At 43.2% G+C, this 72,089-nt stretch overlaps 1 long non-coding RNA gene across 1 annotated transcript; it reads left to right on the forward strand.

Annotated features, from left to right (window-relative positions):
- Positions 1-47,524: 47,524 nt before the first annotated feature.
- On the forward strand, positions 47,525-55,705 carry LOC137763787 (uncharacterized). Its single transcript, XR_011073850.1, has 3 exons — positions 47,525-47,561; positions 48,100-48,234; positions 55,355-55,705. It is a non-coding gene; the product is annotated as an uncharacterized lncRNA (long non-coding RNA).
- The last annotated feature ends 16,384 nt before the right edge of the window (positions 55,706-72,089 follow it).

Raw genomic sequence — 72,089 nt, forward strand, 5'->3', positions numbered from 1 at the left:
AGGAATGCTGCTTCACTGGACATTTCCGTGTGCCCACAGGTCTGTTCCTGCCCTTCTTCTTGCTGCCCTGTGGTTGGAAAGGCTGACTTGTCTGAACTGCTTCAGGAGTCCCTTGCCTTCTGGGTTGGGTCCAACAAATGCGAGAAATAAAAGGGAAGGAAAAGAGTGAGGTCAAAGTATTGATTTCCCCAGCTCGTTCCTTTCAAGGTTGCTGCCTGTTGCTACTTGAAGGTCACAGTGGCCCTCTGTACACAGTGATTTCCTCCAGGTTCTAGTGACCAATCTTTCTTCTTGCCCCTTCAGGCCAAGTGTGGTACCTGCTCCCCAAGGTTGCTAATCCATCCTGGTTCCTGCTCCATCCTGGTCAGTTTCCCTTAACTCTGCCTGCTCCTTGGTAAATTGTCCTTTTAATGCACTCTTCTTATTTACCCCATTTGCATATACTCCCTTTTTCCTGCTAGGACACTAACTAATGCATTTGTTTAAATCCATGACAGGCTACCAAAAAAATCTAACATGATAACATAAGAAAAATATTTTAAAATCTAGTTAATAGCCAATTGCATATCCTGTAAGATATGGAAAACAGAGCATAGGCTGCCAGTATAATATTCAAATCCAAGAAATGGCTCAGCCTGACATCACTGGCATTAGTTCCCATCCTGACTCATCCTGCATTACAATCGCATAGCTTTGAAAGGACTTTGACAAGGTCAGGTCACGGTACCCATCCGTATCCCAGCTGTTGACAAAGACTTCCAGTTCCTTTTAGGATATTCCTGTTTCTAAAATGGAACACCAGTTGGGAAACAATTTCTAAAAGAGCAGTTTTGATGCCAGACTAGGCATCTGTAGTGGGACAGATGCCTTTATAAATGGGACACTCTCTCATGTGCTTTCTTGCCAGGATTTTTGAAGACTAATGAAAAAGCAAATTCAATAGATAGGTCCCTTGTCCTCAGTTGGTTATCAAACATGTACTAACGTCTACTGAGTGTAAGCACTGTATGTGCTAGAGCCAGGGGGCCTGCTGGGAGGGGGAATAGAAAAGAATGAAAATGTTGGTCCCTTCCCTTGAGGAATTTACAGTGTCGTTAAATAAATATATATATATACATATATGTGTGTGTGTGTGTTTAGATATATAGATACTCTCAACATTTGAGCCCAATCATAGAAAGCTTAAAAATGGTTGCTATAAATAGTACAGATATCTAATGTAGGTACAAATAAAAATATTTATATTTTGTTCAACATTGAGGCTAGGTCTTGTGTGTCTGTCTGTCTGCATGTCTGTCTATGTGCATGCCATAAAAAGCGGGGGTCAAGTTTAGAAGCCGTGTGAAATAAGGAAAAGAGTATGAGTTTTAAAGTTAATTGTATAAGTTTTAGGGTTAATTATTTGAGTTAATTTGCTTAGACATAGGTAAATGTTTTAATCTTTCTAAACTTTTCACATCTGAAAAATAGATGAAATATACTGAATACATAGGTAGACAGAGCTGTCGTGAAGATCTGATGACATAAACCAAGGAGCCTAGACTGAGCTGGCACTTTGGAGGCCCTCGTGAAATGTCAGTTGCCCTCTATTCCTTCAGAAAAACAATAAACTTTGAAATCTATTTCTAGTTCGTTTATAAAGGCTTTATGGAGAAGGTGAATCTTCTAAAGAATTTTGACTAGTAAAAAGCAGGGGGCCAAAATCATGACCTTTTTAGATACTGCCAGAAAGGGAAATCAGAGAATTGAAAAAAAAAAAAAATTAAAGTATCCCCCTAAAGGTTATGCCACCCATTCTTTTGCCTCTAGAGAGACTTAAACTAGTCCAGAGAATACTCTCTTTTCTAAAGGAATTTCTAGAAATGTAGTTTCATAACCCACCTAGGTAGTATCTTTTAGAGCCACTCAAATTTACTCTTTAAACTTTTACCTTCAAGCACTTCTCTCTACTTTTCAATACAGATTTTTCACCTGAAAATTCAGCCCCACTGCCCCCTCCCCATCAGTCCTGTGTCCCCTGAGATGGTGTAAATTTACTCCCATTTCATACCATGGCTGTCTCCATTTCCTGTATACCATTATTTGTACCCTTTGTTTTCCAATCTTCAAGAAAAGTTTTATGTAGGAACCAGACTAATATGGGAAGGAGACTTTGGAAATAAATTCATCTTAGATCCTGAGCTGCCTTAATCCCAGGGAAACTTTAAAAAGCAGCTGGAGAAGAACTGACCACTTTGCTTAGAAGAGCTAGAAAGCCTCCAAAGCCAATTCACACATCTTCCATGACCCTGTGTGTGTGTGTGTGTGTGTGTGTGTGTGTGTGTGTGTGTCTGTGTCTGTGTCTGTGTGTCTGTGTGAGAGAGTATGTGTGTAGGACATTTGCAAACCGCTTCCTCAGGGACTGTACCCCCTGCAACAACCCATAAATTAGCCACTGGCGAGGTGACATCTGATGACTGCAAATACTGTTGTACCCAGAACTTCAAACATCATTGAAAGAGAGGCAACAATTCACTTCCAATCCACAACACAGTTTATTTAGCAGGAAGACACAGGACCACTCTGTAAATTGGCGAGAGACTAGGAAGAGCTGGCAGAGAAGGGCTTGTTTGTTTCCCGGGACTGTGCCCTGTGGACTGTGGTAATTAGGAAAGGTGCTGTCCTAATTACTGCATTTTATTGAGATGATACTTGAGGTGTGGTTATTACCATCTGTTGAAGTTCATTAACTAGACCTCATAAATGGCAGGCTAGGGCTTTAAAGGGAAGTGACAATATTACAGATTGCCCTGGAGCCCTTAACTGGAGACCGTTCAAAGACCAGGTTCAAATGGTCATCTTAAATACAGAGATGGGCTCGGTGTTTTTGCAATGAAACCATTTTGGGGAAGAAGATACCTCTGGATGCATGGCCCTCTTTGGGGTATCCAGTGAGCATCTGAGCACCTGGGGACAGGCATATATGGTCCTGGCCCTCACTGAGTTTATCGTAATTGCCTGTCTGCCCTGCTTGGCAATAAAATGTGACAATTTCTATGACTGGGAAAGTGTAGAGTGTTCTGAAATCACATGGCAAAGACAACTAATGGAATTAAGAAAGTCATGGGAAGCTTCCCTGAGGAGGTGACATCTCAACCAAGACCCAAGGTGGGGCAGTCTAATCAAGCCAAAAGATAAGGATGGCAATACCACCTCCAGCATGGTTTACCAAACTGGTGTCTCTCAAACTTGACTGAGTATCCAAATCACCGGGAGATGTTACTTAAATGTGGATCTGATTCAGTAGGTCTTGGGGGCCCTGAGATTCTGCATTTCTAAAAAGTTCCCAGGTAAATGCTACTGGTCCAGGGATTACTCTCTGAGTAGCCAGGTGTTGGATGACCTTCTGAAGTACTCAGCTTCTCTAAGCCTTAGTTTTCTAGTCTGTAAAATGGGCTTCCAAGGGCTAGAGAAACATGGATATGAATTCATCTGTAGCATATTCTGACATGATCACACTACTGACAAATACTTGCTGATTGAACAAGGACCCCTAGGAGAATTGCCAAACTGCGTTCCCTTATATCTTGTCAGTATTTTCTTCACCTAGTTAAATAATTTTTTAAAAATCCTCTTCCTACTTCAGGTTTTGTACTATTATTAGCCAGATGACAGTTCCTAAAGTAGGATATATTACGCAAAAGAACAGAATTATTTAAAACATTAAAGTTCTTCAGCTGAAAATTCAAAAGCTGTTGGTATCTTGTGATTTTGGAGGTTACCTGTTTCATGGATACATGTCATAATCCCTGAGCAAAAGCAGGGCCTGTGTATGCTGATTTCCTAACTCAGTGACAAGCATTTGGTAGCATACAGCCTTCTTGCTATAATTAGCTTTCAGGTTAAGCAGCACATCATTCATCTCAAAATTGCAAAATTTATACTTGCAGTCAAACATGTTAAATTCAGGGCCTTCATGACTAACGGTGAAACTCACCCTTTGTCCTCTGACATCTTGGTTTTCCACAGCATCTCGCCCAGAGCCTGAGTCAGGGTGTGAAGGGAATTTTTGAAAAAGCATGCACAGCCCAGGCAAACTGAGATGTGGGCGGGGTTCTTCTCAGATAAGAAAGCGATAGCAAAACAGGAGCAAATTCAGGCCAAGTAGACTTTTAGTCATTTTTTGAAGGGAAATTGTATATTCCATTGATTAGTTCACCAGCACTACTCTCTTTGAGAACAATTTGTTAATATTATTCTTTTCTTGCCTTTAGGACATTTCAGATCTTTTTGTTTGTTTGTTTTTATCTTTTCAATTTTTTATCTATAATTTTTTAAATTTATTTTTTATTGAAGTATAGTTGATATACCATATTATGTTACAGGTGTACAATATAGTGATTCACAAGATTTAAATGTTATTCTCCATTTATAGTTATTATAAAATAGTGGCTATATTCCCTGTGTTGTGCAATACATCCTTGTATCTTATTTTATACATAATAGTTTGTACCTCTTAATCCCCCGTTTGGGATGTCTTTTAAAACTCCCATTTCTTAATTTCTGCCTGATCGCTCCCTCCATCTAATTCATGCTCAGAATTAATTCTTCACAATTGTGTCGTATGAGAGTGAGAACAAGTTTTATGTACTTTGGTGAGAAGACACCATCCTTCCTCATTTATTGAGTTCCTACTATGTGCTAGGGCCCCTGAGGGGCCCTGAGCAACCAGTGGTGAGTACAGCAGATATGTGTTCTGTCTTCTTGGACTTTTTAGTCTAGTTGGGAGAGGTAGAAACTATGCAATAAACAAACAAATAAGTGAATAACTTGAACAATGTGCTCTGAAGGAAATGGAAGGGGTTTCGTGCTAGAGAACAACAAGGCAGGGGCACAGGGTCTGGTTTATTAGCCAGGCAGGGAGGATCTCACTCAGGGAGTAGTACTGAAACCTGAACTGAAGAATGAGCAGAGGCCACCGTGCAAAGCACAGGGAACATGTTCTTGGCAAGGGAACAGCATGTGCAAAGACCTGGAGTGTTCAAGAAACTGAAATGGATGAGTTTGTGCTTCTTAATACCCCAAACCAGCTTTCTGAGAACCTTAATATTCCTCTGTAGGAAAACAGTAAAAATATTGTACATAGAGACATACTATAGAGGGAGTTATGTGATATGATGGTTAAGAGCGTAAACCCTGAAGATATACCAATTTCTGGCTCTAGCTGTGTATCCTTGTGCAAATCATTAAATCTCTCCCTGACTCAGTTTCCTCATCTGCAAAACAGAGAATAGTAATAGCTCCCACCTTGTAGGGTTGTTGTGAGAACAAAGTGATGAACAGGTTAATACTTTTCTGGCACATAGTAAGTGCTTTGTAAGTGCCAGATCCTCTTACAGGCAATTTGTTAGGATATAAGAGAAGTGGGAAGGGTGCTGAAGCTGTGAAGAGACGAAGTGCTATGAAAGCGCAGAGACAGGAAAAAGAATTTCCCCTGGGAGATATCATGGTGGAGGTAGCTTTTGAACTGTATTTTGAAGGATGGAGAGAAGTTCACTCTCTAGAGGTAGTGAAAGCAAAATCAGCCACCTGGGGATCTTTCTCAGCCCCTCTTTTCCTTAGTCTTTCACATCGAATTGATCATCAAGTGCTTTCTCTGATCACCCACCACTGCCTTTATTCAAGCTCTTAGAGTGTCTTGTCTGGACCACTGCAGTGACAATTGCCTTGTCACCGGTCTCCCTTCAGACCCATGCCCACCCCTGTGCTGCACTTAGTACCACAGTATGGGGAAATTGTCCATGTTAAGTGCTTGTCTTCCCAGGAGGCTGGACCTGCTCCCTAAGTTTGTAATCGATGCCTGTTGAGCTGAACTGCTATCCACTACTGTTCTCCTCTGTATCCATCAGAGTTCAGTCAGAATAAAAGAAGCCATTCTAGGTGTTTCCAAAAGTGGGAACTGAACACAGGGGATTGGTTTGCAAAAGAAGAGTCAAGAGGCCAACAGGAGAACTTAGGCAATTCAAAGATTAGCATGTGCGGGAAGCTGCTGATGTGGGAAGGAGGTAGGGTGGCCAGAGCCCGAAGACTGGCACTGTGCGACCAGGGCTGAAACATGGCAGGAGCTGGAATGTTTGGAGGGGCTCTCCCACAGAGGAAATGGAGAAATGCAGCCTCTAAGTGAGATGCTGCCAGAGGCCGAAGGGGAGTGAAAATACCCTGGCTTCTCCCCTACTCCCTCCCGCCAGGCTTCTGCCAGTGCCTTCCAAGAGCCCCGTCCAAATGGAAGCCAAATGGCAAAGGGGCCTGGGAAACGTAATTGCCGGGACACCGTGCAGAGCCAGGAGGGTGGGGGGTGGGGCTGGGAGCAAATAGATAACCTATAGGCACCCCCTGATTCTTCTCCCGCTGCTGCCGCTGCAGATCTGAACTTGCTGTCCCCCCAGCTCCCCTAAATGTAATCAGAACAGCTCCTAGATATCTGCAGGACAAAGACCAAACTCTGAAAAATAATAATAGGAATGTATCTGAGAGGCTGGTCAGAGAGGACCTCTGGGAGAACACCCCCCCACAGCACCACAGGTGAGACCCGAGGCCCAGCGAGGGGAGGGAGGGCTCAGCTCATCTCTCCAGGGTGCGGGGTATTGAATAGGCTTGAGGGCCTGCAGCTGGTCCTGTCGGGACTGTTCACCAGTGTTATCACAACGAAAACTAGGAAATAGTCACGTGCGTGTTCGAAACACTTCTGATAATATTTCGAGGGGCTTTCAGAAGCATCATCCAATTTTATCCTCACAACAAAAGGTAGGAGGGATATTATTATATCTCATTAAAGTAATGAGTGAGCACAGGAGGCCACAGGAAGGTGAAGTGATATGATCAGAGCTCAGCACAGGCCAGCGACGGGGTGGTCCCTGAACTCAGGGCCCCTTATTCCTGGTCAAAGGTTGTTTCCATCAGACCCAGGGACCCAGGCCTGGGGTCTCAAACCTCTCAAAGTCCTTGCAATCAGGATGGGGCCTCTACACAAGGTTCTCAATACACAAAATGCTGATCAGAAATAATCACACATTAGTTAAAATTAAATGTGAGGTTGATTTTCTTTTTCCGTTGAACTTCAGACCCCTTAGTTTGGTAATTTAAGTTATCTGTGAGAAAAATGAATTATTAACTAATAAATTAACTTTATTTGGTGGAGAAAAAATAAGCTCCAACACATGGGAAATGAAGAGGGCAGGAGGAGGTGGGGGAGGACCGGAAGCAATGATATGATTCTTTTCCATCATCCCCTTTCTCTACGTGCAGCCCTTCATAAAGTCCTCTTATACTTTGTTTATTGGCTAGAATTTTTCTGTTAAGAGAGGGCAAGATGAGGAAGGTTGTGAAATGGGGATAAAATAAAGAGAGCTTAAAAATAAACTTGTGGAAATTGGTGCAAACTCTCTGCAGGGCAATTTGATGACACCTATATCAATATCCCTAAAAATATGGCTTTCCTTTGAACCAGCAGTGTCATGCCTAGGAATTTATCCTAAAGAGATAAATCATGCTTATCCACAAATATATATATGAGAATGCTTATTGCAGCTCTACTTATGAAAATAACAAATTATATATTACTTAAGTGTCCAGTAATAGAGAATTCATTAAATAATCTGTAGTATGTTCATACAACAGAATGTCATGCAGCCATGGGAAGTGATAGTGTAGAGAAATGTGTAAATATGTTAAGAAATCAAAGTGAGCTACAAAAATGTATATCAAAAAATGTATGTACATCAAGTTGTTAACACTGACCATCTATAGGTACTGTAATTGCAGTTGATTAATTTTTTCTTGCTTATTAATGTATTTTCTAAACTTTCTATACTGAATTTGATCTGGTTATCTTTTTTTAATGTTAACTACATCTATTAATGTTATGGTAAAGGTGGATAATTATTTTAATCAGGTTTATTAAGGTATATTCTGTATATACAGAAAATACTACATTTTAGTATATAGTGTTATGAGTTTTGACAAATATATACAACACAATCAAGATACAAATTTTCCATCACCCCAAATAAGTTCCCTTGAGTCTCTCTGTAATCAATCCCTTCTCCACTCTCAATCACTGATCTATTTTCTCTCATATAAATAGAATCATATCATGTGTAACCTTTTGAATCTGACTTCTTTAACTTAGCATCAAATTTTAAAGTTATATTCTTGCATGAATTAGCAGTTCATAGTATGGATATAGCATAAAAATTTGTACATCCATTCATGAGTTGATAAACATTTGGGTTGCTTTTAATTTTGAGCTATTATGAATAAATAGCTGGGTTTGGTGTGGACATATGTTTTCATTTAATATACATTTCATAAATACGTAGAAGTGGGATTGCTGGGTCACATGGTAAGTGTATGTTTAGCTTTATAAGAAATAACCAAACTGTTTTCCAAAGTGGCTGCACCATCCCAAGCCTCACCAGCACTTGGTATTTACAGGTTTTTTGTTTGTTCATTTTTTTTTTTAAGCCATTCTGATAGGTATGTAGGGGTACCTTATGGTTTTAATTTGCATTTATTTAATGACTAATGATATTGGGCATCTTTTCATATACTTATTTGCATCTGTGTCTCTTCTTTGGTGAAAAGTTTGTTCAAATCTTTCACTTGTTTTTGGAGGGATTGTTTCTTTTCTTATTACTGAGTTACAAGACTCTTTCTTTGTTCTAGATACAAATCTCTTATTGATATGCAATTAGTAAATTTTTTCCCAGTTTGTGGCTCTTCTTTTAACAGTATTTTTAAACACAAATTATTTATTTTGATGAAGTTCAACATTAATCCTTATGAATTGTGCTTTTGTGTAGTATCTATGAAATCTTTTAACCCAAGGTCACAAAGATTTTCTCCAATGTTTCCTTCGAGAGTTTTATAGCTTTAGGTTTTACATTCAGGTCTTTCTTTAGTCAGGTATGTGTTTGCAAATATTTTCTCCTAATTTGTGCCCTGTTTTTCCATATTTATCATACCTTTTGGTGGAAAAAGCTTGCAATTTTGATGAAGTAAAAACCAATTTTTATGGCTTGTGTGAATGTTCTTACACTTATGTTATAAAACACACACACACACACACACAACTTTTTCTCTTTCCCTCCCTCTCTACCTCCCTTCTTTCCGTTTTCCCTCCCCCTTCTTTCCTCTCTCCTTATCTTTCCTTTCTTTCCTCCTCCTTCCCTCCCTCCTTCCTTTCCTGGCAGAGAAAGGCCTAAGAGATTGGCAGAGGGCAATGTAACACAATGGTCTATGAAAACCCAGCTCCTCTTGAGGGTTTCTGCACACTGTGGCTTTCAGGACACACGTCATAAGCATAAAAGAGGTAGCTGAGCAAACCTGGTGGATAAAATCACAGAAAGATTATAAATAGCAGCCTTGTGGTTAAGGGGATTATTAAACCCACACACTTCATAACCACTCTTCAAAGGTGAGATGGGCACACATTTTCCCTCTTGTGTCTCAAAATTTAAAGGGGGGATTGCTCTGTGGAAATAAGTGAATACAAATGAATTCATTATTACTTGCCTTCAAAGGGCATATTTCAACACTTTCAATCCAAAAATTTGACTATGGAAGTTGAAACCTTGGTCAGTGAAGCCCATTTTCCAGGGTTAGGGAGTGTTTGGACAGGTATCTTATTTCATGGCTCAAAAAAGGCCAGGGCCACTTCACAAGTGTTTTATGACTTGCACGAATTTGAGGTCTTAAGCTGACCTCCATTTTATATAGCGTTGCATATGAGTTAAGGGCCAATTAAAAAAAAAAAAGAAATGTGAAAAGTACATTGTGTCTGAACAAAAATATTTAAAATCAATGATGAACTGGCTGAGAGAAAAATCAAAATGAAAAAAAAAAAATCCCTTATCCCTATGAGATCATTCAAGGAGGAAAAACTTGAGGTCAAACATAAATTTTCATAGTACTATGTTCCAGGAATCACAGTATCCCTCTCTCTCCCTACCTTTGTCTCAGACTTGGGATTGGCAAAAAAAAAAAAAAAAAAAAAGCAGGGCTTTGAAAGGAAAATACCTTCCAAATTCTCTTTCAGTTCCCCATGTTTGGACAGGAACCGCCTCAGGACCCTTGAACAAACAAAGAAATCAAGACACTGACATATAAGGTGGCAAATGGTTTTGTAAGCATTGGTGTCAAGACTTGGAACAAACATCTACTTTTATTGGGCTGCACTCTTTTTTGATACCTAGAAATGAAGAGTGGAGGATAGAGCAAAGGAAGGAGCATTGATAGCCAACATGTTCTCCAGACCAGTGAAGTGTAACACAGTTTGCCCCCTGTTTCTCTAGGACACTTTTGGAGTCTTAGGAAGTGATTCAATACGTGACCATTCACATTTCTTTCTGAATGTCCAGAACAAAGAAACCTGTGGACAGGACATGAGCCAAATAAATAGGTGTGTGGAGGCACCCAGGGTTTTACAATGACTCCTCTTTATGGACCCTTTAATGACAGGACTCTAAGAATTTTTGTAGGAGGATGAAGGCATAGACCAGGGCTTCCTTAGAACTCTGTTGTTCCCACAGCTGCCATTTGGCACTTGGCACTTACTGGCTTGAGTTATGGTTAGCTGTCCTCATAGAAATGACTTTCTCCCCTGGCTAAATCTTAAGTTCTCTGAGGGCAGGAACACCCACAGTACAGCACAGTAAAGTCTTGTATACAATAGGAATACAATAAATATTTACTGATTGATATTTATTGATGTAAACACAAGGGTATATACAGCTTCTAGAAGATTTTAAAACAATAACTGAAATAATCTTATACAACTCCTAGAATAACAATACAAAATATTTGGACTCTTTCCATGATGTATGTTTTTCTACATAGAATTTTAAAATTTTAGTGCCCATTGCAACGTTATCACAAGCGTAACTTTCAGTTTCCTTTACAACCCTATAAGTCTAAGCAAAAACCACTTTAAACTTCTACATTTGTGTACATCCTTAAAGCCATCAAATAAAAGGCACTTTAACCGGATGTGTTCATATATGTAAAGTGTGTAGAACAGTGCCTGCCATATGTGTGTGTTAGCAGTTATTACTGAAGGTACCTGTGGCAGATTGGATTATTGTTCACAGCTCTTTACTCTCTCCCTGTAATGGAATTATATGTCCACATTCTGTGATGTGGCTTTGCTGTGCCTTCCAGAGTAGCTGTGAGGACAATGTAAAAGAGTGTGTGTGTGTGTCCCCGTATCTGAAACATAATAAGTGCTCATTAAGAAGTTGTTGGATGAATAAAGGCCTAAACCTAAGGAAAAAAGGACCTTACCTCTATGTCTTATATATATCAATACTATAACCATATCCTTTTCTTTGAAGGATATGTATTAGTCAGCTATTGCTGTGATAATAGTGTATAACAAACACTATATATAACAATATATTTATCTCCCTGTCTAACTTTGAGCTCTATGACTTGCTTTGGCTAATGAAATATTAGGAGATATTATGCAATCAGAGGTTTTAAATGTACTTTTCCAGCTTGGTTTGGCCTCTTAATTTTCTGAATCCACCATGACCTGGTAGCTGCTGATCTCACAAGAGACTTCGGGAGCAGACTTGAACTCAAACTAAAATAAAGCCACCCAGTCAACCCACAGACTCATGACTCAAAGATCTTGATGTTGTAAACCACCAAGGTTTTTAGAGTTGTTTGTTATGCACTATTATCACAGCAATAGCTGACTAATACATAACCGTCAAAGAAAAGGACACGGTCACAGTACTGAGATAAATATAGATATATATATATGACATATATATAAATAGAGATAAGATAGCCTTTTATTCTCAAGTTTAGACATTTATTCACTCAACAAATTCTTAATGAGCTTTTATTAAGTTCCAGACATGGTGATAAAGATTTAAAATTAATAATATTAAAGAAAAAGGGCCCACATAATACATAAGGTTGTTTTAGCTTGTTCTTCCTCCCCCAGTGACTGGTGTTCAAATCCTTCTCCCCATCTCACTCTTCAAAAACCTAAACCCCCATACCCACCATATACACAGCCCTCCCAAATCCCTAAGGGCTGCCTGCCACTTTCCCTGGGCTGGGGGATTTCCAGCCAAGAGTGGAAATTCCACATTCTCCTGCATCTTCTCATCTGTCTGCGGCTGACTGTGATAAGCAGTTGGGGAACTGCAGGACACCTGGCTACTGGATGTCCAAGTACTGCTTGTTGTCCTGCCTGCCTGGCAACACTCATCATCCATGTTGCCATCTCTCACTATAAGTATCCCACGGCTGGAGCCAGATCATTACTGAAATATCTCAGCATTTAGCTCGTAAGAGCCACAAAATCAACATTCAACCTGCTTCTTTTTAGTTCATCTTCCTCAGAGGGCTTGGGTGCCCAGGCAATGCTTGAGAAGGCCTCATTGTGGAAACAGGAACAGAGAGAAAGATTTTGAAGGATTGCTGTTGGTAACCCCTACAGCTGGGTCTTGATACCTTCTGGTTGCAAAAAAACTCTGTGAAACACAGACTTCAGAGCAAGGAATATTGTCAGGGGTAAACGAGGAACACTACAGAATCGTGAGGGGTATCAATTCACCAGGGAGACATAACAATCCTAAATGTGTGTGCATCTAACAACAGAGCTTCAAAATGTGTGGAACAAATATTAATAGAACAGGAAAGAGAAATAGACAGATCTTCAATTACAGTTGAAGCTTCCAACACTCCTCCCCAGTATCAATAGAATAAGCAGACAGAAAATCAGTAAGGCTAAAGAAGACCTGAATAATACTATCAACCAAGTTAACCTAATTGACATTTGTAGAAGACTCCAAAATGTCAGAATAGACATTCTTTTCAAGTACACATGGAACATTCACCAAGGTAAACAGTGTACTTGGCCATAAAACACATTTCAACAAAATTCTTATTATTTTTTTATTTTTATTTTTTAATTTATTTTTTATGTAACGTTCATTTCTAAAGGTTTACAAGATATTATTTTTAAATGGGTGTATTTTATGGTTTTTATATTAATTGATACAAACATAGCAAAATACCTATGTGTATAAATTATTTGGCCAGTATCTACTCACTTCATACCTTTAAGAAAGAGAATATAAGGTCATTTGCAATAATAATAATTAACTAGTTAATAACATAAACCAAGCTAAAATAATTTTTAAAGAATCAACAAAATTTTTAATTGAAATCATGCAAAAGCTTTCTAAGACCACAATGGAATTAAATTAGAAATCAATATCAGAAATACACGAGGAAAATCCCCAAATATTTGGAAATTAAACAGTATGCTTCTACATAGAAGTAGATCAGAGAGGATTTCACAAGGAGCATTAGAAAATATTTTGAGTTGAGTGAAAATAAAAATAAAGCGTATAAAAATTTGTAGGATGCAACCAAAGCAGAGCTTAGAAACAAAGGTATAAGATTAAATGACTATATGAGTTATGAAAGGATGGAAATCAATTATCTAAGTGTTCATCTTAAGAAATTATAAAAAGAAGAGCAAATTAAACCCAAAGCAAGCAGAAGGAAGGAAATGATAAAGGTAAGATCAGAAATTAATGAAACCAACAACTGATTCTTCATAAACATCGATGAAATTTATAAACATCTAGCTGCACTGATCAAGACAAAAAGAGACAACACAGCCAGCCCCACCTGTGCAGAGAGAATCCTGCTCATCCTGCTGTTGAGAAACGTCAACTTAAGAAAGAGTGTGACTTTTCTAAGAGAAGTAAAATGACACCCCCTAAAAATAGTGTTGAATAGTGGAAAGGGAAAAACATCCAGAAAATTCAGCGAGAGGGTGTCTGAAAAATTTAGGAAGCATGTAAATACTCCTAGTAGGACGTGAGTTGGAGTAGCCTCAGCAAATGAGAAACACAAAGTCCACGGAGAGAAACAACAGATAAAATAGCATCAAAATGAAATAAAAAGTCTCCTAGGATGAGAATAACAGGTAGTAACTTAAAATAAAGAAGGACTGCAAGGAAACAAAAATTATTTTCTTGAAGTTAATAAAAAATGTATAAAAAATAAATAAATAAACCATTTTGTACATGTTTAAAAAAAGAGAGAAAGATGATGCAAACTACCAACATCAGGAATAAGAAAAGTGATATCTCTTCTCTCATAAACCCTACAGACATTAAAAGGAAAATAAGAGAATATTATGAAAAACTATGTCAATAAATTTGATAGCTTGACTAAAATGGACCAATTCCTTTAAAAACACAAATTCCCCAAACTCACCAAGTATGACCTCAATAGCCCTATCTCTATTAATGAAACTGAATTTTTAGTTTAAGAGCCTTCCCACAAAGGAAACTCCAAGTCCATATGGCTTCACTGGAATTCTACCAAATATTTAAGGAAGAAAAATGCCAATTCTACAGACTTTTGCAGAAAATTGAAGAGGAAATATTTCCAAACTTATTCTATAAGGTCAGCCTTACTCTGATACAAAAACCAGACAAATATATTTTAAGAAAACTACAGACCAAGATAGATACAAAAATTCTAGACAAATTTTAGCAAATCAATTCCAACAATATAAAAACATCATAACTTAGTAGAGTTTAGCCCAGGAAGGCAAGATTCGTCTAACATTTGAAATTCACCACATTAACAAAAACGAAAACCATATGAGCATCTCCATAGACTTAGGAAAAACATTTTATTAACTCCAACACTCATTCCTGACAAAAATTCTCAGAAACTAGAAACCTCCTCCACTTGATAAGAAGCAGCTATGAAAAACCTACAGCTAACATCATATATAATAATGAGATATCCAATGTTTTCTCCCTAAGATTAGGAAAAAGACAAGGATGTCCACTCTCACTACTTCTATTCAACATTCTACTGAAAGTTCTAGCCAGTGAAATTAGGCAAGAAAAAAAAATAAAGGATTTATATCCAGAATATATAAATAATTCTCAAAAACCCATAATAAGAAAACAGAAGCCCAATTTTTAAAAGTGGACAAGTGATTTGAACCAACACTGCTAAAAGGACGTACAAATGGAAAATAAGCACATGAAAAGGTGCTCAACATCATTAGTAGTAAAGGAAATGAAGAACTATAGTGAGATACCACTTCACACATCTTAGAATGGAAAAAGTAATGGTCAATATCAAGTGCTAGTGAGGATGCAGAGCAAGTAGAACTCTCCTACGTTACTGGCAGGAGCGCAAAATGTACAGCATTTAAAAAAAGAGTTTGGAAGTTCCTAATAAATTTACTTACAATATACTTGCCATATGACCCAGGAATTTCACTCTTAGGTATTTATCCTAGAGAAAAGAAAGCTAAGTATGTGAATACTCATAGTGGCTTTATTTTTAATACAGAAAAACTTAAAACAGCCCAATATCCACTACCTGGTATGTGGTTAAACAAACTGTGATACATCCATACAATGGAGAACTAGTCACAAATAAAAAGAGAGCAACTCTTCTGATACATGCAACAACGTGGATAAATATCACACCCATTATGCTAGATGACTAAAGTCAGATTCAAAAGACTACACAGTGTATTTTCCATTTATATGATGCCATAAGCTGAATGTTTTTGTCCCCCAAATTCATGTTAAATCCAAACCCCCAATGTGATGTTATTTGGAGGTGGAGCCTTTGGGAGGTGATTAGGTCATGAGGGTGGAGCTCTCATGAATGGGATTAGTGCCCTTATAAAGGAGACCTCAGCTCCCTTGCCCTTTCTGCCAGATGAGGACACAGCAAAATGCTGGCCATCTATGAACCAGGAAGTAGGCTCTCACCAGACACTGAATCTGCTAGTGACTTGATCTTGGGTTTCTCAGTCTCTTGAACTGTGAGAAACAAATTTCTGTTCTTTTTAAGCTACCTAGTTCATGGTATATTTGTTATAACAGCCCTGAATGAACTAGGACATATGATGATCTGAAAAAGGCAAAAAGTTATAGAGACAAAAAACAGACCAGTAGTTGCTGGGGTGAGCCAAGGAGAGGGGTTGATTACACACAGGCATGAAGGAATTTTTGTGGAGTGATGGAAATGTTCTGTCTCAATTGTGGTGGTCACCTGACTGCATGCAGTTCTCAATACTAACAGAATGGTTAAAAAAAAAAAAAGTAGGTGGGCAGGGCTAGAATTCAGACCTGGCTTCCCATACCCAAAGAATCAGAATGGGTTCCCTGCGAGCTGCCCATGGGAAGTCTATCAGTGGGATTGCACTGGGATCTGTACTCTCTTTGTGCCCTTCAGTGTGGCCTAGTGAAGGAGCACACCCTGAGACCCCATTGTCAGCTCTGTCACTAAACAGCTGTGTTACCGTGGGCATGTCACCTCCTGTTTCAGTCCTGTTTTCTCGTCTGTGAATTACCCCAGGAGGACTATACATGTCAAGCTTAGTCCAGCTCTGAATTTCTATGATTTTCCCCGAGGTTCTTTCCTTCTGTTGGAGACTCAGCAGTTCAACTCCAATCCATCTACCTTTGGAGTTTTAAGTACTTTTTCAGACCTCAGCTCATTGGCCCTCACAAAATCCTGTAAGGGAGCTAATTATCCTTATTTCATTGTTTAAGAAACAGAAATCCAGAAAGATTCATTAATCTACCCAGTCACAAAATTGTCACAAAAAGCAGAACCAGTACTCTCATCTTTCCAGTGGCCCAGTCCCAACTGTAGGTAGGACCAGCTGTTGAGCTCCAGATCTGTTCAGGTGTCTCTCTGTCCTCCATTAGGTTTAGGGATCTTGTGAAAATCTTTTATGTAGTCCAACAGTTTTCTAGTCAGATAAGCAAAAAATGGGCCAAACAGAAAATGGTATTTATATACTGTCATAAAGCCTGGTCTTCAGAGGTCAACGTCGATCCAGAATTCAAAGCAGAACACACTGCTGCTGGCCCCATTGGCTCGTTAACAGAAGATCCTTCAGTAATGCTAACATTTTACAATATCGAGTCTTTATTGTGTGTTAGGCACTGTTCCAAGTGTTCAACATGTGTTCTCCCATTTAATCTTCCCAACCATCAGTGGGGTTACCATAGTTAACCCCATATTATACATGGGGATCTGAGCTCTGAGAGGTTTAAATTAAACCCATGTTTCATGGTCCATGCTTCTCCTATCCATCATACATATGTGCATCTTCTAAGATCACAGAAAGATCTACTCTACTGAAAAAAGAAACAAAGGAAGGGAAGGAGTGGAAAAGGGAAGAAGGGAGGAAGAAACAGCAGGAAGGCCGGCAGGCAGGTACAGATGAAAACAAAGCAAGATTAAGGCAAGCATCAGCTCCTCTACCAAGGCAGACGGAGGTTGCTTAAAAGACTCATGAGAAAGGCCCAGGAAACAGGCCAAAGGAGAGAGAGGCAAAGGGCTGTGGGGGCCCCATCAGCCCATCCCATGTCAGTGCTCACACACACACACACACACACACACACACACACACACACATACAACTGCCCAAGACCGCTGGATGCCCCTACCTTACTGGCTGCATCCTTCACATCTGACGGCCCTGGCTTGTTTCACTCGGGTGTTTATTTAGTTTAAGGTCTGCTTTTAAGAGCTCTCCAAGAGAGGCGGAAGGGGGAGGAGGAGCAGGGGAAACAACTCTTTAAAAGAGAACTTAGTGATTAAAAAGGAGCCAAGATTAACAGCTCCGAGAGCTCCAGCAGCCTGAGAAGTAAGCAAAGCCCTGGAGGGGGTCTCCCTTTATACCACCACCACCACTGCTGTTGAGCCCTCCTTGCCCTCTTTCCCATCCTCTCTCTGCAGCAGGTGGTGGTCACGTCTAACGCCACAGGCTTCTCCTGTCATAGCTGACTTTGCTCTGAGTGAGAAAGTCTTTTTAAGATAGCATCTGCAGCGACCTCAAAGCACAAATCATTATAAAGAAGTGTCTACTGGCCAAGCACATGGCATCTGTACCTCACCTTCATCCCCAGGCTGGATTTAGAGACACAACCTGGGAGTAGAGAACAGAGTAGATGACGATCAGGAAATCCATGTTTCAGCCCCAGCTCCGTCACTGTCTAGCCTTGTGATCTCATGCCACCCAGCCTCTAAGGACTCAGATTACTTATCGTCTGAGAGTGACATCTGTCCTACCCACCTCACACGGGAGCTGAGAAGAAGAAATGAGACAAAGCATCTGAAAGTGCTTTCCACAAATGCGAGGGAATGATAGGCACCCAGGGAAGATTTTGCTGACTGACTGATGGCCCGAGCGATTGATAATGCCTGAGTGACAGGCCCTCCCCACCTTTTTTGAAATACTTTTCACCAGAAGCTACAGGATGAGAGATACAGTCTTCAGGGGCAAAGACATTATTACAAATGTCAAACTGGTTGAACATAGTCTTCTGGCCAAGGAGTTCCCCACTTGCTCCCTCCTCTAATGGAATTCCTGTCCCATTTAACACGAAGTGTCTGTGATGGAGTCTCTAAGTAAAGACTTGAAAGAAAGATAAAAAGTCATTATGTCTCCCCTTAGGAAGCACTCTTATTACTTAGGGTTTCCAGTGAGAAGCTCCAGGGAATGTCTGTCTTCTGAGACTTGGCAAACCCACCAGCCTTCCTGGACTTTTCTACACTTGGTCACCAAGATGCAGACGTTCAGAGGCTCTAAGGACCCCTGTCAGCAACACTGTTGAGCCCAGTTAGCTTAATCCCAGGCTTCAGAAGGATCTAAGAGAGAAGGATCAAGGCCCATCAACCTTCCAGGACTTGTGGAAAGAGCAAGCCTGTCACTCTTGGGGAAGGAGAATCAAGACACACTGCATTAAATAGGGATGTGGGGGAAGTAGGGGCGAGGGGGAGAAAGAGGAGGAGCCCCCATGGCTGTGTTTGACTTGAGTCTTAAAAGGGTAACGCCACTGCTGTCTGGAGAATAGAATTGGGAGTGCGGCTGGGACAGGGAAGCAGAGTGGGAGGGAGGCAGTCAGGAAGCTATTGGGAGGGTTCAGTGGAGAGAGGATACTGGAGCAAAGTCAGCAGTGAAGAAGTGAAGAGTGGCTGGGTTTGCTGCCCATCTCAAAGATCTTTTGGAGCCCTGGGGCACTCTCTGACAGCTTCCATGTGTCAGGCCATTTGCTAAATGTTTTCCCTTTAAGATCAGGAATAAAGCAAGTATACCCACTTTTACTACTTATTCAACATTGTATTGGAGATCTTAGCCAGTGTAATAAGGCAAAGAGAAAGAAAAAGAGGGGAAGGAAGAAAGGAAGGATGGAAGGAGGGAAGGAAGGAAGGAAGGAGGGAAGGAGGGAAGAAGGGAGGGAAGGAAGGAGGGAAGGAAGGAAGGAGGGAAGGAAAGAAGGAAGGAAGGAAGGAACGGAGGAGAGAAGGAAGGAAGGAAGGAAGGGAGGAGGGAAGGAAGGGAGGAAGGAGGGAAGGAAAGAAGGAAGGAAGGAGAGAAGGAAGGAAGGAAATGCATTAAGAATGGAAAGGAAGAAGTAAAGTTGTCTCTTTTGTGCAGACAGCATGACCCCGTATGACTGGTGCAATGAGACTTACAAACCTTCACTGAGAAAAAGCAAAGAAAGAGAAACTAAACAAATGTAGACATATACCACATTCATGGATTGAATGATTCAAAAGTGTTAAGTTATCAGTTCCCTCCAAATTGGTCTATGGATTCAACATATGTTAATCTGTATTCCAGCTGCCATTTTTGGTAGGGGTTAACAAGCTAATTATAAAATGCAGGGAAATACAAAATACATAGAATATCAAAGACAATTTTTAAAAAGAACAAAGTTGGAGACTTACAGTACAAGATTTTAAGACTTACTGAAAAGCTACAGTAATCAAGAGAGCCTGGTATTGGCATAAGAATAGGCATGTAGATCAATGCAACAGAATAGGGGGTGGATAAATCAGCCTACACAGATACGGTCAATTAATTTTCAACAATTGATTTCCTATGGTGGAAAGAATAGTATTTCAAACATATAATGCTGGAACAGCTGAATCGTCATATGGAAAAAAATGAACATTGACCTATAATCACACCATATCTCCAAATTAACTGGCAATGCTATTAGACACTAAAAATATAAAACTTCTAGAAGAAAACATGGGATAAGATCCTTGCAGTCCTAACGTAGGCAAAGATTTATTAGATAGTACACAAAAGTATGAGTCATAGAGGAAGAAATTGAACTTCATCATAATTTAAAACTTTTGCTCCTCAAAATATACCATTAATGAAAAGGCAAGCCAGATACAGGGAGAAAATATTTGCAGTACATATTTCTGACAAAGGACTTGACTCCAAAAAGTATATACAGATCTCTCAAACTAAGTATTAACAAAATAACCCAATAAAAAGTGGGTAAAAGATTTGACACTTTACCAAAGAATATACCAAAAAAATGCCATGACTTTTTCAATCCTGCCAATGAGTGCATTGACCTCCAGGACTACACACACACACACACACACACACACACACACACACATATACACACACACACACTCCTTTTTTTTTGACTGTTAAATTTTCACTTGTCTTTCAAGCCATGGTTTAAATATCCCTTTTCTTAAGTCATACTCAAGGTCCTTATCTTCCTCAGTAAATATGTAAATATTACTGTCTGTGAGATTTTATCACTTGATAAAGAACTTGCCTCGCTTCATTATCATTGTCTGTTTCAGGATCTGTTTCCTCCACTTGAATGTGAACCCCTTAAAGGAGAAGATTATGTCTTCTTCATCTCATTATCTCTACCACCTGACACAAGCCCTGGCATAGAGTAGGTGCTAAATAAATTTTTATAAATGGAGGGAAAAAACATTTCTTCCTTACTTCCTGAAATGCAAATTACATCTCGGTCCTATTATTTCTCTTAAATTAGGCCCTTTGGGGGAATAAGGAATCCTAGATCCATGAAATCATCATATTTTAGAGCTCAGAGGATCTTGAGGTTTATAAATTGTTTCCTGCAAACCTGAGGAGGGTCCTTAGAAGCCACCTGCAAGGGCTGAAGGATATGCCTCTGTAACCTCATTTTAAGGGATGCATTGTATTCCACTGTTGGGGTTTATTAAAAATTACTTTGAAAAATCCCTTCTGTTAGAAGTTTTGACGTGTGCCAAGTTTTTACTTTTATATTTGATACTAGAATGAGCCTCTGGCATGTCTGACTAACGATTTCTATAATTCTTTTCAGTCTAACAATCTATTATTAGATTCACCTGAACTCCATCCCCCTCCTATAATTGGCTTTGGTATCATTTTTATTCAAAGCCAAGTAATAAATAGTTCATAAGCCAAATGCTAGTTCCTCCTTGAGGTTCAGTAATTCATGATCTTCCATTGGTTTTTAGATATAGTCTTCAATGTCACATAAAATACACATGACCTCCTTTCGTGCTCTCTCAATTCTTTATCCAACCTCCTCTAAGTACCTCTGCACATCCATCTCTAACCTACCTTACTGATCTGGGTGTGACGTCAGAGTTAACAGGTGCAGAAGAGGCAAGAAAGTCCTCTCTGTGGGTTTAAAAAATAAAATATAAAATAAAATAAAACCCCCCCTCAAGGAGAAAATACAACATGTCCTCCTAAATTCTAGAAATACATTGAGAGGTTTAGATGGAAAAAGTAGGGTTTATTATTATAGTAAAATTTATTTGATTTTGAAAAATGTTCTGAAAGAGAACACTGAAAATTTGTTGGGATGAGTTACCAAATGGATTTTCATCGCTGCAAATGAGACATAGGAAGAATAGAAAGTGGAGGATTTTTAAAAATTATACATATTTTTAATGTGTTCTTAGGAGAAAAACCATATTTCATTAGATGAGCAAAAAAAAAAAAAATTGCTTTCACACCATAAAGTAATGCATGTCTACTGTAGAAATTGAGGTAGTTTGGATAAGAAAAAAAAAGGTGGAATTATTCTTATATATCTTACATATATTCATTTACCTTTTTTAGAGTTAATCATGTTCAATCATTTCACAGACATCTTTCCAGTCTTCTTTCTGTGTGTATGTGTATGTGTATGTGTGTGTGTAACCAAAATGGGATCAAAGTGATACAGTCTGTTTTTCCGTCTGTAAACCACACATTGGATATATTCCAATGTTATTCAAATTCCCCTATAACATCTATTCATATCTAGCAAAATTTCTTTCACCAATTCCCTACCATTGAATATATAGGTTGTTTCTCATTTGGAGCCATTATAACAAACTCTACAGTGAACATCCTTATACCTATAGCTCCAAGAATTGCCCTGATTATTTAAGATAAATTCCTTGAAGTAGGGCTTCCATGGTGGCGCAGTGGTTGAGAATCTGCCTGCCAATGCAGGGGACATGGGTTCGAGCCCTGGTCTGGGAAGATCCCACATGCCGCGGAGCAACTGGGCCCGTGAGCCACAATTACTGAGCCTGCGCGTCTGGAGCCTGTGCTCCGCAACAAGAGAGGCTGTGATAGTGAGAGGCCCGCGCACCGCGATGAAGAGTGGCCCCCACTTGCCACAACTAGAGAAAGCGCTCGCACAGAAACGAAGACCCAACACAGCCATAAATAAATTAGTTAATTAATTCAAAAAAAAAAAAAGAATGGGCACAGAGTTAATCCAAAAAAAAAAAAAATTCCTTGAAGTAGAATTCTGGGTCAAAGGGTATGTAAAAAGCTTGAAACAATTTTTATTTTTATTCCACAGGAGTTAATCTTTTAAGTTTTATGAGAGGCGTCCATCAGCACATATGACTCTACTGGACTTAGCTCTGTGCGAGTTCCTAGTTAATTAAATGGTTTTTAATTATTTAAAACAATTATTATCGTTAAACTCATGATTGCCAAACTACAAGTACGTTTATGCTGCAATGAATCAGCCAACACAGATTTTTCCTTCTACCAAATGTCCCCAGGAGGTTAGCATTTCCTGCAGCCTGTTTCACCCTTAGTTACGGTTGCTGAGTCTTGCCTTCCCGTCTTCTGCCTCCTAGTGGATGTGTACACTTTAAAACATGCTGCCCCCAGATTCCCCAAATCTCACTTCCCCAAATCCTGTCTTTTTTTTTTTTGGCTGAGTTGGGTCTTTGTTGCTGCACGCGGGCTTTCTCTAGTTGCGGCGAGCAGGGGCTACTCTTCGTTGCGGTGCGCGGGCTTCTCATTGCGGTGGCTTCTCTTGTTGCAGAGCACGGGCTCTAGGCGCGCGGGCTCAGTAGTTGTGGCTTGCGGGCTCTAGAGTGCAGGCTCAGTAGCTGTGGCGCACGGGCTTAGTTGCTCCGCGGCATGTGGGATCTTCCCGTACCAGGGCTCGAACCCGTGTCCCCTGCATTGGCAGGAGGATTCTTAACCACTGCACCACCAGGGAAGCCCCAGATCCCGTCTTTTAAATCCAGAGGCATTTTCCGCTGGTAAGTCTTTCATTAGTTTGTTTCTGCTAGAGTTTATAACACCTTGTAATTTGGTCACCTTGACCAATTTCATCAAGATGTTTATATCTTATGGATCATTAATAAAGATTAAATGGGCAACACCTAAGCTGACCTCCCTGGTCCCACCCGGGGCTCCACCCTGTGTCAATGTCATCCCTGTGTTTCGTGACACGTCCGTGTTTTCTAATTTTCATGTGACCACACTTTGGCTGAAGGAGCTGGACTTCATGGTCAGACCACACATTGCCTTAAGTAGTGACCTCACCCAGACACTTGAAGACTCCACCTCACATTTTATTTTCACCAGGCTCTTAAATGGTCCTCTGGGCTGGAACTCCTCCATGTACCTTTCCATCTCCAAGCCCCACCCTTCTCCAGCTTGCTCTGTACCCAGGAGGCTGACCTGAAAGGGCTGCCTCAAGAGACTCCACAGCCCTCTGGCATCCAGTTGGGTCCAGCCGCCTGGGAGCACTGCAGGGGAAGGAGGGCAGGAGCATTTGATGTCAGGTTATCTACTCACTCAGCTTCCTCCTTTAGTGCTGATGCCCAGTGCTTCCACCGAGGTCAGGGAGCCCTCTTTACACAGCTCTCTCCAGGGTTCCCACCCACACCCTCTCCTTGCTCTTCCCCTCCTAAGAGTGGTAACAGCCCTACTGTACCACCCTCAGTCTCCCAACCCAACACCTGTGGTTTCCCTACACCTTGCCCATCCCTTGTAAATAGTCTCTATTAAATTCTCCTCAATTTACCCAGTATGAAAGGGCCATCTCTTCTCTACTGGGACCCTGACTGACATACCATGTAACATGGCCAGGCCTTGGATAAGGCTACTATGGGACTGGGCTGGACATGGCCGAGGTCCATCACCTCTGCTTTCAGACAGATTGCAATGACGCCAAATCCCTTCTGGAACTGAATCTCTCATCCCTCTCTCAGATCCATACACGTTTAGCTCTTTTGGAGTTCTCACATTTTTTTTAATACAAAAGAAAACTTTGAAATTCTCTTAACAAGAGCTATTTCAATTGTTCCAGCAGTTTCCATTTATTCATTTAACAAATATTTTCTGAGCACCTGCTACGCACCAGACACTAAGCTAGACAGCCAGCACGCGTCTGGGACAGACACACGTGCTCAGGGCCGTGAGAATAAGCTGGACCGTGAGACCAGTAACCCTGGATGTTCTGTGGAGAAATTGCTTCCTGCAAAAAGAGGTGCCTTTTGTTCTATGCTCTAACTTGCTGAAGGCCAGTGCCCCTTCCTTCAGGGGGTTTCTATTCAACATTTCATTATACCCTAAAAGAACTTCAGTCCCAGAAGTATGAGAAGACAGGGAGGTAAACTGAGGGAGAGCCTCAGTTTCCTTGTGAACAAAGGTTCGCCCTGAGCACCCGTGAGGCTGATCGGTCCCGTCGTGGCAGCACCAGTGTTGTCACCATCATGCCCCTGCCCTGCCTCTGCTCTTCCCATGCCTGTCCATCCTCGCGCACCCGACCCGCCCCAGCCTGTTTGGCAAGGTGTACGTGTCCCGAGAGGCCGCAGCCATCACCCCAGCGCCCCCTTTCTTCTTCCTGACCTGGTCTCACTCCCAACCCATTTGTTCTGGGGACTGAAGCTCGGACTCGGCTGCCTCTACCGTCACCCCTGGGCCTGTGAAATTGGTGTTTCTCCTCGACCTTCCAGGTTTGGGACTCTTGCCTCCTTCTGGCGAGTCTGATATATTAAGAGCTCGTCCCTGGTTTTCCTTATCCCAAGCTGCCTTAAGGAGCGGCCCCTTTCTTGGTTCTGGTCTCTTGAAGCCCAACTCCCAGCATGAGCTCTGGACTCCCTCCTCCTCCCCACCTGCTCCCAAACCCCAGGAGTTCTTTTTCCAGACAATTCCTTACTAGTGTCTCTTCTTCAGACACCCCAAAAAACCAATCCTCGTCCTTTTCTTTCTTCTCTACTCTCTTCTTCTGCCTTTTCTCCTTTCCTTCCCCATATTTTTCCCTCTCACTCTTCCTTAAAAGAGCTGCAGGAATTCCTTGCTTTGAAAAATATTTTCCTGAGGATTTGTGTTTAATGAAAGTCTATAACATTTGAAATTCGGACAATGTGTTCAAAATCATGACGGTGATGCTGATAGCAATAGTAATAGTAGCTTCCAACTACTATGTTTTCTACATATGAGGCACTGTACTGAGAACTTTATATACATCAGCTAATTTAATCCTTACAGGAGCCCTTGAAAGAAGTATTATCATTCTGCCCAGTTTGCAGTCGAGGAAACTGAGGCTGAGAGAGGTGCAGTGACTTGCCCAAGGCCACACAGCGAGGAGCAGAGCTCGGGCTCCAGCACAGCCCTGCTGGATTCCAAACTCCAAATTCCAGACTTCTTGCCTTCCCCACTGCACTAGTTAAAGCAATCCGGCTGTAAGTTCTCTTGAAATAAGCAAGCTTCTGCAGCAGAAATAGCCCCTCCCCAACTACCCACATTGTAAGTTTAAACTTTTATATAAAGAGCTTCCCTCAGCAAGGCACACCCAATCCTTCTTATTGGGTGGGGGAAGCCTCACCAGGCTGAACCTCCTATTTACTTTCCATCTACTGCTGGTCCCACGCTGGGTGTGGCAGTGGGTGGGGAACAACCCAAGCCACCTCTTTACATCCTCTCACTCACTGGTCCTCCCCAGGATGACTCCATCCACAGGTTCTGCCCTCCTGATAGCACCACTGCAAGGACAGCAGCAAACATAGGATTAGAGCTTCTAATGACATACAACGCCCGTCTGGTCTGTGTTTCTAAAAGGAATGACTTTCTCCATGAAAAACAGATGCAAATGGAGAAAGACCATACACCTAGTTAAACTGAGCCATGACAGTTCAATTATTCACTCAACAAACATGTGCCGAGTGTCGATGTGCCTGGCAAAGAGCAAGGTAATTGGTCTCTCTCTCCCAGGAGTTTACACCTCCACCAGCAGAAGGAATAAAAATATTCTAAGTGTCCCTGTGGTCGACTAGATTATAATTTAGCAAACATTTATTTTGCTCTCTCCTCTCCCCCAATTTCTGCCCCATTCATTGGGGACTTGGCCATGTAAAATAATTTGGCCAATAGAATGTGGGCCGAAGTGATGACATGCCAATTTCAAGTGAAGCCTTGAAGAGGCATTCCAAACATCTGCCGGCTGTCTTGAACACCTATCCTCCAATATGGGAACATTGCAGGCCAGTGGGGGCTGTTCCTTCAGCCCAGGTCCCAAAATAAGAAGATAATATGGGGGCAGCCCTAAACCACAGCACAACTCACAGCTACTGACATGCTACATGAACGAATAACGTATATTTGTTATTGAAGTCCATCAAGATCTTGAGGTTGTTTGTTACACAACACTATCGCAATAAAAACTGACTAATCCAGTCCCATACGGAGTTATATTCCAAACCTACCCTCTGGTATTTTTCTTGCTCTTGAATTGAAATCTAAGACACCCTATAGGTGATGAGTTTCATTGATCCATCCAAGGTATTTGTAGAATGACTTGTCAGGTGGGGAAAGCAGTCTGAACAGAAATTACTGATTTACCCATCATATAACATACCTGCAGAAACCCCAGATACCCAACACCAGCCCTTCTACAGAGGATATTGTTAATCACTGCTACCCACAGACACCTTATTTTCTATTGCTCGTTATCAATTTCTAAAGTTAACATTAGCCGCAGCAAGGGCAAGCACTAAATACTCTGAAGGCTCCAAATGAATTTAATGTTTATAACCCAAGACCAGCTCGAGTCATGAAGACTTATGAAAACTGGGGCTGCGGCTCAGAGACCTCTCCAGTCACCATCTGGTGCCCTGTAGGTGTTTAATCATGTTTTTTTAATTTCCTTTAGTTCAATAAATATTTATTGAGCACATCCTACGTACAAAGGGGAGAAGGCATGCTTCCTACTCTCAACTTACTAGCTTACCATCTCATGGAAAGGATGAGTATTTACATAACTGTAATTAAAGACAACACAAGTAAAATATTTTGAGAGGAGTGCCAAAATTTTGCTGGAGTGGTTTCATAAAAGAGAAGCACTGTATCCAATCTGAGGGAGTCAAGAAAAAGACAACATTTCAAATAGAAGGAACTAAGGTATAGAGGCTGAATGGAATGGAATCTGAACTGTGGAGAGAGTCAATGGGAAGATCAGGAGAGCCAGACTGTACACAGCTCCAAGGCCAGACTGCTGAGTTCATGGTCAAACCCAAGAGTCACCGAACACTTAAGGAAATTCATCACGTCCATTTTCACCATGCCCTTCGCTGGGCCCAGGGTTTGAATTTTTCTGAGAACTTCAAGTCATTAACAGCTTGAGCCTCCACAAAAACAGCTAGTGGTAAAAGGTGCCAGTGAGCAGTAGAGATGACAGCAAGGCAGTTTCCGTGACTACAGCCACAATGAGCAGACTGCACATCTGGGGAACATCTGGGGAAAGACGAGAAAGAACTTCTCAGCCACAGGTGCAACTGCAGGTATTTTCACATTCAGTCCGGACTAAGGGAAGAGGGATGAGGCAATGCCGTGGACTGTCTAGAACCTCACTGCCAACATTGACAATGGGGTCTCGCCTCTGCGGGAAGTAGTTGCATCCCTGTAGGCTGCGTACGGCAGGGCCTCACAACCTCTTCCCCAGGCTGCACCTGGCCTCTGGCCTCACCTGCCCCACCTAGTTACACCCAGGACTCCACCTAGCCGGAAAACACATCACTATCAGGCAATTACAAAACAAGGCAAAGAAACTCCAGCAGTACCAGGTTCGCAGCTGCACTCAGCCGCGCTGCCCTAGTGCCATCTGTGCGTCTCTAACTTTCTGCTCCCACCCTATTGAAGCCATCTGTTCATAAGTCCAACTTCCTCCCTGGGCCATAAACTGTGCGAGGACTTTTACCTTTGTGCCCAGTGCCTCGTCCATAGATGGCACATGTTACTTAATAGCGACACCCTTTCCATGTATTAAGTGCTTTCTCTCCACCTGCTCCTGACATATTATTTCACTGAATCCTTCCAACAACCCACCCCTACAGAGTAGATGTTATTATCCCCATTTAACAAACAAGGAACTTAAAACTCAGAATGATTAAAGAATCCCTCCAAGATCACGCAGCTAGGAAGTGAAGGCGCTGAGATCTATCTGAGTGTCAGGCCCTTTTTATAGAAGTGGGTTTATATGCATTGGACTGAACCAATAACCAGGTTTCCAGAATAGTAAGACCTAGAGGGTCCTCACTAGCTCGATCGTTTGGAAGAAAGATTCCTTCAAGGGTTGATGTTTGGGAAATTCACCCTCGGCTGGTGTTTGGCAGAGACACACAGGGCCTATCTTTACTGTCTTAATAACTCTGAAACTGAATTTGAATCTCAGGCTGGGGTATAGGAAACTGACAGGAGTAGCTCTGTAACTCTTTCGCCAGGGTTACACATGCCAGGCCAGGTGAGAGCTTCCCCAAGAAAGCCAAGATCAGGGCCCTGGACAAGTGACAGGGACTTGCAGGCGGGCCTCACACACCTGGTGGAAGCCCAGCAGTGGCCTCAGCCATGTGCACAGGTTCAGAGGACAGCGCTGCTGGGAAAAGGGCAGGGGCTGGCTGGGAACAAAAACTTAAATTGCCGCCGGGAGGTTACTGGGAATCCGAACTAAGAAGATTGGCCTGCTAACACTAACGTGAGTATTCAAGAGGTCATTTGTCTCAGGGAAGCCTTTTTTAACCCACTGGGGGATGAACCCGAAACCCTTCCAGATTTTTCCAAAAAACAAACTTGAACACTCTAATACTGCCAGATGATGACCAACATCCGTGGAACCCCGTTCCACAGTCCGGTGTCCAGACACATCACGAGGGCTATCTGAAACATCCAGCTTTACTGGCATACTGACCCTGGGTCAGGAGCCGTAGATAAAGAGTGTGACTCCAGGCTCTGACCTTGGGCTTGGGCAACAGCAAGCAGGGATCCGCCCTGCCGACACCAGTCCCGACCATCTGGTTCATCAGGATGAAATTACTTTTGGTTGCAGCTACGCCACACCCACAGCTCCACCTCAAGAAAGAGCCCGTAGAAGCATCTAAGCTGGTCTGACCCCTGTGGAAAGACACGCACTCAGAGCGCAGGTCTGTAGCCAGACCCGAGAGAGCAAAAATTCTGTAGAAATCCAGGCGGTCACAGGGAATGCCTGCACAGAAGGGAGGGGCTTTGGGCCTAAAAGCATTTCCTTCTCTCCCTACCTAAGGACCAGTTAGGGAACTAGTGAATGATTTACAACTAGACTATGTATAAAAAGGAGCACATTAACTTTCTGGATCACTCATCCACAATAAATGATGAAAACCCAGTTGAAATGCAAGATTCCAGAAGGCTTAAAAGGTAGATCAGGCAGTAGGTTAATAACTGTGATTTTTTTTTTTAAACTTTGCCTAAATTCAGACTTTAAAGAAATTAGCCCTGTTACATGAAAGGCTGGCATTTTCTTAGACAAGCTTGAAGCTCATTAACCTAAGATGACAGTTCAAAGTAAGTACTCAGGTAAGGAAGGGGAGGGCTAGATGCCTTACTGTATCAGAATCCTAGACCTACCTCTCTCCCTTCTTCCTCCCCCATCCTGTAAAGCAATGGAAAGTGGCAAAGTCAGGTTCACTCATTTGCAAATGATCCTGCTTTAAGAACGCAGGAGAAATGTTAAAATGATTAATTTAGCAAACACATTGGAAAGAACTTTGTGCTTGTGAGTTTTGCTGAGTTAAACTGTTTTCAATTAACATCGTTTTTCGACTACACTAATTTGGAGACAGGCTTGGAATATTTATCTTTCTTTTCCCAGCAGGAACTGCTTCTTGTGCTTATTTCATTAACAGTTATGAGTCGAAAATCAATTGACTAATATGAAATGTCAGGGGGAAAAATTGGGACCAGCAGGGTGATCCTGCTGTGTTCCCAGTCTTAGAATAACCAATCACAAAAGTCATAATTCTGGGGGTCTCCTGGGCTCTATCTATAAGGCACACAAGTCACATCAGAAATGTGGACAGATCACCCAAGACTAGAACTGATATTCAGCTTGCGTGCTCTGATGTGGCCAGGCTACTGCCAGTATTTGTGCAGTGTACTGCCTGAACAACCAGACAATGCAGGACTGGGTATGGCCTTTCCAGCTGTGTGTGTCTGGTATCTTTCTGACTGGCTGGTGCCCTTCCTGGTTGTTAAACATTGTGCCTATCATTCTGTCAAGGGCCAAGACCCTGCTGCTTACAGAGGCTCCTTCACTGAGGTCTAATTGTTGCTCATTTTCCCTCTATCGCGGGCGCCTTGCTTAAACTGTCCCCTGCCAATTTGGAGGGGGGAACACTGGTAAGTGTTCAGTCTCCATATAGTCACTTAATCCTCCTCTTCTGGCCATAGTGCCCATCTACATGTTATCTCCCAACTGGAGATTGTCTTTCCAGAGAATAAACTTCCAAATACTCTTCAGGTAAGCATGACCCTCAGAGGGATGCGTTGGGGGAAGGTGATACAGAGATCCAAAACTTTCTCAGATAGGTTTCACCCTACTGCCTCTATTAGCTCCCCCTTCGTGACAGTTCCAGAAACATCTATGCCTTCTGCAAGTTAGTTGGCAGCTTTCCTCATTGCCAGTTTGAGCTTTTTCCAATCTGCTAAGTCAGCTATTAGGTGTTCATTTTTGTCCAACTTCCAAAATTGTGTTCCTGTTGTCTCTTCTCCTGCCCTCTCTGTCCTGTCCTTGTGAGTTTATTCTTAAAAAAAAAAAAAAAAAAAAAAAGTCTTGCTGTCATTTTAGCTGGGTTTGGGGAGAAAGCTAACTTAGGTAAGCACATTGAATCCACCATCTGAAATTCATACCAGAATACAGTTTTTAGGTCTAGCTATATATTCAAGATTTCCTAACATTTGGTATTAGGAAATATTACTCTATTAGATATTTAGTAATATAATCTCTGAAATAATCTTTAAGGGTTTTTTAAATTACTATTATTATTGCTGTTGTTGTAGTAGTTTTAAAAAATAAGAGAATCCAAAAAAACTTGAAATACAAATCAGAGTTCCTAAACCATTGGCAAAAGCTGTTTGGGACGTCATGAGAACATTGGATCTTCTTAGTGGCGCCCAGAATAGAGGGTCAGCCTCTTGGCTGGAGAGTACGGGTCATGTTACGTTTGTAGCCAGCAGTGAGGATGTGTGTGCCTGAACAAGCTCAAATATGGAACAGTTATTTACCCTGACATAGTTGGAAGTTGGGAAAGATCTTTAGGATATTACACACAGAGACATGTCAACGGCATAAGTTATTGACCTACTCCAAGAAAAAACTAACTTGACTAGTCACGGATGTTACCGCATTCTCTTGCGAAAATAAAACAAAACAGCTGAACCATTCATGGTAGGGATGAGAGAAGAAGGACTCAGCACAGCTGGGTTTGCCCTACCATATGCTTTGTGGCCTTTTTGCTCATTTCTTAGACCCCAACAGCTGCTGCAGGACACAGCATCCTGCAACACCCATCCAGAGTGTTCCTCTCTACACCTCACGGGGTTCATTCAGCCAGGATTTACTGAGTTCCTACTCTGTGCTGGGATCAGTTCCAGGTAGAGCAAACAAAAGAAAGTCTCTGCTTTCATAGAGTTTTTATTCAAGTGGGTGGCAAAATAACACAGTTGACAAATGTATATGTAGTAAATGTGAAGGACTAAGAAGAAATTTCAGAGTTTTGGGTAGAGTGTACAGGGATGTCCTCTCTGATAAGGTGACTTCATAGCTGGAGAAAGAGCATTCTAAGTAGAAAGTGCGACCTGAGGCAGGGTCTTAAACAGCCTGCATGTTTAAGAAACAGCAAGGAGGTCTGCGTGGAGGGGTGAATAATAGGAGATGAAATCGAGAGGGTGGGTATGTAGATCATACAAGGTTTGGCAGGCGCTAGAAAGAGCTTCTGATTGCATTCTAAGAGATTCTGAGGAAACCACTGGAAGGTTTTGAGCAGGGAATGACATGACTTGACCCTCATTCTAGCTGCTGAGATCTCGGAGGCAGAGCAAGGACAGAGCAGGGAATCCAGGCAGATGCTACTGCAATAATCCAGGCAAAAGATGATGGCGGCTCCAAGCCCAATAGGAGCGGGAGAGGTGCTGAGAGGAGAACAGGTGGATTCAGAATATATTCTGAAGGTACAGATGATGTACTGGATGTGGAGTTTGAAAGAAAGAGAGGCATCAAGATGACTGTTAGACAACAGGCCTGAACAGCTGGGGGCTGGATCTGACATGTATTGAAATAGGACAATGAGGAGAGAAGCAGGTTGGTACCGGGCAAGGTCAAGAGTTTGGTTTCGGACACATGAAGTTTAAGATGCCTACCAGACATCCAAGGGAAGATGTTAAAGAGACAACTAGCTGTAAGAACCTGATGATAGATGCAAAATGGACATATAACAAGTCCCCTTTGCCCCCATCCCCACATACAGTGGTCTGAGATAGAAAAGGAAAGAAGCATTTAAGAAGCAGCACACAGTTGTGGACCCTTAGCCCACAATAGGGTCCAGAAGATTCTTGGTAGGTTTTCAGAAGAAACTGTGGACAAATTGAAACTTCGGGTTCAGAATCAACAAACTTAGAAAATCTGGCTTTGAGGAGCCCAGAGTAAATAGGACAGGAAAAGCCAAAAGACACTGGCCACTGAGAACAGACCTTGCAGAACTGAGAGCCCTAGGGGCGGAGGACCCCCACCCCATGCTGCTCCCCAGCTCCCCTGGGACCTTACTGTGTGCTCCTCTCTTTTCCTCCTACTGAGGGAAGAGCGTTCCTCTGTCCTCTGCAGCCGTAGGGCAAGACTCTGTGGCTGGCAGATACCTAAGATGTCCTCTACAATTTATGTCTTTTTCCTGTATATTCATCTAACCACACTATCTTTTTTTTCTCTTTTTTTTTCCTCAGAATTTTTGGATCATCGTTTTCTTTTACACCATAAATATTTTTTGAATCCATACGATCTGGTATACGCTCACATTTGTGCAAAATCCATGCAGAAGTACAAAAACGTATAAACTTTGGAGATGTGTATACATAACAGCAGTAGAAAAACACTGTTTAAAGGAAGCTTCAAACTAAGTGCAGCAGGATTTTTTTTTTTAATTAATTCATTCACTCATTAATTTTTGGCTGTGTTGGGTCTTTGCTGCTGCGCGCGGGCTTTCTCTAGTTGCGGCGAGTGGGGGCTACTCTTCGTTGTGGTGCACAGGTTTCTCATTGCGGTGGCTTCTCTTGTTGTGGAGCAGGGGCTCTAGGTGCGCCAGCTTCAGTAGTTGTGGCACACGGGCTCAGTAGTTGTGGCGCACGGGCTTAGTTGCTCCGCGGCATGTGGGATCTTCCCAGACCAGGGCTGGAACCCGTGTCCCCTGCATTGGCAGGTGGATTCTTAACCACTGCACCACCAGGGAAGCCCCAGCAGGATTTTTAGAAGAAGAAGGATTCTCGGCTGGGTTGGTCCGGGCAGATTTCTCAGAGGGGGAGCCATGTGAGCTGGGCATTAAAAATATGAGTGGATTTCCCTTCAGAGAAGATCCACATGAGGGAACCCTTTATATTAGGAGACTTTATACTAACATTCCCCAGCCTTTTAAATTCCTGCTTTCTTGGCTGAAGGGTAGGGCAATAGAAAAAATGTTGTTTAGGGTACACAATGGCAACTAGTACATAAATAAGTCCTGGAGATCTAACACAGAGTATAGTGAATATAGACAACAATATTGTGTTATAATCATCATGGTGGCTGAGACTAGATCTCAATTATTTCCCACCACAGAAAAGAAATGGTAATTATGTGACATGATCGAGGTGGCAAACCATGGCTGCAACAGCAATCACATTACAATATATAAATGTATCAAAGCAATGCATTGTACATCTTAAATGTACACAATGTTGTATGTCAAATACATTTCCATTTAAATAAAGTCATGCTTTCTTTCAATAAGCATAAAAAAGCCATATCCTCATTTAATATTATTTGAATCTCAAAATAAATTAAATATCAACCCTTAAAACAAATTGAAGCCATGAAATAAAACAAAGACCTTAAAGTAAATCCTAACCTCCCAACTCACTCTCTCTCTGCTCCCCCTGCCACCCAATTCTTATTAAGGGAACAAATAATATGAAGGCGATCCTATCCAAAGCCAGAGGACTATGAACTAAGCCTCCCGCATCCCTCCTTCCCACTTCCCCACAGCATTACAAGCACTTACACACACACACACACACGCACACACACACCACACAAACACACACAATTTCAGGCAATGCAGTGAAAGCAATTGGGAGAGAGGGGGCAGAGCTCACATTGCTCCTGGCAGGAAGAGGAGTTCCAGAAAAACTGATAGCCAGAGTTTGTATTTTCTTGCTCAAATTCAAGCTGAATTTATCTAAAGCTAATAACTTGGCAAGAGTACCTCCAGAGACAAACTTTTTCCCCCATTAAGCATGGAAAGAGTTTGAAGAATAGGAAATAAATAACACTTGCTGTAAGGAAAGCAGACACGTGTAAAGAAAGGTGCCTGATTTTATCAGAAGTGCAAAACAGCCTCTGCTGGGTCTAGATTGGTTAGTGAAGCGCTAGCAGGCCACACAATCAAAGGGACTTTTATATGAAACACTGAAAGGAGGCCCCGCTGCGACAAGCATCAGTCCGGGAGCAAACAGAGGCCAACAGAACTTCTTCAAACCAGAGGAAGGAAGGCAGCCCCCAGCCTGGCTCTCATGGAAAAGGCCCACTGATCACGGCCTTTTCTCACTGCAAAGTGAAACAAGGAGCATTAGAACTCCACCACCCAGATAAATACAGCGCTCATTTGTGTGTCTAATGGTTAACACAAGGTGCAGATGCCATGGGTCATATGGGTTAATTCAGAAAGAAAACACACGCAACCGTACCATTAATCATTGACTCAAAATCTTAACTCCCACAATAGGTGCAATTCTTAGACTTTCTTCTGAAGAGCAGTAATAAAGAAGAGTGGTGCTAGATTGAGTCCCTAGAAGCTTTTTAATCAGAAAAGATTGCCTGTGCCATAGATTTAACGTTGGCCATCAAGCTTCGAGGCTGAAATAAGCTCACTGGCCTGGTACAGTTCCCTGAAACCCTGTATTCAGTAGTGCCATAAGTTGGCATTGCATGGCACAAAGGGAGCAGATTCAAACTGTTGCAAAGAAAGTTCACAAAAGTTCAGCCTTGAATTTGGCAGGCCAAGGCAGGACACGTTGGCAACTACACAGATTCGGATTTCAATTCCCTAAATCTGCCCTCAGGATTCTAATCTCCAGAGAATGGGTTGGCAACAAGAAGGCTCCTCTGGGATTGATTTAATAGCTCCTATACCTTCTTTACAATTTTGCAGGGTATTGTACCAGGGAAGAAAAGACGGTTCCATGGAAGTAAATCAAGTCTCATGTGGTTTGACATTTTCTGCTAACCTTATGAAGCTCTCCCCGTAACCCCATTAATTTTGGGAGCATGTATGAGGAACCTTAGGAAGAGCTGGTTTGGAGGACGTAACTGGGTGAAACATAGTTTCCTGGGTTTTTTTCAAAAGCTCAAATCACCTTTGCCTCCAGGCCTCAAAACACAAGGGAAAGACAGCCTTTAAAGAAGAGAGAGATGGGACTTCCCTGGTGGCACAGTGATTAAGAATCCACCTGACAATGCAGGGGACACGGGTTCGAGCCCTGGTCCGGGATGATCCCACATGCCGCGGAGCAACTAAGCCAGTGCGCCACACCTATTGAGCCTGTGCTCTAGAGCCCATGTGCCACAACTACTGCAGCCTGTGCACCTAGAGCCCGTGCTCCGCAACAAGAGAAGCCACCACAATGAGAAGCCCGTGCACCTCAACGGAGAGTAGCCCCCGCTCCTGGCAACTAGAGAAAGCCCGCAGCAACGAGCAGCCAAAAATAGATAAATAAATTTTTTAAAATGTAGTAGTAATATTGTTTTTAAAAAAGAGAGAGAGAGAGAGAGAAAGGGTGGGATTGGGGAATATTTTTGAGAGAGTGGTATCAATCTGCCACACTTGAATAGGTGCCGAGTAAATAGTGGAGTATCCAAGCACAGGGGCTGGTCATTTCTTCCAGGACCTAAGAGCTCTTTCTAATCACCTGATGAAAAACAATGTTGGCTTCATGTTTCCTACAGAGTAAAATCTAAGATTTTCTACTCTTTGATTCTTATTTCACTTTCTAGTCTTTTCTCCCACTACATCTTCCTTCCCCAGTTTTTTTCAACACTACCCACCCATACCCACCATAACTATAGCCCTCCCACCTCCCTGCTCCCACCATCCTGTCCAACAGCAAGCACTTTCCCAACACCACACACATGCGCACTCAAGCACACACACACACACACACACACACACACACACACTCACACGCACATGCACTTCATTTCGAGCATTTACTGAGAACCTCCAATGTGCCAGATACTGAGCTAAAATCCTCCCAACAAACCTATGAGGTAGGTCCTTTTCCCCCCAGTTTTACTGAGATATAATTGATGTATAACATTGTATTAGTTTAAGGTGTACCACATAATGACTTGATATATGTATATATTGTGAAATGATCACCACAATAAGTTTAATTAACATCCATCTCACAGTTACAATTTTTTTCTTGTGATGAGAGCTTTTAAGATCTATTCTCTTAGCAACTTTCAAGTATACAACACAGCATTATTAACAGTAGTCACTATGCTATACATTACATCCCCAGGACTTATCTTATAACTGGAAGTTTGTACCTCTTGGTTAGCTACTTTTTAATATCCCCACATTAAAGGTGAAAAACCAGAGTCTCAGAGAGATAGTGATTTGCCTAAGATCACACACCTGGTAAGGATTATAGAAATGGAGGTAGAACCCAGGTTTCCTGACTCCTGAGAAAATCATTACCCTCTATTCTCTTCCCCCAGCTCTCACAAATCTGCCTGTTCAAATATAATGTTTTACTTTTTTTTATAAATCCATCACACTAAGATGGCTTTCCCATACCCCCCATCAAAAATTCGCCTCTCCCTCTCCTACATTCCCTTTGTGTTTTGATTTACCCTCTAGTGGGACACAACAAAGTCAATTTTTTGTCAAACTTAGTATATATCTGCCTCCCTAAGGATATTAAGCACAGACGAAGACTAATGCATTCATGGGTCCCTAACAATGCCTGCCATCATGCTCTGCACACAGCAAATGCTTAAAAATTATGTGTTAACTCTACTAGAAGAAAAGAAGTCCTAAACCTCTTCAGCAGTGTGAGCATGCCAGCAGAGACTGGGAAAACCGCACTCTGCATTTTATTTTGTTTTAGATATCTTTCCTTATTCTTGAGCAACAGCCAGCACAGCTAATGATCAATACCCTAAACAACTCTGCTCAATCTGGGATCAACCGGAAGGGTCTGGGAAAACTTCTGAGAGCCCAGCAAGCCCAGAGTGGAGATGGATGGCAAACTCCAGGAAGTCTCTGTGTCTTTACTTTGTGTCTCCTCTCCAACTCTTCCTTTTCACTTTGTTTGTTTTTGTAATCCAGAACATCAGCAAATACATTTCATAAGGTCAATCATTCCATCAATAACTGAGGCCTAGCCATGGGACAATTTCCCACCCAATGAACTTTATTCAACTAAACTCACTGTCGTGGCAGAAAAACACCCTTAAAAATAACACAGTGGGGCTTCTCTGGTGGTGCAGTGGTTGAGAGTCTGCCTGCCAATGCAGGGGACACGGGTTCGAGCCCTGGTCTGGGAGGATCCCACATGCCGCGGAGCAGCTGGGCCCGTGAGCCACAACTACTGAGCCTGCACGTCTGGAGCCTGTGCTCCGCAACAAGAGAGGCCGCGATAGTGAGAGGCCCGCGCACTGCGATGAAGAGTGGCCCCCGCTTGCCGCAACTGGAGAAAGCCCTCGCACAGAAACGAAGACCCAACACAGCCAAAAATTTAAAAAAATAAAAAAATAAAAAATAACACAGTGAAGAAAAAGCAAACAAATGTAAGAAATACATATACCAATAAATCTATCTTACAAAGGATAGAAAGCAAAATAGAGGAAGAGAGGCAGACAACTTATGTCAGAAGACTGGGTAGCATAATGTTAGTAGTATAGGTTTTTGGATCAAAGCTCTATCACTTTCTAACATTGGAACCTTGGATGAGATATTTAATTTCTCTATGCCTCAGTTCCCTCCTTTTAAAAATAGAGAAAATACCATCTCCGATCTGATAGACTTTTGTGAGGATGAAATATGTTATTACATGCAAAGTGCTTAGAAGAGTGTCTGCCACATAGTAAGCTTTCAACGATGTTATCATGATTATGGCCAAAATTCTACAAGAGTTGTATCTATGAAATCTGAGAAAAGCACAGATCTTTGAGTTAGAAGACACGATTTACATTCCATCTCTGCCACTGAACAAGCTGTGAGACCTTGGGGCAGTCTTATCATCTCTCTGAGTTTTCATTTCCTCATCCACACTTGGACTTAGAGCTCTCAAGTCCTACTCTATTTCTGGGAGAAGGAAGGGCACTTCCTTGACAGTCTCCCTCCTCTCCTTCAATTCTTCCCCTGGGCTCCAGGTCATTTTGTAGTGATATAAGTTGTCCTCTTGGATATGGTGCAGGTCCCAGGTGTAATGTCATCACTCTTTGGTCAGTTCTCACTGGCGGATCCATTTGCCTGAAGCAGATTCACTGGCCATTGTCAGAACTGATTTTACCCAATGACAAAGAATAGCTCCTTCACCTCCTCAGCCAGGTTGGGAATCTAAGTGTAAGTACCTATCACCCAATGGCTCTGGAGCCTCTTTGCTAGGACCTATAATCCTAAGGTTAACAAATACCTTTCAAACTGAGATTGTAAACCAGAAGAAGCTTGTAAATGAAAATAAATATATTTAATCATGTAAACATTTTTATACATTTGTGAGCCAAAAAGTGCCATAAATAAAATTAGTAGAAGAATAATAGATTTGGGATAAAATGTAATACACATGACAGACCGAAGATTAGCATGTATAATATAAAAAGAGCATTTACAAATTGGCAACAAAAAGAAAAGGACAACTCAAGAAAAATACACAGAAGATAGTAAATAGAAAATTCAGAAAAAGAGCTAATCCACATAGCAAAATTATTTAGCTCAGTTATGGTTAGGGAAATGCAAATGTATGCAACAATGAGATATCACTTTACTCCCATTATATGCCAAAAGGTTTTTAAATTGAAAACATCAAGTGACTATGGGATGGAATAAAAACTATGGGGTAGGGTGAAGAGGGTATTCTCCTGATTGAATACTGCTGATTGAAGCGTAAATTGTGACAGCCTTTTGGGAAACAATCTGACAGTGTCTATTCAAATTTAATAAATATCACATACCCTTCTACCCTTCAGTTCCACTCCTGGGAATCTATCTCACAAACATAAAACCACCGGTACAAAGGACAAGTTTACAAGGATAGTTATCGTAGCCTTGTTTGTTGTGACACACCTGGAAATAATGCCCAGCAGTAGGGGAATTGTCCAATAAATTATGCATACCCACACAAAAGGAGATTTTTAGAACAATTTAAAAAAGGAATGAGAGCTTGATCAGTTGGTTTAAAGGATTTCCAGGATGCATATTGAATAAAAAAACACAGGAGTGTATAATATGTTATTCTTGTAGAGTAGATAATAGCAAGTCTTCATCTGTATGAATCATATACATCGTCCTTTGTATGATTACATGTGCATGGAGAAAAATCTAGAAGAATACACCCTGGGCTATACGTGTTACTTGGTGGAGGCTGAGGTCCATGGTTGATAAACAAGAAGAAATAAGGAAGAGCTCAGGAGAGGAGAATCAAGCACAAAATGACAAGGAAAAAAAGACTCTGGATATATTCACATTTATGAAAAATTATATGTGTATGTTTGTATAAAGAAACGAACTTTTGATTATTGAAAAGTTTAATTGGAAAAGGAAGGGACAGCCTCTGACCATTTTTGTCTCATCATCAGGGAGATGCCTGCCCTGTTAGCCTGGTCTAGGACAAGGCCCTAAGTGTAAGTGTGTGTGGGTGTGTGTGTGGGTGTGAAAGAGAGAGAGAGAGAGAAGAAGGAGGAGGAGGAAGAAGAGGAGGAGAAGCACCCAGAAGTTCTCAAAGCAGTGAGGGAGGAGTTTGCTTTACACTCACCTCTCCTCTTATTCTTTCCCTCTCCCAGTATTCCACTCCCCTGCCTTTCCAGAGTGAAGAAACAGAGAAAATGTGCATGTAATAACATCTGTTAGTGAGGCAATGAAGGACCAACCATGTCAGCAAGAAAAAGGGTTCTTTATTGTTTAGAGTTACAATCTGGAGTATATGAAGTCACTGTAGAAGGTACACAAGACCCATGGATCAGTTGCAGACCCTGGAATTTGAAGCCAGAAACCTGGGGCAAAAGACATAGAAGACCCGGGGAAGAAAAGAGGGAAACAGTAAACTGGAGTGACTTCTATTTCTATCAGCAGAGCAGACTAGACACCCAGAGCAACCCTCCTGCTGAAAACACCTAACATGCTAATATAACATTAACAAATGTACCTTTATAAACGTATCACTGAGCTTGTAAGACAAGGACTTCTCAGAGGCCAGAAATAAAGTAAAAGTAAGAATTTAGATAGGTGAGACTTCCCTGGTGGCGCAGTGGTTAAGAATCCACCTGCCAATGCAGGGGACACGGGTTCGAGCCCTGGTCCAGGAAGAATCCCACATGCCGAGGAGCAACTAAGCCCGTGCGCCACAACTACTGAGCCTGCGCACCTAAAGCCCGTGCTCCGCAACAAGAGAAGCCGCCGCAGTGAGAAGCCCGCACACCACAACGAAGAGTAGCCCCTGCTCGCCGCAAGTAGAGAAAGCCCACGCACAGCAACAAAGACCCAATACAGCCAAAAATTAATTAATTAATTAATTATTTAAATAAAAGAATTTAGATAGGTAATCCACTTTGCTCTTGGGGGCTTAAGCCAAACCTTGGTGTCACTGAACTTTTGTTTTGACGGTGAGAACTCAAAAGCTAGGTTTCATGCAAGAAAAGAAGCACAGGAAGTGCCCCCCTTGTGGATCCAAGAACTTACAGGCCAACACTGTCAGTATTAGGGTATACTAGAAATAAACCCACCCCACAAAATCAGAAATAATATTAAAAGTAGGAATTAATAAAATTAAATATAAACATACAACAGTGAAGGTCAATAAATCAGGTTCTTTGAAAAGTGCAATAAAGTTGACAAGCCTCAGACAATGCTATTCAAAAAAGAAAAATCATTCATTTAAAAAAATTATGATATGAATGAAAAAGTAAACTATAGTTGCTTCAGATATTAAAAAGATAGAATATATAAATAGATTTGTGCCCCAAATTGTAAACAGGTGAAAAGGAAAAATTTTTAGAAAATATAAAATACTAAAATGTTATCTAAAAGAGAAAAAAAACCCAATGATTTTATAGAAAATTTTAAAATTAAATCCCATAGATAAAAATATCTTCCCACAAAGTAAACATATCATTCCAGTCTTAGATAAATTCTTCCACAGAATAGAAAAACAGATAAGTCTTTCCATTTTATGAAGCTGGCATAACCCATACCAACCACCAAGGACAGTTTGGAAGAGGAAAACTATGATACAAATTTACTCATGAACATGGATACAAAAGCCTAAACAGAACATTAGCAAACTGAATCCACCAATAAATAATAAAAAAGACAATACAACAGGATAAATTGACTACATTCACAGATCAAAAGGAAAAACATCTCATGATCATCTTAATAGATGCAGAAAGATGTTCAATGAAATTCAACATCTATCATGATAAGAAAAATTAAGTAAACTAGGAAAAGAAAAAAGCACTATTCTTAAAGCTTACCACAAGCATAAATGGTGAATGCATAAAACTCAACGGCCAGGAGCCATTTCCTTCAAGATCAGGGCCATGGCGACAATCTTCACTATTTCCACCTCCATTCAGCATCACCCAGGAGATCCTGGCCAGCACAAGAAAACAGAAAAAACACAGAAGAGAAATTATCTCCTGCAAAGTTGACTTTCTGTAAAAACAGGTGACAAGAGAGGGGGGAGTTTTGAAATATCTTCTGCATACTATGTAAATTCAAGTCCTGCTAACTGTAAGACATTGCACAAAACATGGCATTTTTGGAGGGACATGCATAGAAGGCCCACATGCCCGGCCAATATTACAGGTGAAGTAAGGAGTAATATTGGGGAATGCAAAAGGCTATTGGAAATCTTATACCATATCCAGCCTTAACGAATCACCACACACAGTAGGACCAAGTCAGTTCTGTGAGTGAAGGAATGACAGAGCTCTTATTTTTCACTGTTCTTCCAGCAGCCACAGCCTGCCCGCATGCAGTTTAGAGCTCAATAAAGACCCATTGGACAAACTAGTCTACGTAGAGATTCCTCTCCTGGCCACACACACACAAACAGTTGCTAGAAACAAACAACAAGAAAGAAACACCCTTGTGCAAAAGAAAACAGCTTTTCAAGCAACATATCTGTTCTTGTGGATATCTGGTCTGAGATATTCCCAGCATCCCCCTGGAGTTTAAGCATTTCTATCCAAAATCACAGGATTCCATCAGAGGAGCAAAGAGTTGGGAGAAGAGACCGCTTTGGCCATAAAACAATTATGAGCCTTTCATGGTAAATGAGATAACACAAATAAAATTGCTTTTTAAGTTTCAAACAGTATGCCTTTATCAGTCTTATTTTTGTAGCAGTATTTATCCCTTGTCAGTGTCTACTTCAAAATAGAACCTCCCCTTACCCCTTCCAAGTTAGTTTTTATCTTTCATCTAAAAAATGTTTGTAATTTCTAAAGTTTCTCAATTTTGACAGTCCTTAGTCTCTGAACTAAGCAAGGCTTTCTGTGATAATTAGGTTCTCAACTCTGGGGGATTTTGGTACTTCTGACAGCTTAAATTCTGGGGCAGCTTGAATTTCCTTCCTCTTTCTCTTCCACATTTTGCTTCCTTGATTTTTGTGTTTGGGGAAATTTTTTCTTCTCTTCTCCCTGAGTCCTAAGTCATAGTCTCTCGCTGTTTAAAAAAAAAAAAAAATCTTACCCTTCCCACCACCGCCATCACCCTCACATTCCCTTTATGGTTCTATTTCCCACAGTCCTTGTAGCATCCCAAGGATGATGACGGAAAGCACGTTGGACCAGAGCCAGGAGACCAAGGTTTTGCTGTAATCTCTCTTCCAGGTGTGGAGAGAAAAAGTTGGCTTGGGTATGAAAGGTCCTGGGTTAAAGTCCTAGCTCTGACAGTTACCAGTTTATCTCATCTTGAGCAGGACATGTTCCCTCTGGGGGCCTCAGTTTCCTCATAGATAAAGGAAATGTTGGTTTACAGCAAGGATACTAGAGCCCAGCAGCAAATGTAAATGATGGAAATTGACTGGGTGGGAGGAAAGTGTCCAGAAGGCAGTAGGCAGCGGTGGGGATGCAGAGATCTGCAGGCACAGGACCCCCTGCCGTGAGGACCTCCTACTCAACTACAGCAAGTCAACTCAACTACCATAGCAATTCGAGCTCTGTGCTGTCAGTCTTCTGATTTCTTAAGAGAGCCCTAATATCTGGATTTTTATTTGAACTCCGCTGATTTTTTTCCTTCCAGCTTTTTTGACAAATAATTGGCATACAGCACTGTATAAGTTTGTGTACAAAATAATGATTTGACTTGTATACATCACGAAATGATTATCACAGCAAGTTTAGTGAACATCCATCATCTCATACAGATACAAAATTACAGAAAGAGAAAAAAATTTTTTGCTTGTGCTGGGAACTCTTAGGATCTACTCTCTCAACAACTTTCATATATAATGCACAACAATGTTAGTTATATTTATCATGTTGTACAGTACATCCCTAGTACTTATCTTATAACCGAAGTTTGTACCTCTTGACTGCCTTCATCCAGTTCCCCGTCCCCCCAAGTCCCTGCCTCTGGTAACCACAAATATAACCTCCTTTTCTATGAGGTTGTTTGTTTGTTTTTGAAGTATAATTGACCTACAACACTATGTTAGCTCCTAGTACACAACATAGTGATTTGATATTTCTACATGTTGCAAACTGATCACGATAAGTCTAGGTACAATATGGCACCATACAAAGATAGTACGTAGCTCTTGACAATATTCCCCACACTGTACGTTTCATATCCGTGACTCATTTATTTTGCAACTGGAAGTTTGTACTTCTTAATCTCCCTCACCTATTTCTTTCTTCCCCCAACCTCTCTCCCCTCTGGCAACCACCTGTTTTTTCTCTGTATCTATAAATCTGTTCTGTTTTGCTATGCTTGTTCATTTGCTTTGTTTTTTAGATTCCACGTATGAGTGAAATAGTACAGTATGTGTCTTTCTCTGTCTGACTTATTTCACTTTGCCGTGTTGTCACAGATGGGAAGATTTCATTCTTATATATATATATATCTCTCACATCTTCTTTACCCATTCATCTACTGATGGGCACTTGGGTTGCTTCCATATCTTGGCTATCATAAATAATGCTGCAGTGATCATAGGGGTGCATATATCTTCTCAAATTACTGTTTTCATTGTCTTCAGATAAATACCTAGGAGTGGAATTGCTGGATCATATGGTAGTTCTATCTTTCATTTTTTAGGTAACCTCCATACTGTTCTCCATAGTGGCTGCACCAATTTACATTCCTACCAACAATGCATGAGGATTCCCTTTTCTCACCCTCACCAACACTTGTTATTTGTGGTCTTTTTGATGATGTCCATTCTGACAGGTGTGAGGTGATACCTCATTGTGGTTTTGATTTGCATTTCCCTGCTGATTAGTGATGTTGAGCATCTTTTCAAGTGCCTATTGACCATCTATATGTCTTCCTTGGAAGAATACGTTGATTTTTTTATTGTTTGCTCAAAATTTTGTAAACCGTCATGGGTCTTTTTTGAGTAAACTCCTAGAGTCTAATTTGTATGATCCTAAGAATATGCCTGGTTGTTCTGCTGCTCTGGAATTTTCAGAGAAGCTTCCACCATCCTCCCTCCAGCTGGCCTGAAAGTTCTTGATGGCTTGTATTGGGGTACCTCAGCCTCTGAGGCTTTGCTGCAGATCTGGGGAGTGACCACCTCTTCCTGTGGGGAGAAATATACTGGAGCTAGAATTTCCTCACAGACACAGGATTCTCCTAATTCTGATGTCTTGGCTTAGAGTAAGAAAAGACGGAGCTGGCTATTCAAAGTTCTGCGTCTAGAACAGTCTCCACTGCTTGGAAAGAGCCAGGACCGTCACCTGCATCACTATGCAAGTCTCCTCCCACACACGACCTCTTTTTAGAAGTGGGGTGTACTTTCTTGTTCCCTTATCTGAAGTGAAAGGATTTCTGGAGTGTGAGCGTCCTCAGCATTCCATCTACCCTTCTCGGTCTTTCCCTACTCCATTCTCTCACCCATCACTAATCCTGCCCACACTGCTCTAAGTCATACATCTCACCACCAGGGAACCAACCAGCCAATGTCCGGTAAGTCTGACCGTCCCCACTTCCCTCAGGGCCCTCTCACACTGGGTTCCTGAGGCCCCCAAAGGCCCTTCCCTGGCCAACATCTCTTAGCCACTGATGCTCTGTTTATCCTTACAGCAGCTCATTTGACAACACTGACTGACTTTCCTACACATCAGATTCCTCCAGAGCCACAGCCTGTAAGGAGATAACAGAACCAAATGGCTAAGAGCCCAAGCTCTAAATACAGAAATACCTGCGTTGGAAACAATGAGGGAAAAAATAAAATTCCTCCAGCTGCCGTTTACTGGCTTGTGATCTCAGTCAAGTTGTTTCAAGTATCTAAGCCTCAACTGCCTCACCTGTGGAATGGATGTAAAATTAAATCTTAATGTTATAATTATGTGTTAATTTTATGTGTCTTTTATGTGCCTTGCTGGGGCCACGGTGCCCAGATACGTGGTCAAACACTATTCTGGATATTTCTGTGCGGGTGTTTTGGGATGAGATTAAAGTTTAAATGGGTGGAGTTGGAGTAAAGAAGATTGCCCTCCACACATGGGTGGGCCTGTCCAGTCAGAGAAAGGCCTGAACAGAACAAAAAGACTGACCTCCTTTGAGCAAGAGTTACTTCTGCTCGCAGATGGCCTTCGGACTTCAACAGTGACCTCAACTCTTCCCAAGTTCCCAGCCTGCTAGCCCACTCTGCAGATTCCGGACGTGTCAACCTCCCATGAAGCCATGAGCCAATCCTTAAAATCTCTCTCTCCCTCTCTCGATAGGTAGATTATAGATAGATAGATAGATAGGTGATAGATAGCTCTAGATACACTGTATATAGTAGGTACAGATAAACTATATGTGTTATATATCTATATCTGTATCTGTATCTTTCTATAACACACATTCTATTGTCTTTTTTCTCTGGAGAACCCAGACTGATATAATCCCTCATTGAGTTCCTGTAAGGATTACATGAGATAAAGTTTATAAAAGGCCAACCATGTGCCTGGTACGTACCAATCTCCGACCAAAAGATAAAAAGAGACAAATGATTCCAGCTGAGCCCAGCGCCCCTGGATGCTGGCACCGTCTCACCAGTAATGCTGCTGTCTGCTACCCAGGTTGCAGGTGGATGCAGGACCCACGTATAGGCTGGAGGAGGATGGAACGACGGCCACCCTTTCTGCAGTATTCTGGGAGCAAAGTCATCTATTTCAGAGCCATGGGCTCAGGTGTCCCTGTGGGGTACCTGCAGGTTTGGGGACCTTGCTGGCCACCTTTTGTTCCTTCTAAAACTGGGAAAGCCCGAGTCAGCTTACTCAAAGGCCCCCAGGAGTTAGACCAGCCTAGAGAGATGGACCGCTAACCCAGAGGTCCGAACCCTAAACCCTCTCAAGATACTCAGACTCGCTGACCAGGCTACCATCAGGCCAAAGGTAAAAACTCTCACAGGATGTGCTAAATCAACAGACCATAAAAGGAAGCAAGGAAGACAGAAATACGTTTTCTGAAAGGTGAGCCCTTCTACAGTCTAACTACCTTTTATTTACTTAGATTCCGGAAAGCTGGCACTGCTGGGGCTTCGGCCAGACCAAAGGCAGCCTCCCTGCATCCACAGCTTTTCTCACTCCACCACAGGCCCTGTTGGAGGGGAAGAATCTCGAAAACGTCCCCCCTCCCCTGACAAGCTGCTTCCTGGGAGCGGCAGCTCTGGGTTTCTGCCCCGATCATTCTTCTGCTTGAACAACCTCTGCTTTTACAAACAGACCCCGGCCGCTCTGAAGTCGTTTCTGTGCTGGAGCTCCTCCCAGGCCGCTGCATTGTTTTCATTTCCTGTGCTTCTGAACTTCTTTGTCATAATATTATCTTACAGCCCCGGCGCCGCTGGTCAGCAGGCAGGGTGATAGGCCATCCTTTGGCATCAGTGGAAATGTTTCGTTCAGCATCTAATCGCAGCCCCTCTGAGGGGCCCTTTAGTAGCTGTGTTGCTAGTTAGGAGTGAATGTCACAGGAATGCAAGGCCTGACTTTGCATGCGGTTGATATTTTCCAGATAGGCTGCCCCGTGTTGAAACTGGTTTGTGAGGACTCCTGTGGCCCAGCAAGGAACTGGAAAGTGGGAGTGTGCCACCCGGAGAGGTGGAGGTGGAAGCCTGACTCTTCCTTTCACCTGTATCTCCTAAGTCAGGTAAGTTATCAAAACCCTGGGAGCACCTGGCCCCAGGCCTGACCCGCATCCCCCAGCCTCCTTCCCCCTCCTGTGGACAAGCTGCCCAGGCTGCTCCTTCCACGTGGCGACCTGGAAACCCCACTCCCATCGACATGACAGACTTGCAGCCTCACTGCAGACACTCACTACAGAGGTGAAATCAGTAGTTCATACTTTCTCTCAGACCTCCCTGGTTATAGATTTCAGAGACATGAACATCCGGGGAAATGGCTATTGGTGATTAAAAAACATTACTGTCAAAAGACACATTCTTATCTCAGAAATGTCAAAAGATAGGGTGGGGAGTTATGTGTCTAAAATGGATAAAATACAATATTACAGACTTGATAGTATTTTAGTAGCTAAATTATTTGTTTGGGGTACAAGGCATAGCTATTCTATCACCTTATATTATTAAGCATGTGGACGACTATGAAGATCTCAGTAATATATTACATTTTAATTGTTTTACACTTTATAACATATGTGAAAAGACTTCATACTCAAATTTTCCCCTTCATCCCTCCAAGAAAACTCTGAAATTGTCAACTTGATTTCCCTCCTCTATCCAAGAAGAATTCCTTCTTCCTGGGAGAGAAGCTAAGTTAATTTATATAATGAAGGGGGTGCAAGGGATAAATTAGGAGTTTGGGATCAAAATACACACACTACTATATATAAAATAGTTTACCAACAGGGACCTATGCTATAGCACAGGGAACTATACTCAGTATCTTGTAATAACCTAAAATGGAAGAGAATGTAAAAAAAAGAATATATGTATTTATATATACACACATATATATATATATCTGTAGATTGCCAATCATGACACTGTTAAAAGTGATATTAAAAAGAGTTGTGCCCATCAATGCCACACCTAAGTATATACCCAAGAGAAATGAAAGCATATGTCCACACAAAGACTTCTATGCCAATGTTCATAGCAACATTATTCACAACAGCCAAAAAGTAGAAACAATCCAAATGTCCATCAACGGGTGATAGGTAAACAAAAGGTTGTATACCCATACACTGGAACACTCTTCAGCAATAAGAAGGAACAAAATACTGGTACAAAATCCACCCAGGTCTTCTGCATTACTGAAGCCAGCACTTGGATCCAGAAAGGGTGGGAGTGTAGTGACAGTACTCAGACGACTATGGTCATCATCATGAAGCAGCCCGAGACCTCCTGACTCTGAAGATGAGCTGCAATCTATTAGGATCTTCTATGAGCCAGGTGCTGTGTCAAGTGTTTTACAGGCATCATCTCATGTGATGCTTACCGTTATCCCCTCAGATTCATACTGTCAGTCTCCCCTTTTACGGAAAAGGAAACTGAGGCTGGGAGAGGCTTAGTTTACTTTGCCAAAGGGTACACAACTAATTAGCAGGACTTCTAAGCTCATGCCTTCTCCATCATGCCATGGGTACCCTGGAATCACTTCAGGAGCTGGGAGTTTATGAGAGTCGGGGGCCAAGTTCACATTTCTGCTCCAGCAGGATGAGCTTACCACTGCCCAGAGGAGGCCAGGCTGGGGGCGGAGAATGTCAGCTCTGTCAAAGAGCCAGGCTGATGGGAGGGGAGATGGGGGGAGAATGGATACATGTATATGTATGGCTGAGTCCCTTTGCTGTGCACCTGAAACTATCACATCATTGTTAATCAGCTATACTACAATATAAAATAAAAAGTTAAAAAAAAAATAAACTCAAGTGGAAAGACAAAAAAAAAAAATTATAAATGGAAAAAAAACAGAGCCAGGCTGCTGTCACAGATGTGACGACCCCAGGAGTAATGCTGAGAGATGCCCCGTGGCAGTTGGTACATCAGGTTTCTCTCCCAACCTGTGTTTGTATATTTTAAAAAATATGTTTCTATTCATTTTCTCTTATTTGTTTTGCCGCATTTTAAAGAGTATAGAGTTTGAAATTGGAAAAACCAGGATTTAAAACTGAATGTTCTGCAGTGTATTGCTGAGTGATCTTGGGGAATTTACTTAGAGCCTCCAGCCTTGTCTAAAATGAGCATAATTGGTCATACCTACCACGCAGAGTTGTTTAAAGACTTAAACAAGATCCTTCTCTAGAGAAGGGCTTTGTAGGGTGCTACATATGTTAACTGTTATTCTAAAATTTTGGACCCTTTCGCTTTTTTGTATTAGCTACTCCCACTTGGTTTACGGCCCACCAGTTTTATAAACCAACCTCCTGTATCTTCATCCAAGTTGTTCAGAGAGATGAGGGGCTGTGGGTGGAGGTGACAGGATCTGGCTGATGACAGAGTTCTATTGTTTAATAGCAACAGCCTCCCTCGAGCTCTCATTAATCAGCACATCTGATTAATGACAGCATAATTTTTTAACCGCCAAGAACTAATCTATTTGTCCTAAATCAGCCTGGGTTTCCCAGTCTTCTGAAAGAGATCATGAAAGGATCTGTCAAACCCCTTGAAATCCAGTCACCACCCTCATGACCCTCCTTTGATCTGCCAGTCCCTTTTTTTAACAAAGGAAATCAGATATGCTAGACCACGTCCATCCTTACTGAGCTCACGCCACTCTCCTCGGATCACCTTTAGAAATGCCCATGAGCCACTTGTTCTAAATTTGTTCTAGAATGTTGTAGGGAAGGTATCCCTCCTCGGGGTGACGGGACTTGGGAGAATCCTGATGGCACGCAAGGTTGATAAGGAGAGCAGGGGTCAGGCACCAGGCTTTGTCTGGGAGCCATATGCAAGGTGGCGTGGGTGACCGGCAGAAACTCATATGGACGTTGGCGCAAGCAGCCCTCAAGCCATCCCTGGGGGGGGACCCAAATCAAAGGTCCAGGGTATAGACAAGTGGAGAATTAAGGTAGCCAGGCATTAAGAGTGTCAAGCCCACAAGAGTATAAAACCAAGACTGAGGGCAGATGGGGTGACCGAATATTACCCACCAGGCTGAGTGATCAGCAAGAGGGATTTCAGATGAACTCCACCCGTCTCCTAACAGCGTCCGACCTGATTCATGAGCCCAGACACAAGAATGGTGGTTTCTTCCCTAGACTTTTTCTTTTTTTTTTTGCAGGGCAGCCATCCTTGACACAAAACGAAACTCAAGTTTATATACAGTTTTAGGAGCCCACTTTCTCCCACTTCTTGAAAAATGCATCTATTTGTGTGTGTCTAGTCTTCTGGTTCTTTCCTTACCACCCACGGTTTTTCAAAAATCACTGGCATCTCCTCTTCCATCACAGCTGAGAGTTTTCTCACTAGAGTTGAATCAAGGCTAAGAATATGGGCTTCAGTTGCCAAACAGACCTGGGTGTATGTCCCTGCCAGGCTATTTACTTCTGTGAGACTTTGAGCGACTACCCGATTTGAGCCTAAATTCTCTCATTGAAAAATAGAGATGACAATAATCCTACCACATAAGATTTTTGTGAGGCTTCAGCGAGATACTGTATGTTAAGCACATGGCCCAATGCTGCCACCATGCACATTCCACACGTCCCTATGGTCGATGGCATCATTACTCCCCATCGATCACTCCTCCAGGGATTGATATCCTTTGCCATTTGCCCTTGCAGTTCTCCCCACTAGACATGTTATGTACCTCCCATCCCATTTGTACTGGGCTTGGCTGGAATGTGATTGGCTTCAGCCAATGGAATTGTTCAGAAGGGACAATGGATGATCTATTTCCTCTCTTCCCATCTGTGCTTCTGCCATCACCAAGGGAAGGACCTGCCCTGGAGGCCTGCTGGTACCAGCAGAATGCAAGACTCATGGAGCAGACCTGACCCAACCCACAGCTTGGAGCCATGCCCAACAGAGCTCAGCCTAGATCAGCCAGACCCCAGCCAGCCCACGAACACAAAAACAAGAAATTAGAGCTTATTGTTGTCCACCACAGAGTTCTGGAATGGTTTTGTTAAGGACCATTATCGTGGCAGTAATTTCTACTTACCTTGTCCAGGGCTTAGAGATTTAAGCTTATTTAAAGCAGTTAAAGGACTCATTTCTCTTTTTTCTTAACTTCTTTTTTTTTTGAGATACAATTGGTATATAACATTATATTAGTTTCAGGTGTATAAATAATTCGATCTTTGTACACACTACAAAGTGACCACCGCAATAAGTCTAGTTACCATCCATTACCATACAATAGACGCCCTTTATCCTTTCGGCCACCCCCCAAACCCCTGTCGCCTCATGCAACCACCAGTCTGTTTCCTGTATCTATGAGTTTTGTTCTGTTTCATTTGTTCATTTGTTTTGTTCTCTTAGATTCCATATATAAGTGATATCACAGGTTACTAGTCTTTCTCTGTCTCACTTCTCTTGTACTCCAGTTCCCACTAAGACTCAGTGTAATGGAAAGGGAGAGGGTTTTAGAACCAGAGAGACTTAATTCATATCTAGCTTCCACACCTTACTGGCTGAGTAGCTTAGGGCAAGTCCTTTAACTTCTCTGAGCCTTAGTTCTTTGTCTATAAAATGGGAATGAGAATACCAGCCTCTATAGTATGAGGGCTAAATGGCATTATTTATGTCATATGTGTGGACATAACATGGGTTCTCAGGAAAGGTGAGTTGCTCTCCCCTTTTCTTTATAAGTGTGTTGTCCTTTATGCAATTTGGAGAGCCTCATCTCCAAATCTGGACAGAGTAGACAGAAGTGAATAGAGTCTGGATACCTCCCCTAGAACATAGGGGTTGAGGTATCTAACTTTGTCTCAGCCTTTGGTTCATTTCATTCACATTTATGTGGCACCTGACATGTGCCAGACACTGTTCTAGGCCCTGGGAATCTAGTAGCCAATAAGGCAAATGAAGCCACTACTTTCATGGAGCTTACATTCTAGAAGAGGTGAAAGTAGATAATGAACAGGAGAATAATGAATAACCTAGATAATTCCAAACAGCGATCAACGCTATGAAGTAAACCCACAAGGGTGATGAGATAGAGTGGGACAGAGTGGGGGTCAGGGGGCAGGGAGGGCTCATTGAAGCAGCGGTACCCTCTGTTTTCCAAGCAGCAGAAATGTTCCTCTCTAGCCCTTGCTCCACAGTCACCCAGAGAAGCTCTCTTTGTCTTCAACACTTTCAACAAGTTGATTTTTCTTCTTTCCTTAACTACCTGCCACCGTACAGATGCAAGCGACTCTTCTAAATTCACGCCTGGTCTTTTCTTTCTCCCTCCTCCCTCTGTGCACATCTGGATTCTATAAGGTACCTTGGGCAACCACATCCATCTTTTTAGATACCACATCCTTTTCTTCCTCACTGGCACCATTTTTAGTTCCATACATAGTAGAGGCTCCATTTTTGAAGGCTCACACCTTGTCATGCCATCTTCCCTTAAAGAACCTCACACTGATCTCACCTTTGGACGTTTTGAAAACTGCTTCTTTGTAGCCCACAGTATTTGACTATTCCTCCAGTCCCCATCTGGGCTGTTGAGAACTTCAAGTTAAATGAGAGGACCACCTTAATGGTCTCAGCCCACGTCAATCTCAGCCTTCTTCGTGGGCCAGAGGAGAGCTCACATGAGCAGTTCCCCTCACTCCTGACAGGTAAGGTCGCCAGGTAGTTTGCTGAGGAGATGATGTTCAAGCTGAGAGTCCAAAGACGAGAAGCAGGAAGACCTGTGAAGAGTCAGAATGGAGGCGGAGGGAAGGAAGATCCCATCAGGGAGAAGGAACAGTATCTGCCAAGGCCCTGAGGTGGGAAAGAATCTAGTGGGCTTGAGGAACTGAAATAAGTCTGTTGGCTGGAGCCTCGCACAGTGGGCGGGGAGAGTGGCAGGAGGGGAAGTTAGAAGGGCAGCTCATTGTCTCGGACATTTGTACACCAATGGATTAACCATGACTATTAAGCAAAATGAACTTGAAATCCTAATGCGAGAGGGTAAATCTATGATTTGGTAGGGTTGGATTTTTGGGAACAAGTATTTCCAGAGTGCCTCCTATTTCCAGGATTGGTATATGGAAATCCATGGTAGATTAAATAACGTGTCTGATCGAATGAGAAAGACCATCGGTCGCTGTTCAGAAAGCTGTTTATTTGCTTGGATGGTAGGTATGAACCCAAGAAAGGAACTCAGTGAAGAGGGTTTGGGTGGGAGTGGCAGACATCCACGTAGTCCTCCAGTGGGCTGGGAGCAAGAAGGAGATGAACATATCATACCAAGTGAAGTAAATCAGACAGAGAAAGACAAATATTATATGTCATCACTCATATGTGGAATCTAAAAAGAATACAAATGAATTTGTTTACAAAACAGAAACAGACTCACAGACATAGAAAACAAACTTATGGTTACCAAAGGGGAAAGTGGAAGGGGGAGGGATAAATTAGGAGTATGCAAATAACAGATACACACTACTATATATAAAATATATAAGCAGCAAGGATTTACTGTATAACACAGGAAATTATATTCAATATGTTGTAATAACCTATAATGGAAAATAATCTGAAAAAAAAATATGTGTATACAAATGAATCACTTTGCTGTATACCTGAACTAACAAAGTATTGTAAATCAACTATACTTCAATTTAAAAAAAGAGAAGGGGATAAACATACTTCATGTGCCTGTGTGTGTGCGTGACGGGGTGGAGGAGGAGAGCAAGGGCAGTGCAAAATGAAACAAAAGCCCCAAGGAAAAAGCAGGTGGACTGGAGAAAGAAAAATAAAAACCTTCTCACGCTCACTCAACCAATCACATGATCCTTGGTAATGCAGGTAAATGAGGGCACAGGGCAGGTCAGGTATCACAGGAAAGTAGCCAAAGGTATGGTGTGGGAGAAATCTGTGTAGCTCACTCGGAGGCGTCCCTACCACCTCACCCACCAAATGCAGCAGCTGGTAAATCACCCATTAGATTTAAGGCATCAAGTCCAATGTGGCCTGGACAAGACTCTACACTTTTAAAGTTTCCTCAAAGCCCAAAGTCCTCACAGAGCTCTGTGAACCCCACATCCCACCAGGGTTAGACAGTTCAGCTAAGACAGCTCCTGGCACTACCTGCCCTGGGGCCACGTTCCTCCTTTTTGGAGCTTCTGCACGAGAGAAGAGAAAGGACCCAACTCTACCCTTTCTTTGCAGGGCTTCTTAGAGACTCTTGGAGAGTCTGAAGGAAGCTGGAGATTTGGTTGCATGTGTGCTTAACTCATCCACAAATGTCCCCTGCCTCAGCCTGGAGCACACTGAGTTGACTAACCACGTATTGACTCAATTTGGACAAACCTTAAGCTAAAATAAGACATTCTCCGTGCCCTTTAAGAAGCAGTCTCGGGCTTCCCTGATGACGCAGTGGTTGAGAATCTGCCTGCCAGTGCAGGGGACACAGGTTCGAGCCCTGGTCTGGGAAGATCCCACATGCCGCGGAGCAACTGGGCCCGTGCGCCACAACTACTGAGCCTGCACGACTGGAGCCTGTGCTCCACAACAGGAGAGGCCGCGATGGTGAGAGGCCCGCGCACCGCGATGAGGAGTGGCCCCCGCTCGCCGCAGCTAGAGAGAGCCCTCGCACAGAAACGAAGACCCAACACAGCCAAAAATAAATAAATAAATTTATAAAAAAAAAAAAAGAAGCAGTCTCAATGTATCTGACAAGTTTTTTTCAATGTATTTTTTCTTCTCTGTTTTCTATATTTCTATATTTTTTACTGAGCTATAACTGACATACAGCACTGTGTAAGTTTAAGGTGTACAGCATAATGATTTGACTTACATACATCACAAAATGATCACCACGTTTAGCGAACGTCCATCATCTCATATGGACACAAAATAAGAGAAATAGAAAAAAATATTTTTCCTTGTGATGAGAACTCAGGATCTACTCGCTCAACAACTTTCGCATATAACATACAGCAGTGTTAATTGTACTTATCATGTCGTACAGTACATCCCTAGTACTTATTTATCTTATAACCGAAGTTTGTACCTCTTGACTGCCTTCATCCAGTTCCCTGTCCCCCCCCAGCCCCTGACTCTGATAACCACAAATCTGACCTCTTTTTCTATGGGGTTGTTTGTTTGCTTTTGAAGTATAATTGACCTACAACACTGTGTTAGTTTCTGGTACACAATATAGTGATTTGATATTTCTACACATTGCAAAATGATCACCAGGATAAGTCTAGTTTCCATCTCTGAAAAGTTTTAATTAGAAATCTCTCTCAACACCATGAAAAAAAATTTCAAAAAATCGAGCCCTCCATGATCTCACCAGCTCAGCCGCACTTTTTCGTTTCTGCCGCCTCTTACTAGGACCTGTTCACATGCTGAGTGCCCTCCCTTGCTGTAGCCATCGCATGGGCCCCACTTTGCCGCTTTGTACTTGTCCTTGCAGCACACATTGCTCCCCAAATGCAGCATCTCCTACACCCCTGTGTCTCTACGGTCTCCACAATTACCACTTTTGAAGGGCATCCCCCGCATTTGTTAAGAAGAAAATAATTTTCTTCTCCTTTAGCAGTTATGAGGCCATGTTTTGGAATCAGACAGGCCTGGAGTCACACCCTCATTTTGCCATTTACCATCTGCACAACTTTGGTGGAACTGGCCTCTGGAAGTGTCAGTCTTCTCATCCAGGAAAAATGGGACAGGGACTCTTACACCTCCCAGAGTGGCTATGAGAATTAAATTGAGAGAGTGAATACAGTCAGCCCTCGGTATCCGCAGGCGATTGGTCCCAGGACCCCCTTCAGGTAACGAAATCCATGGATGCTCAAGTCCCCTATACCAAACGGCGCAGTACGGCTAGCCCGCCGTATCCGGAGGGATGGAGGGCCAGCGACCGTGTAAACTAAACCTGGAGGCTGGTACACAGTAAGTAGATGGAAGCTATTTTATTAACAGCATTATTTTTATTATTCTCCTTTAGAAATTTCGAACAGGATATATCACAGCACAGAGGAACTCTGAGTGTAAATCCCTTCTTAGTTTCTCGGCAACATTGAAGACCCATTGTCCCCTCCTTGAGAAGAGCCAGAAGGGCTTGGGAGGAGATCTTCTCCCCAAATCAGGCTAAAGCAGTGCCCAGGCACTCACTCCACATTCCTGCAACCCACCCCACTCCCTGGCCCTGGTTTCCCTCCTAAACAGGGAATTACCTTCCCTAATCCTATTGCTTTCAAGGGGGGGTCCATGTATCACCACGTTTTATAATACCACGTATGAAGGTTTTACGGACACCAAAGCATTCATCAGACCCCTGAAGCAAAAACATTTACCAAAGCTTCGTTCAGGCGGAGTTCAGAAGAGCAGATCCTTTACACACAGAAAGCACTGCCCACCACCGCTGTCCCCCCGACCCCCTCAGGGGTTCCTGCTTATTCATATTCTCTTCCTACAGGCCACGGATGCCGATCGTCCCTTTCTCCAAATTTAAGGGTGAATGCTCTTCGTAAAGTACCCAGAGATATTTGATACCTAACATAATGACAGCAAGTTGTGCGTGTGTATAAAATAGTCAATAGGACAGTTATTATTCCTGTACGGAGGTATAAAAATGAGTCAGTATAATTCTCTTCAGCAAATCAATTATTAAGCACTCATTCATTTGGGTACGTTTTATTGAACAATTATTGTGTGTTAGATGCTGAGGAGGATACTAATACTAATCAGGCATGGAAGAAACTTCTGGATGCTGACAGCCTAATAAGAGAGCCGGCGCAGGTAGAACGCATGTATAGGTATATATTTATATGTGTACTAATATGTATATATGAGTACGAGGAATAGACAGTAATGCCAGAAGAAAGGTTCAGATAAAGTATTACGGGAGTTCAGACAGGGGACACATTCACTCCAGCTGAGGCCTGCCCTCACCACCCTACTTACTATCACAACCTGCTCAACCCTCACACTTCTCATCTGCCTCTTCCTGCTTTCCCAAGGTACTTATCCCCTTGTAGTATACCATACAAGTTATTTATTTATTGTTTTTTATCTGTCACCCCCACTAGGATGTAATCTCTCTCCATAAAGGCAGAGATTATTGTCTGTTTTGATATATCCCAAGTACCTAGAATAGAGCCTGGCAGATAGTAAGCACTAAATAAGTTCCCCTAAATGAAAGACAGACAGAACAAGTGTGAGAGACAGCCGTGCGTCCATCCATTCATGGAATAAGCATCTACTGAGTATCTTCTCTATGCCCAGCATTATGCCAGGCCCTGGAGATGTAAAGAAAGGACACTTTCCTACCCCTCTAACGGCTGGCAACCTGGACAGAGGGCAAGGGCTTCCTGTTTAGATAAACAGTGTGAGCAAAGGCTCCAGAGACAGAAGTTTTAAAGCAGGTGCAAAGCGGCGTGTGATGGGGACGTCCTGGGAATAAAGCTGAAGAGTCACCGTGGGCACCAAGTCCGGGGAGTGAGAACCCCTGACGAAGCAGTCCATGCTGACAGCTGAACCCTCACAATCCTCAGCGATATAAGCTCTATTTTTAAATAACTCCCTTCGATACAGACATAAGACTCCATCAAAACCAAATAAATCAGACTTAATCCGAGAGGTGAAGTTCAGTCCTTACAGCCTGTGTATTTTTCAGGCTTCATGCTTTGCCTGTCTTTAAGTCACAGAGGAACGAGTTCACACATGCAGACACATACAGAACACACTCAGGCTGCTTCCAGCTTTGCACAGATTATTCCAGCCAAGGGAGGAGAAGGCCAGGTGAAGTGAATACACCTGCCTGGCTCTTTAATTGTCCAGCCACCTTGAGAGGAGTAAGGATTGCTTCTTCAAGCAGCACGTTTCTGGAAAGGTGTGGGCTGCAGCTCCAAGACACCATCCGACTCCCCCCACCTCAGGCCTGAGTACAACCAGCCATCAGGATCACTTGCTGGGCCTTCTGAGGGCCGAGCTCAGAGCCAGGCACAGGGGAAAGTCAGAAAAGAAGTAGAAGAGAGAGTCTGAAAAGCTCACGTCTGACCCCAAAGAGGGAGAAAGGAGATGCTACGAAAATAGATGCTTATAGCGTAATTAGATTGGATGGCTGTACTGAGCTCTGGGAAAAAAATAGCATATAAAAATAATTCTGTTAGATGCTGACTCTCTCCTATATATAGCGAACACAAATAATCATCCATTTCCCCAGTTCACCTGTTTTCTGAGTTCCTGTGTTTAAATGTTGCATTTTCTTAAAAGCTCACCTCGCAAGCAAAAGTTCTAGCGGCAGTCACAGAGGAATGTCCAGCCATCAAGGTGAGCTGGAGGTCCCTGCAGGGGGAGGGGAGATCGGAGAGGGGTTTTGCAGGAACTAGGTGATTCATCCACAGGGGCAGTCAGGCCACTTGGGCAAAATCAGAAGCATGCATTCCAAATGCTGGTGCTACTGGGCTCCCAGTGCTGTTCCCTGGGACCCCAGAGCACTCTCCGAACGTTCCTGCCCCTCACCCCCTGCACCTGCTCTGGAGTTCTTTAACAGCATCACTATAAAATGCCCGGTATCAACGGCGGGAAGAAACTACCTACATTATGTGGTATACAGTCATCTGAAGAACACAAATCTCCAGGTAATCATGTGGTCCCAGGTTTGACATGCTGTCCAGGGTGCCTTTCCCTGTGTGTCCAAGTGTGACTGAAAAACCCCAGTCTCTCTTCCTCTGAGCAGCTCAGCCAAAGAAATGAGGCCCCAACACACATCAGCATGGCTGACCGGGCTGCGGCTAGGAATGCATGGAGGGAGGGGCTGGGCAGATGTGAGAGATCACTCTTCTGACGGACAACAAAGTGCTAAGAGACTTCCAAGCCGAGTCTTGTCAGGAAATGCAACCTGGTGTTAAGCCTTGTAATTCTACCCAAGAAGCCTCATTTCCCATTTCTTTTTAATTGTTTCCTCCCTCTGTCCATGGGAACAGTTTAAGTCACTCTGATGCCCCATTAACAGCCTATTGGATGACAACAGACCAGAAAGAGAAGACATTCCAGAAATAGGAAACCACCGTGAAAAATGCCTGCTTAGAGTTTCATTAAGTCTCGGGTAGCAGGACCACTCCCTGGTCATTGAATTGTTCGGAATGTAAGGGGCTCTGAAATAGCAGTGGAATATATTTCTGGTGGCCTTCCGGCTGCTCCAGACAGGGCGTGTGGGTCGGGTCATCCGTATCCAGCAACGCCTTGAGCGCCTGCACCGTGTTAGGCATTGACCATTGCTAAGAGCTGATATCTGGTGGACACTTACAGGCCAGATACTGGGCAAGTGCTTCCTTAGGATACATTATCTAATTTAATCCTCCCAAATATCTATAAGCATCTTTCCATCATGACTCCCAATTTATGATCAAGATAATGACGGCGCTGAAAGGTTAAGTAATTTTCCCAAGATCACAGAGCTGAATCCTGGAAGAAGCCAGGATGGAGCCCAGTTCATGCTCCAGCTTTAACTGCTACACTCCACAGCCCCTAAGAAAGATGCCCAAGGAAGATTGTGCAACCCACCCTGAAAGTCTGTTCCAGGCTTTGCCCTCAGAAAGTCCCTTAGAGTGAATTCAAGTGTCTCCTACTTCCCTTACAGTGTATTTCTTCCTGCTCAGCTGGAGAAGAATGAGGCAGGGACAGCTTCTGAGAAGCGTGAGGAAGGAGGGGGCAGTCCCCGGCGGCACTCTCCCCCCAGCAGAGCCCTATTTACATCCTGGTTGAGGCCCCAGCTCCTTCCCACGCTGGGAGAGCTCAGGCTCACTTGCCTGCCGATAAGTCAGAATTCTGCCTCTGTTGCAACTCTTCTGGCATTCTGTCAAGCTGACCCCGCTCCCGGCAAAGGACGCACTGTGCTTTTGTGTCCATTTAGATAAGAGGCTCTTAGGCCGACAGTGTTTTCCCCACTTTGGAACCTCCACCAACCTGGGGGTTCAGTTCTGCTCAGCACTGGCTGATACCACAACCTTAAGCAGCTCTCTAGGTCAATGCGACAGGCCTGAAACACAAGATGCTGAGTTCTACAGCACCGTCCACTTAGGTCCCCTAGGTCTGGGACAGGGCCCAAGAATTTGCATTTCTACCAGGTTCCCAGGGGATGCCGACGTTCCTGGGCCAGGGACCCTGCTGTCCCCCGAGATTGCTTTACAGAATTCTTGGTGCAGCGGTAGCACCAGCACACCATTCCTATACATCCCAGCTCCAAACACAATTCCGGTACAACGTGATATTTAAAATCTCAGGAGCGGGCTTCCCTGGTGGCACAGTGGTTGAGAGTCTGCCTGGCAGTGCGGGGGACACGGGTTCGAGCCCTGGTCTGGGAGGATCCCACATGCCGCGGAGCAACTAGGCCCGTGAGCCACAACTGCTGAGCCTGCGCGTCTGGAGCCTGTGCTCCGCAGCCAGAGAGGCCGCCACAGTGAGAGGCCCGCACACCGCGATGAAGAGTGGCCCCCGCTCGCCGCAACTGGAGGAAGCCCTCGCACAGAAACGAAGACCCAACACAGCCAAAAGTAAAAATAAATAATTAAATTAATTAAAAAAAAAAAAATCTCAGGAGCACAGATAGGTGTGTGAGCTAAGAGGTAGAGGGAGTGGAGAAATGAGGACATTGACCCCAGGCTGAACGGCCACTTACGAATAAACCTCTCAAGGCCTGGGGAGGATGGAATAAAGAGTGAGCTGAAAGGGTTTTCGGAGAAAGCCTTGCTTACAGCCGGGCTTTCCACCTCCTTGCTAAGAGTACCAGAGTTGGTCGGCAAAGCCAGCCCTGCCCAGCCCAGCCCAGCGCCTTCTCTGCTTCCTCAGGAGGGAGTCAATAGACCTTCCAGCCACAGCTCAGTGGCTGCATTTGCATTCTCTTGCCCGGGCAAGAAGGGACGGATGGATGGTCTCCCTGCCTTGCCCTGCCAGCTCATTAGCATCCTTCACTGATGTCTTGGTTGGACCCTGGATTTCAGGATAAATCACTGAAAGGAAGGGCTCTTGCCTCTCATCTGCAACCACTGACCCTTCTGAAAAGCCTGGAGGTCAGGAGCTAGAAAAGAGAGCAGGGGCCTGACACAGTCCCACCCAGGGACTCAACCTTCTCTTGTCTTACGCAAGGGGACGTTGCTCCCTCGGAATGGAAATCCCTTTCTCCTTGGCCTCTTGGTGAACTCCTAGTCTTCCTTCAGAACTCACCTCAGGCCTTTTGTCTGTGGGAAGCAATCCCTCCGCACAAGGTAGAGCCTGTCATCCCTTGCCCTTTGCCTTGGCTGTGCTGCGTCACAGGCTTCCATGTTGTTTACAAGTCTGAGTGACGGGAGGGGAATTACTAGCCTCTAAGTATTTCCAGCCTGGCTTCTCTCTCCTTATCAGCTGAAAAGGCTCTTCCCACTTGGTTTCCATCTCTCTCTTTCTCTCTCTCTCTGGGCATAGTGATCTCCCTTCCAGGATTCTTCTTTTCTGTGATGTAGAATCAAAGCTGGGGGAGAAAACTGAAGAGACAGAGGAAAGAGGTGTTTAGAAGAGATGAGAGGTGTGTGGACTAGGGCTAGGAAGATACTTTCTCTAAGATAGAAAAGGAAAAATTGTATAGATCAGGACAGTTTTCAGGAGTCTTTTAAAGAAAGAGTGCCAGGGCAGGCTCAGGGTGTGAGGCAGTGGATTAGGAAAGGGAAGAGGTCGTATTGAGGGTAGCTCTGGATGTCCATGAGGATTCTAGTTACCAAGTTTGAAAGTACAAGTAAGGGACTTAAATTACTCTGAAGTATCTTTTGGTGGCTGGGACCCTGTCTCTCTGATGCTGCTCTGGGACTGGACCACGTGAGTTATGCTTTCATTGGGTTACGTCCTTGGGCTTCTCCCATCTTTCACTTTGCTGCTCCCAGTGTCTGGCACAGAGCCGGTGCCTAAGAGACGCTCAGAAAAGTTTAGCTTTTTTCCTCCCTTCTTTCCTTCTGTCAACCCCGAGCAACCCATCAGGCTGAAATGATGGCAGAATGGAGCAGGAGCTGACAGGGCAGCTCGGGGGAGAGAGGCAAATAAAACATCCCACTAAGTCTCCCTGGACAGAGCGAGAACCAGCTGCATATTGCTGATCTTGGCTGGGAGCCCACCATTTACCAGCCCCCTCTGGGCCTCTGGGGTATGGCTAATTAAAGACATGGTTGCTCATTTCATTCCCAAGTTGCTATTTAAGGAAGTAGAATCATGCCACTCCTATAAGGCCTCTGACCCTACCCCAGAGGCAAACAATGCCGGGGCTTGTCCGAGTGGCTGTAAGTACAGAGCTGTTGGGAGAGACTGGGAGGGGGTGGAGGAGGGAGGAGACAGGAGGCCCTGCCGCTGGGCCAGCTGCTGGATTATCCCTCCTTCGATGCCCTCCTCTCTCCCTCCCCGTAAGTGGCCGGGATCTAGTGACAACCGCTCCCTGAGCCCCCTCAGGGCAACTCTTGTGTTTTCTGGACACACTCAGAGTCACACAGCTGACTCAGAGAAAAACACTAACAATCTCATTTTGGATTTCAGCAGCAACTTGGAACATTTGGGATTTTTCAGTTATTTTTTTTAAGAAGTAAAGAAAACATTGCTTTTAACCAACAGACTGACTGAGATCGGCTCTATGTCAGGCCCAGTGCTAAGCATTGGGAAGAATGAATAAAAATAAGTCCTGCCCTCAAAGAGTGTCCAGTCTGATAGATGAAAGAGATGCATAAACAAATAAATTACACTAACATGGAATAAGTGTAAAGGTAGAGTTATGTACTAGGCACACTTCAGAGAACGTGGTGATAACCTGTAATTGGTAGGGAAAGAAAGGTGTGTGGAGAGGGGGTGGGGGTGCGGAGATCTGAGGTGGGTTTTGAGGTGCAAATAGGAGTTCGTCAGGTAACCTAGCAAGGGAAGAACATCCCTAGCAGGGGATATTCAAAGTCATTTAAATCATGGAGAAACAGGTTGAACCCGCTAGTTTCAATGGGTCTCAAACTTTCCTAACAAATAACTGATACAGAAGATTAGAGTGAATGGAAGGTCTCAATTTGTTATTGAGAAATAATTGACATACAGCATCATATTAGTTTCAAGCAGCATGAAATTTCTTAGACTTTTTAAAAAATTTTTTAAGCTGTGCAAATTATGCATTATGGTTTATGGCTCATGTTTCAACATTAAAATAAGGTTTTCAATTTCTAGTAAGATGATTTAACTTTCCAAACATACATTGTCAAGTAAACTTGATCCTCTATGAAAGGGGGAAGATCCACATTGACCCCCTTGAGGGAGAGAAAGGCAGTTTGTACCAGCTTGAGAACTAGAAAGCCTTTAAAAGAGGGTTGGAAACCAGAGCTCTGTCTCTGAATGTACAAGCGATTTTTCACTCTCATATTTAGTTGTTGGCCGGGTTTGACCCCAGTTACAGTGTTTTCCAAACACCCTTGGAGAAGTAAGTTTGGCCTGGTGCCTGATTAGCCGTCCTGGTTTTTGCAGGAATGGGACTGTTCTCCTCACCCTTGCTCAGGCCACCACCCTCTGGGCTGTAGTGTATGTGGTAGGGGTGTGGTGCCCCGGGAAAGAGATCACAGGCTAGGAAGGCAATGATTACCGCATGGAGAGTTCAGAACACAGAGGAAGATAATTCTACATTTGTGCTAGAGCATTTCAAACAACAAATTTAACATTCCCATTTTCTTTCATGCTAGGGAACACTTGGCATTCTGTGCTCATTGTCAGGGGGGAGGCACAGCACAGCCTTTGAGAGGGTCCTGGGGAGCCCATCTTCACCCAGAGCACATGAGGAGGCAGCTCACCAGTAACCATGTAACAACCCTTAATTTAATGATGCTGGGGGAAAGCTGAGGGGAGAAGATCTATTTTGTTTCAATACAAACCAGACTCTGCTGAGCCCTGGCACTGGAATAACAGTGTTGCTTCCTCCTTACAGCGGGCGATGTGAAATTAACCAGAAGGGTGCATTGGAGGATAAAGGACAGGAAGACAAGAGTGTCTGGACCCTACAAAGAACCTTCTATTCTTTACCCATTATTCTAATTTTTCTTCAATAAATCACTATAACTTATATGGACCCATGGAATTTTGTAATACATTTTGTAATCAACTTGTTTTGTAGACAGGAGTCCCACCAGACAATATTTGCCCAGGCTCTGCACATGCTAGGGGCAATCCTGCTGGGCATCGTGTTTTGTCATTTTTTTCCAAAACTCCCCAGTTGATTCCAGTTTTGTCCCAGAGCCAAGTGTCCTTGTACCAAAGGCAAGCAGGTAGATGTCCATGCCTCTGGTTTCAGCTAGCAATGTTGAAGGGCTCCAGGTGGGGTTACAGGACGAATTGTGTCGTCCCCCCACCAGAATTCGTTTGTTGAGGTCCTAACCCCCAGTATTTCAGAATGTGGCCTTATTTGGGTATCGGGTCATTAAAGATATTAGTTAAGATGAAGCCAGACTAGAGCAGGCTGGGCCCCCTAATGCACTAGGACTGGTCCCCTTATAAACAGGGGGACTTTGGACACAGACACACACACAGGGAGAGCATCATGTGAATATGAAGGCAGAGACCAGGGTGATGCAACTACAAACCAAGGAACGCCAAAGATTGCCAGCAAATCACCTGAAACAGATCCTCCCTCACTGTTCATAGAAGGACCCAACCCTGCTGACTCTTTGATCTTGGACTTCTAGCCTCCAAACCTGAGACAATAAATTTCTGTTGTGTATGCCACCCAGTTTGTAGTACTTTGTTATGGCAGCCCCAGCAAACTAATAGGGGGACGGTCCTCAAGGGAACCGAATGGAAGTTCAATAACAAAGGTTCAAAATGGATCGAAAGCAAAAACAAAAAACAAAAGCAGAATCTCTCCAGGTAATGGGAGAACTGGAAATCGTTGGAAACTATCTGGAAACTCAGAGAACCAGTGTTTTGTTTTTTTTAATGCACTTAACTCTGCTGCAGGAAGCATCATAAATCTCCTCAGTGAACAGTCCCAATCTGCTGATAGCTGGTGAGAAAGTAACTGGCTTGTTTTGTATAAAAGCTCCTACACTTCCTTCACTGTCTTGTTCATTTCAGCCTGTCAGGCCAAGGAGAGATAATTGCATTAAATCACCTGGCAACTTTAATGCTCTCCTTTTTAGAATCAAAGAAGCCTTTCTCTTTAACCAATTAAAAACCTGAGGTCTCCCTGGCAAGTGGGAAAGCCTTAGAATTAGGGGTTGGCCAGGAGCTGGATTCAACAAGAGAATTTCTGCATACAAAAGGAAGCTTCTGGTGGGCCCTAATCAGGCCCCTTGCAGAGGAACCCACTTGGTGTCCCAGGGGGCCCCAGACAACCCTGCCCTGTCCATCTCCCACCAGATGCTGAGTCCTTTGAGGGAGGGGGCTGTGTCCCTCACCACAGGCCCTATTTTCATGACTGTGCCATTGAATTCTCCTATCCAGCCCCTTCCTGGGGCACGGAGATTGTTCTTCCTCACCTGATTCCCGTATAACAGAGACAAGGATCAACAGAGCTTGCAGCCTGCAGGATGCAGAGAGAGGGCAGGAAATGAGCATCTTAACAAGGCATTCGTGGCCATTTTCAGGGTCATGCAAGCCAGATAAGACGATGATAAACAGACATTTAATTAGGGTCAGTGAAAGGAGAATGGGTGTTGAAGTTAGAAATGAATTTTTGTTTTTGAAGATGTAAAAAGAACCTTGGAGTCCTTTTGTTCTTTTGACCCATGGAAATCGTTCTCGAAGTGAAAAGCCTGGGACTCACTCATCTTCCTGCATAAGATGTGAGCAGATCTAGGGAGCTTTAGATAAGGCTTTTAAAATAAATGCAAAAGAAAGAAACACATGTCTTCCATCCTGACAGCTCTTCTCTGGTCCCCTCCTACTCTAGGACTTTTCAGTGGGTAGACTTGGAGGAGGGGAAAAAAATATTCAAATATGCAATTAATTGTTCAATCCCAAGTCAGTTTCATCTCCTAGCTCTTTAGCAGGTTGCCTGCCAAATCGACCACTATCTGCCACTGTTCCCTAGACCTGCCCTTGTTCACATATGTGAACACCTGGTACCATTGTAAGTTGAGCCCTGCTCCTCTACTGACTGCCTGGATCTCCACTGCTGAGAGGAAATTCGGCCTCGTGTAAAGAGCTTCCATAACTCAAAGTCCAGGTCCTTCCCTGGTGCAGGTTACTTGACTCTGTAGGACTTGGTTTCCTCTTCTAAGAATGGAGATGAAATGAGTGATTCGAGTGGCTTCACAATCTTCTTGTGAGGATCCAGCGGAAGACTAATAAACAAAGAGTGCTCCTGATATACTGTGTCAGGAGAATAATAAGTAAAGCAAGCTCCTGATGTGCTCCTAATAGATAATAAATAAAGTTCCTGGTGCGCTATAGTAGGTGCTCAAGAAAAGGGCCTCCATGCCACATTGTCTTCCCTGCAGCTGAGGCGCAGCTCTGACCCTTCTCCCCCTTCCATACGGACAGGGGTTGAGACCAGTGTTCTCTATTCCCCCTGCCCTGACCCCTCTGGAGGTGGCTCTGAGCCTAGGCTCCTGTGCTGTGCCTTCTGAGAAGGGAGCTAGTGTGGATAGAGAATGAAAAAGGCAGAGCACTAGCCCTTTCCATTTCCATTTCAGAGAATCAAACAAAGGAGACCCCGTGTGCTGGACTTTAGTTCCAATCAGGACACATGGGTTGAGTGCAGACCACACGTCGAGGCTATGCTTGGGCCTGAGGATGAAGAAATGAGTAAGACTTGGTCCCTCCTCCGGCCTCTCTAGATCTCCAAGTGCCGCTGTTTAAGAACGCAAGACGTCTTTCAGTACATCCATTTCCTAACAAACTGTCACGATTCCATATTTTATTACACTACTTTGGTTTATTTTTATTTTAACAAAAAGATTTATGTGTGCCAAAGAAAAACACATTATTTTTTCCTCTCTCTTAATCCCTAAACCTCATTGACTTTTAAGATGGAATTAATTTCTAATGATATAAACAGGAAGTGACTTTCTTTTTAAGTTACTAAGTAAATAAAGCCAACCATGTTCTCACTGAGATAATTTGACAAAATAGTTTTTAAGTCCTGGAGAAGAACTTGTTCTCGAATTGACTAATTAAAACTCACTTAATCTAATAAAGTAGATTGTCTATGGACCCCCTATAATAGAGAAAATTTTATTAATTTGAGTTGAGCTACAATATGAATGTAGAGGAAATAAACTGCATTTTGTGAGGAGAACAAACATGCTATACGTGGAAACGTGGAAACTCTCACTTATCCACACCGGCTCCTCAACTGACCCCAACAGCTGTGTTTACAAAGAAGCCTCCACACGCCCTCCACCCCCTTTTTTAAAATTGTTTTATTTCGTTACTTTTGAAAATTTTTATTTACTTATCTATTTATTTTTGGCTGTGTTGGGTCTTCGTTGCTGCGCGAGGGCTTTTCTCTAGTTGCGGTGAGCGGGGGCTACTCTTCGTTGCAGTGCACGGGCTTCTCACTGCGGTGGCTTCTCATTGCAGAGCACGGGCTCTAGGTGCATGGGCTTCAGTAGTTGTGGCTCACGGGCTCAGTAGTTGTGGCTCGTGGGCTTAGTTGCTCTGCTGCATGTGGGATCTTCCCGGACCAGGGATTGAACCCGTGTCCCCAGCACTGGCAGCACACGCCCCCTTTGACGGGGCACTGTCTTCTCCAGTTAGGAACTGGAAAGCCAAATCCCCTCATCGATGGCTGGTCATGTTTTTCCTCTGGGAAGACAGCATTTGCTTTCCTGCTCCTTTTTCCAGGTCAAAGTGATCTTGTTCTGACACTTCCTTTCTTGTGCAGCAGTTTCCCATTGAAAAGTGAGAGCATTCTGGCCAGCTGGCTTTGCCCGTGCCAGCTAAGGGAGATCAGGGTGGAGTGGGAGCTGGCACAGTCTGGTAGTCCTCCCACGTGGAGGACACGGCACAAAACTCTCCCTCCCAGGACCCCTAGCAGAGTGGCTGACACAAGAGTGGATCGTCATTGGGGTTATGGGGCCTCTAAGAACATGTTCCTCAGAAAGTCACATGTGCGTGTTATTTATGTATGTATCTGCAAAGATACAGCCACGACTCTCTCTACATGTTCAAGAAAGAAACTTCAGCTGAGGCCAACAAACGTTTCCCTAGACCCTAGATGTCTCTAAGGAACTTGCTTTAATTAATAGATCAGAATAGTTTTTATTTAACATATCAAATAAATAGATGATAGATACATAGGTACATTGATTGACAGATAAATGGATGGATGGATAGATAGCTAGCTAGCTTTGGAAGTCAGATAGACCTAAGTTTATACCAATTATTGGCTGAGGAGCCAGTATTAAGTTTCCCTAAACCTAAATTTACTTGTCTATAAAATGGGTTCAATTACGTCTCCAGACAGTTTCAAGGCATAAATGAATGAGTGTATGTCAAGTGCTAATTAAAGTCACTGCCATAAAATAAGCTTCAATAAACAGGAGCCATTACCAATTTCATTCTTATTGGAGAACAGTTAATTGGGGGCATCTCTGTGAGTTCAGGATTTCAGCTGCCTAGAGTCAGACTGGTTTCATGGGAAGGCTCTGATACACCTAGGTGTAAATGGATACTTTCTGCAACAATGCACAGCTTAAGCGGGGGGCGGGGGGGGGGGGGGGGGGGCGGGTGGCCAGTCACCTGGTGGTCAGATGTTTCCCAAGTCCTGAGGGTGAGACAGTTCTGCAGGGGATCCCAGCTTGGTTTCCTGGTTCAAAAATCACACCTGTGAAACTTGATCCAGGTGGGAAGTTCTTCTGGTTGAGTCTGCTGAAGCAATGGCTCATTATCAACTTATTTCTCTGGGTCACTCTGAGGTCATCTCCTTAATTAATTTAACGGCCAAGGGAGGTCACAAAACCTAGCTGCTCAGCCTTTGCCTAAAAGTCCATCACAGCAGCTCTCCTGTGTTCACTGAATACATACTTGGTGCCAGGCACCATGCAAACAGCCTTATGGCCATCAGTTTCTTTAATCCTCCAACAACCCTCCAGCGGGGCAGCTGCAATAATCCCCATTTATAGATGAAGAATCTCAGGCTTGCAAAGTCCAAGGTCACAGCTAGTAAGTGCTGGAGCCAACACTGCAGGTAAGTGAGGGAGCCCTTCCCACCTTCACAGAAAACCATTCATCCTGCTTCGCTTTCCCCTGTCACATGTGTTGATATTGCATCTGAGAACAAAAGGAGGTTTAAAATTCCGATTTTTCTCACCTGCTAAAGAGCAGCACAGCCTGCTGTAATCAGGCTCTACCTTGCTCCAGGGTCTCTAGACGCTTCCTCCAGTCCTCTTCATAGGGCATCTCTGTTTACCCCAGTCCCTGCTCAGGATTCTTTCTGGCCTTTCAAAAAACAACTGGCAACAATTTAGCAACTAGTTTAAATCCCTTTAGTTTGGCTAAGATGCCCCTTTTCAGGGGGACCTGGTTGGAGTAAGAGTGCCACCTGCTGGGATACTTGGGTCACTGCCAGCACACATTCCTTGGGCCCAGGTGGGCAGGCGGGGCGGCTGAAGCTTAGCCGAGAGGGAGTCGCAGTGTTCGTGCTGCCCAGACCCTTCCTGGGCAGCTGCGAGAAACAACTCGTGTCCAGGCACCAACTTGCTGAAACTCAAAGTCTTGCTCAAATACAAGTTTGGGACTTTCAGGGAGTCCATTTCTTGGCTCCAAAGCCTAGGGCTGGGATAAGGGTAAGGCGAGTGGGGCAGGGCCATGCAAATACAGGACTGCATCCCATCTTTGTTGAAAATTGTGAAGTTTTATTCATCATGGGTTTTTGCATTTATTTTGACCTCTTTTAAGTGCGTTAAAATATGACTTATCTTGGGCTTCCCTGGTGGCGCAGTGGTTAAGAATCCGCCTGCCAATGCAGGGGACATGGGTTCGAGCCCTGGTCCGGGGAGATCCCACATGCCGTGGAGCAACTAAGCCAGTGCGCCACAACTACTGAGCCTGCGCTCTAGAGCCCACGAGCCACAACTATTGAGCCTGTGAGCCACAACTACTGAAGCCCACGAGCCTAGAGCCTGTGATCTGCAATAAGAGAAGCCACTGCAATGAGAAGCCCGCGCACTGCAACGAAGAGTAGCCCCGCTCGCCACAACTAGAGAAAGCCCATGAGGAGCAATGAAGACCCAACGCAGCCAAAAATAAATAAAAATAAATAAATTAAAAAATATATATATGACATCTTGATTACTGAGTTGTGTGGCGGCACACTCTCCCTTATATTTTACACCCACTGCAAAGCCCTCATTTGCCTCAAGCTAGTATTGGCCCTGCTGAAGCCTTCTGCAAAAGGATTCAGTTTCCTTTCAAAGCTCTGTCTGTAGATGATAAGCTACACTCAAGAGTCTCCAAGGCGAATGCCCACATCAGGTCACCATGCAGCTCTGTGTCTACACCGGGTCATTCCAGTCCCCTGACCTGCAGCCTGAGGCCAGATGGGGGGTTCTTTACCTGGAGTGTATGGGCGGGTTTGGGAGGGGGGATAGTTCTGGGAACTCCTGAAATTTTATGGAAAATTATGTGCATTTGCTGGGGAGACAGTTTATCACTCTCCTTCCATTCTCCAAGGAGCCTTGACCCCATAAAGGGTAAGAATCACAACAGTCTTTATAAAAGCTTCAGGCTTTATCAAGGGTCTATGCAGGAAAGAGCAACGAGAAATGTCTTCCCGGGCTTCCCTGGTGGCGCAGTGGTTGAGAGTCTGCCTGCCAATGCAGGGCACACGGGTTCGAGCCCTGGTCTGGGAAGATCCCACATGCCGCGGAGCAGCTGGGCCCGTGAGCCACAATTACTGAGCCTGCGCGTCTGGAGCCTGTGCTCCGCAACAAGAGAGGCCGCGATAGTGAGAGGCCCGCGCACCGCGATG

Source organism: Eschrichtius robustus, chromosome 4, assembly GCF_028021215.1.
Source record: "Eschrichtius robustus isolate mEscRob2 chromosome 4, mEscRob2.pri, whole genome shotgun sequence".
NCBI lineage: Eukaryota > Metazoa > Chordata > Mammalia > Artiodactyla > Eschrichtiidae > Eschrichtius > Eschrichtius robustus.